The 72,089-nt window shown below is 39.0% G+C and overlaps 4 protein-coding genes and 1 pseudogene across 4 annotated transcripts; 2 read left to right on the plus strand and 3 right to left on the minus strand.

Annotated features, from left to right (window-relative positions):
* Positions 1–10,130: 10,130 nt before the first annotated feature.
* Positions 10,131–10,763, plus strand: LOC137725046 (secreted RxLR effector protein 161-like). The gene has a single exon (XM_068463654.1). It carries the CDS (start codon positions 10,131–10,133, stop codon positions 10,761–10,763), a length of 633 nt encoding a protein of 210 aa, XP_068319755.1.
* A 652-nt stretch (positions 10,764–11,415) lies between these two features.
* Positions 11,416–18,373, minus strand: LOC137725047 (uncharacterized). The gene is made up of 2 exons (XM_068463655.1): positions 17,246–18,373; positions 11,416–11,802 (listed from the first exon to the last, which is right to left on the minus strand). The coding sequence occupies exons 1-2, from the start codon at positions 18,371–18,373 to the stop codon at positions 11,416–11,418; spliced, it is 1,515 nt and encodes a 504-aa protein (XP_068319756.1).
* Positions 18,374–27,709: 9,336 nt separating this feature from the next.
* LOC137726651 (pentatricopeptide repeat-containing protein At5g09450, mitochondrial-like) lies at positions 27,710–29,684 on the minus strand. The gene is made up of 2 exons (XM_068465590.1): positions 29,333–29,684; positions 27,710–28,842 (listed from the first exon to the last, which is right to left on the minus strand). The coding sequence occupies exons 1-2, from the start codon at positions 29,642–29,644 to the stop codon at positions 27,940–27,942; spliced, it is 1,215 nt and encodes a 404-aa protein (XP_068321691.1). The 5' UTR covers positions 29,645–29,684; the 3' UTR covers positions 27,710–27,939.
* A 16,900-nt stretch (positions 29,685–46,584) lies between these two features.
* LOC137723531 (2-oxoglutarate-dependent dioxygenase 19-like) lies at positions 46,585–47,840 on the plus strand (annotated as a pseudogene).
* A 15,046-nt stretch (positions 47,841–62,886) lies between these two features.
* Positions 62,887–65,542, minus strand: LOC137725131 (2-oxoglutarate-dependent dioxygenase 19-like). The gene is made up of 2 exons (XM_068463720.1): positions 65,170–65,542; positions 62,887–64,007 (listed from the first exon to the last, which is right to left on the minus strand). Exons 1-2 carry the CDS (start codon positions 65,428–65,430, stop codon positions 63,189–63,191), a joined length of 1,080 nt encoding a protein of 359 aa, XP_068319821.1. The 5' UTR covers positions 65,431–65,542; the 3' UTR covers positions 62,887–63,188.
* Between the last annotated feature and the right edge of the window lie 6,547 nt (positions 65,543–72,089).

The raw sequence follows: 72,089 nt of genomic DNA on the forward strand, positions 1-72,089 counted from the left end.
TGTGGATGTGGGAACGTGTTCAAAGCATACAATTAATCTAGAATATTGAGAAAGGAATATTATAAAAGATATGAACAAAGGAATGGGTCCCATACTGAGAGAGCTCGAAGACACTGATGCGGTTATGTCTTGATGTCAGGATTGTATGCCTCGATTCTAAGCCCTGAAGGGGGCGCAAAACAAAATGTGAATGGACCAAAGTTTATAATAATAATAATAATAATAAGAAACCTCATTTTTCTTTCTAAACATAATAACCCCTTGTTTTGAAAACACATAAATAATACTACATAGTAGGTACATATATATAACATTACATACTAGGTTTTTCTAAAAACTCTACATGCTATAAAAATGTTAGTATGTTAATCATCTCTAAAAGTGGTAGTGAAGCGCCTGAAGGCAAAACCAACGAGTCTCGGAAATCAACACGACGATGTACTCAACTAGGGGTATCATAGTCGCCCAAAAGTATAACCATCACCCTAAGGTGAAGCTGTATGACCCTGGGTTACGCCAGTGAAGAAATATGGTAGGTCCTATCACTCGAAGGTGAAGCTGTACGACTCTGGGTTACGCCAAAGAAGAAAATATAACATAACACACCAACACTAGCCGTGGCTAGTGAAGCTATCTGACACTGGTTTCACCAGTGAAGCTGGGAGTATGTCATAAATATCTCTCTACTCATCAACTGCATCCTATGGCCATAGACAAATACATACTCATGTTGTGTGTATGTGTTGTATGATTACCCACTAATTAAGCACATAAAACATAAATTATATTCTTTCCAAATCAAACCTCAAAGCTTAAAAGCTCAAACATCATAAATCATATTCGTAAATCCTTAATATCTTATAGGCATAAAAGCAATAGTTCATAAACCTTTCATAAAATGTAAGTTCGATAAATCATAAATAATGCATGAAATGTAAAATCATGAAATCATGTTTTTCATGAATGCAAGCCTAGTATCAAATAAAAATCATGCAACATTAGAAGGGGTCCATTCACAAATACTTTGTCGTCGAAGAGTCGTTCGAACTAGGGTGGACGGGATCTCCACTAACAAACGCACCTAAGCACATAAAGGGACCAATTAGTAAAACTCTACTAAAATGATTGAATTTAGGAAAACGTAGGGAGACTTTGAAATCAGGGCGTCAAATTACCCTAAGAGGGTGATAGGAGCATATTTAGGCGACTTAGCTAGCTTATTCTTGTGCATTTGTGTTATTATTTCTTAGTTAATGTAGTATTTCAACTCATTTTCGTGTGTTTGTAGGTCCAAAGGGTCAAAGTACCAAGAAAGTGCATTTTGGTGCATTTTGGAGTAGTTTTGGGCACTAAATGGATAGCTTGTATATGGGCCAACATGGATGGACGAATTTGGAGTTCAAAAGGCTAGAAATCTGATAAGAAGATGAAAAAATTAAACTCAAGACAAAGTGGATAAGGAATTAGCTCAAAAGAGGAAACATTATCCAAAACCTTATCCAACATTATCCAAAACCTTATCTTATCTTATCCTAACCTAATCTTGTTCCACCTTAATCCTAGCTGCAAGTGGACATAAAAACATGATTTCTAAAAGCCTTATCTAACCCTAAAAGGGTGTTGCAGCCTTCCCCCTTTTATCTCTTCTAGAAAACCCAAAATCAGCCACAAAACACCTAGTTTCTAGAAGGCCCAATTTTGGACGAATTTCCTAAACCTTTTTCCTTTTGGATTCTGATTTATAGGGCCTCATTCCTTGTGGATTTAGGTTACACAAATCCTTTTATGAAACTAATTGGGCCAAACCCTCTCCTAAGTGGATTTAACTCACTTGTGCCGAACCCTAGGGCCCTAATCCAATAAATCTGCTAAGTGTAACCCTAATCTAATTAACCCTAGGACTATATAAACATATTTTCAGCCACAAATTCGGATGAACCCCTTATGCCATTCAGAAAATCATTGCTGCAAACCCTAGCCTCCATTCTCCATCATCCATTCAATCCCCACACCTCCATACACAACCTGCCGCACTCTACCACCATAATCAGCCATCCTTCATCATCCCAAGCAAGAATACATCGTTCATAATCCCCAAAACCACCACCCACATCTTGTGCCGCAGCAAGGAAGAAGGAGGAGAGCCCTAGACGTGCATGCCATTCGACTTGGAGTTGCTGGAACGTTTTAGGTGTAATCTTTCTTATGTGTTTTCAATGTTTAATTTCAAGAATCTTTGCTTTGCGAGTGTGAGGAACTAATCCCCTTTTGGCTAGGGGGCATTTCGAAACCATGACTATATTTGCATTATGATTTGATTACTTCCAATTGTGAATTCAATTTACTTATCTATTTGAATTAAAACTTGTTTATGTATATGGATTGAGAATGCACACTTAATTTGCATGCATAAATCTTATGCTAGGATATAAGGAAACTTCACCTAATCGTTGTGAACTTATATTCATGAGTAGTAAAGGTTGTTAGTCACAATCATGTTAAGTAAATTCTTGGCATAAGTATCATGCGCTTTCATAGTTATGAACACCTCGTCAACACTTATGATTTTCATAGAACTTAATGATCTTTGATTGTTTTTCTATTATGCGCTTTCATGTAGAGAACTTTTGAGGAATAATTTGATTGCAATGCGCTAATTCCATTCAATTCAATGACCTAAGGAAAATCTGAGAGTTAATTTAAGCCTACCTAATTAACTTGGGGTGTTGAGGTTCATGATTCACTGAAAAAGCAACTGGAGATTGTTTTGTATGCAAGTATGTCATGTGTGGAGAAAGACCTCCTAGCTAGCCCATCATCCATCTAATTTCATCAAATTCGTGAATTCTGCCTAGTTTAAAGTCTTGTTTTTGTTTACTTTATTTTCGTTCAAAACCAAATCCACCTTTATTTTAGAGTGTCTAACTAGTTAGAATCTGTTTTAGATTGTGTTTTCAAGTGTTTTGAGTCAAGTTAGAACCAAATTTCGTCCAAATTTGTGTTTAGAGTCAAATCTGCCCAGTTTGTGTTTTTAGGCAGTTTTGAGTGTTTTTAGCTTATTTTGAGTCTTGTGAACTTGTTTTGAGTCTTTTAAGTCGAGTTAAGTGTTTTAAAGTTTAGTTTTATCTATTTGAGTCAGTTTAAAGTGTTTAGCAATCCCTCCTAATCTCCGGTTTAAGAACGATCCCTCCTTACTTATATACTACAATTGTAAAAAAATGGTTAATTTGTGTGTTAAGTTAATTTTCGCATTTGAGGGGGCTCAGGAAAAATTCGTAAAAAGTCAACAAAAAAGTCAACAGTTGACCCAAAAAGTCCACCGAGATGTTGAGCCTGTCAATTATGTTAAAACTTCAGAATTTCACTAAACAAACACTAAAAACGGATTCTGGGCGTCGAAATTAGTTTAGGAGGGTTTTTGGAAAAATTTCGTAAAAGTCAACACAAGGAATATTTTGGATCCAATTAGAAAACGGGTCGAGTCCGGTTTATGGGTCGTTGGGTCAAGTTCCAGGGTTGGGTCCTGGTCATATTTGGTTTAGATCTAGGTTCAGGATAGTTAGGTCGGGTCAACCTGGTTTCAGGCCTTGGGTCTTCCGGATTCTAGGGCTCCGTCCATTCTCAAATCTCAACTAAAACTAGTAATCCAATATACCAAATTGAAGCCCAAGGAACAATGAAGATTATTATACCTATCACGCGGCCAGCCATGACTGGAGTTGGCCGAAAAATGGCCTGCAACTCGCGGCATCCCTCGCTTGAAACTGGGTTCGTCACTCTCGCAATTTGTGTGCAAATTTGTTGTTCAACATACATAACCTAGGATAGAATTAAACCACAAGGATGAAAATGAAGGGATTTTAAGTATCCTGAGACTTACCCTAATCAGGAGGACGAGAAATCTTGCCGGAGCTCCCCTCCACATCGTAGCTCGGTGGTCCATGCGTCTTCATTCAAGTTTCGAGGATGCAGGAGAGGGTTGGGGAATGGTGGTTGGTGACATGATTTCCTGTCATGAAAAATGGTGATGGTGGTGTGGTTTTTTCGTTTTACAGAGAAGGGAGAGAGTCCGGGAGTGAAGACAGAAATAAAGAGCTAAGAGAGGGAAAGAAGAGTCACAAGAAAGGGAGAGAGAAGGCCCACAAATGATGGTGGTTTGTGGTGCTCACTAGAGATGATGGCGAGTAGGTGGTCTAATGTGCGTGTGGGTGTGCTCGGGGGGAGAGAGAATGACAAATGAAAATGAGAAAGTTGAGGGAAGAGATGAGAAAGAAGCGAGAGCTTTTGGGGGAAGAAGGAACACGGGGCAAGAGAGAGTGAGAGTTTGAGTGGGTTGTAAGCCCCACATGGCACACAAAACAAGCCCATAAAAGACAACATGAAAATATCTCCTGGCTTAAATTATCAATTTACCCCCGACATTCCGAAAATTCATAAAATTCAGAACCGATCGTTACATATCCAATACGATTCTCTTGTCTATATGATTACTATGAATGTAGATTAGAATGTACTTCCTAAATCGTATTCTTGTGCTTTGACCAGAGACCCTTGAATTATATCATGGAGTATTCTGCTTCAACAGTTTGAATATTAGAGATCCCTTATTGTACATGTGCATGCCTTTGTGAATAAATTAGTGATCCCAACAATGCGCGGAGCAAACCGTGAGGTTATGATGCATTGTCAAATTATCAAGGATGTATCCGTAGGACAATGTGGTCTCAAGTCAAATGACTACTTTGTATTTTCTCAACTAGTGATTTCTCATATGACATGAGTATGAAAACTCCCGATTGATCATGTCCAGTGAACTCACTATCTATTAAGCACATACATACTTGCCTTGGTGTCTTTCACCAATGACTTGAGATTAGTCAATCTTTGAAGAGAAGACAATGATATGTAGTGGTCTTATAGGGTTGTCAATTCCCAAATGACAATCTTGATCAGGAACATTTAGGATATGTGTATAAAAGAGAAAGGTGTCATGAATCTAACTTCTTTAGATTACATTCTCTTTATTACCTATGTTTGACCCTTTGTAGGCGTATAACATTTAATGAGATGGCTTTAAACAATGATCTTCGCCTTTAGATTAAACTAAATTAGTTTAAAATGTGAAATGTCTATTAAGTGTCGTCATTAGCTTTTAAGGCACATTTCCAATACCACGTGAAAAAAATAACTAAGTTGTAGTTGGAGTTGATATCCATGTAGCATGGTGCACCATCTATGATGCACTCCGCGGTATAGAAGGTCCAGATTCAAGTTTCTCGGATCAACGGTTCGAGGTGGTTATATTATGGTTTTTTTTTTTTTTTAATTGATGAAAAATTCTTCTTACTTACGTTTTTTTAGTCAATTGACTTTCAATCTCAATCTTTGTGTTGGTAATTTGCGACGCAACGACACAGGTAATTTGTGGTTACGTGGCTTCCGACTCTACATTGCAGTTATTGTTTCATGTTGTGCTTATCGGCTTGATTTTTTTAATGCCTTTTGCTTTGAGTATTATATTATCCTTCAGTGCCACTTAATAAGAAGCAATTGAACAAACAAGCAGAGATTAGTACACCAAGCCAGTAGAAAACAAACTACCAACAATGTATCAAAGCAGCCTAATAGGACATTCCATTCTCGCAAAATAGAGTCAATATATAGGAGCGCAATGGTTGATTTTCAGGGAGCTCAACCGATGTCTAATACTGAAAATAATTGAGTTGAGAACCACCACAATCCTTGCGGTTGTTATGCTCCCTCTAAATAAAATACACAGTAGCGTCAACACACAACTTCCGCACTATAGATGAAAAAGATTTTCTGTTCCAAAAACCAGCAGAGCACACATTAAAAAGAGGTCAAGTGAGCCTTAACCATGGTACACCGCACCTTAAAATCACTGAAGAGCAAATAGCTTGAGTAAAAAGGCACTCAAAGAAGAGGTGACAACGGGACTCCATCACACTAGAGTAGAGGATGCATGGCGGCACAAGCTATATTCTATTCAAAGTAGAAAGCTTGCATTTAACATCCAGTGTAGATTATGACTGAAGCTGCCTCATGAATTATTAGTTGAAGCTGCCCTCATAGCGGTCCGTCTTATCAACCTCCTCCCTACCTTTTTGCTTAATTGGAAATTTAGATATCTATAATACATGCAATAATCACAAAGATGATTTGGTTATACCGATACACAAAAAGGCTGAGATTGTTTCGTGAAGAGAGAGAATCCACCTTGGATTCTAACGATTATGTAAAGCACTGAGAGTGTGAGAATTGGAATACATGAAATAAATATGCTCTGCTAGATTTGCAGAGGCAAAAAATTCTCTCCATTGCTATCCCTCTCAAATTTCTATTCTTCAATTATTCATTTAAAACCAGATTTTCTAGCTTATAATAACATGGCCTCAGAGCCAAGTTCGATCATTTAAATCCGAGCGTAAAACTGTGAATCTCTTGAGCTGAATCGAAGCTCACTCGAAGCTCGGTGAAGATCGCCAGAGCTCCGTTATCATCTGAAACATTTCAACCCATTCAGACCAAAGATGTCTGGATCTGGACGCTCAGAAGTGAAAACTCCAATTTTCTCTAGTGAGAACTACGAGTTCTGGAGAATCAAAATGGTGACAATTTTCAAATCACATGGGTTGAGGAATCTGGTTGAAAAGAGAGTTATAACTCTCGATTCGAAGAAGAAAAAAAAGATTGAAGGATCATCAGAGGATGAGATCAATGAAGAAAGCGTCGTTGAGTTGATGAAAGATGCGAAGGCTCTGGGAATTATACAAAATGCAGATTTTGATCAAATTTTTCCCACAAATTGCCAACACTGAAACAACAAAGATGGCATGGGATATATTGTACGAAGAGTACCATGGTGGCAATCAGGTTAGATCAATAAAACTTCAAACTCAAGCATAAGTTTGAATATGATAGAACGCGTGATGATGAGTCTTTATTTGGGTATCTTACAAGATTAAATGAGTTGATTAATCAAGTGAGAACATTTGGAGAAATTCACCCTAATGAAAGGCTTGTTCAAAAGGTTTTGATTAGTCGTAGTAAACCATATGATCCTATATGTCTGGTTATTGAAAATACAAAATGTTTGGAGACTGTAGAATTACAGGAGGTTGTTGCAATCTTAAAGAGTCAAGAACAATGGTTTGATTTGCACATTGTTGATACAACTGAGAAAGCTTTTGCCTCACTCTCTATGAATCCAAAAGAGCAGAACAAAAGTGGTTATCATTCTGGTTCATCCAGATTTCAGAAAAATTGGAATTCCAAGGGTAAGAAATGGGAATCAAAATCAAAGTTTCAACAGAGATCTCATGTGAATACTTACGATAATGTGAATTCACCTCAATCAATGAGCCAAGAGGGTACAAAACCTTAGTGCAAGGTGTGTTCTAAGTATCATTTCGGTGAGTGTAGGCACAAAGGAAACCTAAATGCTTCAATTGTGATAAGTTTGGTCATTGGGCTAGAGAATGTACTACATGAAAGGTAGTGCAAAAGGCAAATAGTGCAAGTCAGATGGAAGTGTCTGGAAATTTGTTCTATGCTAATAATGCAATTACTGACACAAAAGTAAATAAAGAATGGTATATTGACAATGGTTCCAGCAACCATATGACAAGGAATGTGGAGCTGCTTGTTGATGTGATAACCAATGTTGCAGGCAAAGTTCAAATGCCAACTGGAGATCATGTAAATGTTGCTGGAATGGGATCTTTAGTTATTGAAACAAATAGAGGTAGAAAGTATGCTAGAGAATTAATGTATCTCCCTGGTTCAAAAGAAAATTTGCTTATTCTTGGTCAAATGGATGAACATGGATACTTCTTGTTATTTGGTGGAGGGGTGTGCAGTGTGATTAATGCTCCATCATTAGATTGCTTGGTCAATAAAGTGAAGAAGAAAATGAACAGATGTTATCCACTGACTCTTCTACTTGAGAATCAAAGTGCAATGAAAGCTAGTGTCACTCACTCTTAAGAAATTTGGCACATGAGACTTGGACACCTACATTTTGGTGGCCTCAAGTAATTGAGAGACAAAGACATGGTTCATGGCTTACCTCAACTTGAAGATCATAGTGGTTTTGTGAAGGTTGTCAATATAGGAAACAACACAGAGAAGAGTTTTCAAGCAATCAAGTGCAGAGATCTAATGCTCCACCTGAACTCATCTATGTTGATCTAGGGAAAATGATTCAATTGCTGAAAAATAAGTACTTCATGCTCTTAATAGATGATCTTACCAGAATGACTTGGGTATGTTTTTTAGATACAAATCTAAAGCATTCGGTTGTTTTAGAAAATTCAAAGCTATGACATAATTGTAGAGTGGTTTCAAGATTAGATGCTTGAGAAATGATAAAGGGGGAGAGTTCAAATCATCTGAATTTGATCTGTTTTATGAAAAAGAAGGGATTTAAAGACAGTTCAATCTAGCATCCACTCTATAGCAAAATGGAGTAGTGGAGAGGAATAATAGAACAGTCATTGAGATGGCAAAATCCATGTTACATGATAAGGGAATGCTATATCATTTCTGGGCTGAAGTAATTCATACATCATGGTATATACTGAATAGATGTCCCACAAAGGCTCTGAATAACATTACACATTTTGAAGCATATTCTGGAAGAAAACCAAGTATTGCTTACTTAAGAATATTTGGCGCATTATGTTATGTGCATGTTCCAAGTGAACACAGACATAAACTTGAGCCTAAGCGTTTCAAAGGAGTATTTGTGGGATATGCAACCTGTGAAAAGGGGTATAGAGTGTTTGATCCAATATCCAAGAAACTTGTCTTGTCTAGAGACATTGTTTTTTATGAAGAAGTTGCTTAGAATTGGAAAGAGAATTCAAATCAGTCTCCTCTCACTGCTGGAAGATTTATTTTTGACAGTTCTAATATTGAAAGCAATGAGAATATGATGTTATCTCCTGTATCACCTACATCACCTTCACTTGGAAGAAATCTGAGTGTTGAAGACTTTGGAATTCAGACTAATCTGTTCTCTTCAGAGGAATCTACAAGCAAATTAAGTCAGGATGAGAAGAATACTCAGGCATTTGATCATATACCATTGAAATAAAGGAAACTAGATGAGGCATTGGCTCGGTGCAACCTGTGTATCTTAGATCTAGAAAAATATGAAGATTCTATTTGGTTAAAGGCAATGAAGGATGAATTGTTTATGATTAAGAAAAATGGTACCTGGAAGCTAGTGGATAGGCCAACTGCAAAACCTGTTATAGGGGTCAAATGGGTCTACAAAACCAAGCTAAACCTTGATGGATCAGTTTTGAACAATAAAGCAAGGTTGGTTGCATATGCACAAAAGCTTGGATTAGATTAAGGTCTACAAAACCAGCTAAACCTTGATGGATCAGTTCTGAACAATAAAGCAAGGTTGGTTGCATATGCAAAAAAAAGTCTGGATTAGATTATAATGAAACCTATGATCCAGTTGCTAGGTTGGATACTATCAAGACTCTAATAGCATTGGCTGTACAAAAGAGCTGGAAATTGTACCAATTAGATGTAAAGTTTGCCTTCTTGAATGCAGTTTTACAAGAAGAAGTCTATGTTGAGCACCCTAAAAGATACAAACTACATAAAGCCCTTTATGGTTTGAAACAGGCACTAAGGTCCTAGTATGGAGAAATAGAGACTTATTTCTCATAATGTGGCTTTGAGAAAAGCTTCAGTGAACCAACATTGTACATAAAGGCAAGGAGAGTAGACATTTTGATTGTCTCTATATATGTGGATGATATAGTATACACTGATAGTTGTAAGTCAATGCTAGAAGAGTTCAAGGAAGACATGAAGAAGAAATATGAAATGACATATTTGAGACTTCTCCATCACTTTCTAGGGATGGGAGTAATTCAAGCTAACTCGAGTATCTTCATTCACCAGAAAAAAATATGCAAGTACCTTGCTGAGCAAGTTTGGACTAAATGAAGGAAAGTCTGTAACAACTCTTCTTGTATCAACTAAGAAGCTAACCAAAGATGATGGAAATGGACCTATGAGTGAAGAAATGTATAAAAGCATTATGGGAAGTCTCCTATACCTCACACGCCACAAGACCTGATATAATGTATGCAGCAAGTCTATTAGCTAGATTTATGCATTGTCCTACTAATAGACATTATGGAATTGGAAAGAAAGTGCTCATGTACATCAAGGGGACTCTAAATTATGATTTGGAGTATGTGAAGGGAAGAAAAGCTTGTCTAATTGGTTATTGTGATAGTGATTGGGGTGGATCTTTGGAGGACAGCAAGAGTACATTAGGGTATGCATTCTCATTTAGCAATGGTGTCTTCTCTTGGGCTTTAGTTAAGCAAAGTTGTGTTGCACTATCAACTGCAGACGCTGAATACATAAGTGCATCTGAAGCTACAACTCAGGCAATATGGTTGAGGTTTGTCCTAGAATATTTTGGAGAGTTACAAACTGATGAAACCCCCTTTCACTGTGATAACACATCTACAATTGCCATCACCAAGAACTATGTGTTCCATCAAAAGACTAAGCACATTGAGAGGAGATATCATTTTATCAAAGATGAACTGCAAGAAGGCATTATTGATTTAGTGTATTGTCCTACAAAAGAGCTATTGGCAAACATCTTCACAAAGCCACTCGCAAAGGATCATTTCAATTTTCTCATAAGCTTGCTTCGAGTGAAATCAGCTTTAGACTTAAAGGGGAGTGTTGAATTGTAATTAGGAAATAAGTTGTGTATCAAATGTGTGTATTCACTTGAGTTAAAATACCAAGTGTGCAGCTTAAATGTAGTAAGGCATATAATGCTAGGCGTAATGATCCTAGAAATTAACTAGATCTAAGGCTGAGATTGTTTTGTGAAGAGAGAGATTCCACCTTCGATTTTAATGATTATGTAAAGCACTGAGAGTGTAAGAATTGGAATAGATGAGATGAATATGCTCTTCTAGATTTGCAAAGGCGAGAAACAACCTTCTAAAAAATTCTCTCAATTTTTATCCCTTTCACATTTCTGTTCTTCAATTATTCATTCAAAACCAGATTTTCTAGCTTATAACAAGTGCTGCCTAAAAGTGACCTTCAATAGAGAGGAAGCTTCCACCAGTTCTAGGAGAAATTATAAAATAAGCACTTTGTTTTAGTCACTTGATGTAATTTAATTCTCTCAAAAAATTTAAAAATCACAAAAATATTTCATTTCGTTTCTTTTGAGTTTTGAAAAATCTGAAGTCACAAATTGTACATGACATTTGTATATGTAAATAAGAAATATCTTATGCAAACAACCTGGTGAAACTTTAATTTTCTACATACATGATGTTCATCTAGTCTTATATATAGTCACAAAATATGCGAACAAATAAAAGAAATTCAACTACATAAACATGCATCATTAGAAGTTGATATTGTTGTTTGTTCCATCTTAGTTGCCTTGACCTCATTGAGAACATCTCTAGTCCATTGGGTAAGGTAGGTCTCGTTGTGTCCTATTTTGCCACTCTTGTAGATGGACATGCATCGACGATCATCTTCTCCAAACTCGCATGGGTCCCCAACTGGATCCCGCCATGCACCTTTGTGTCTCATGCCCGACCAGCTAGCGATCCATTGGAACACATATTGTCCTACCCCGGCTAGCTTCAGCCAACCTTTGGGGAAGAACTCCATCACACTACTGTTTCTGTTCATTAGGAACATATTGGTTAACTGCGCACCATGCGGAGATACCAGAACGTCTGTCCTGCTCATTATCTTCACCTGCGTTCACCCAATCATATATATACTTAATTATGTTGATATAAGGAATATTTAAGCATGTTTTAATCAAATTTATGCACATTGCATCATTTTGAGAGCCGGTTAACAATGGTTAACGCTTTCAAACATACTACAATTGGACCTCACTAACCTTTACTATCACATGACATTCTTAATATATTAGTGCAATAATATACGATTATGTTGTTGGAAATTATATACTCTAATTATTATTATAATATTCAATTTTTGTATGAATGAAAAATAAGAGTCATATGTCATGGTTGAATTCAAATTCATAAGTTGTATATATTCATTGGAACTTTAGGCAACAGCCATAACATTTCAAAACGGGTGGCTTGAGTTCTATATAAACACAAGCATCCCACCTGTCTAAGAGGATTAAGAGAAGAGTTTTCTCCAATGTCTTAGTAAAAATTCGAGTCGTGTCTTAAGAGTACGGAATATATGAAGTTCGCCAGAGTCCGAAGATTGAAGTGCTTTGACTTCAGATTATAGATTGTTGAATCCTGGGAGACGGACGCCTACCGAACTACAAGCACAAGAGTAGGGGTGAAATTCGATCTTTAGGACATTGCATTTATGCAAGCCTCAATCTCCATCAGTTTTTCTAACTTTCTCTTTTGTTGTTTATATTAATCTCATACATAATTGATGTTGTGAATTTCTTTATAATTATTATTATTGTAATTCTTGCGTTATTTTCATATTTTCTAATATTGCTCCAAAAATCTAAAGACAAAATTTCTTTATGCAATAATTAGAAAAATATGGATTTAAGAAATAATTATATTGAGAAAGTAGGAAAGAATGATTTGAATATATGTTAGTGAAACTGTTGTTTAATACTTTGAAACGCATGCATATTGCTGTGAAGAATGAAATGGGCAGTTTGTTAAGGGATTGTTTATTTAATGTTTTTTTCCATTTAACATTATTGTTGTTGGTTCAATACTCTAAAAATTAGACATTGTGAATGGCGATCAGTTCTTATGATATGTGATTAGTTTTGCCATTTCCAAATTTCGCCAACCGTTGTGCTTGTTAAATGGTTTCTTAACGATGTTGTTATGGAGTGATTCCTCTAAGAGAATCAAATTGATATGCAGTATTATGAATCCCATTATTTAACATGGAAGATGGTGGCTTCATGATCTAGACAAATCTTGTCTTGATAGGGAAGATGCAAACCACTGCATATGTTTTAACGAAGCCATATCTGGGCTTGATATATCAGGCTGATGCTTGGTTAATTCGTGTTTAAACTTGTCAAACAAAAATGGTGCTTCTAACCAACACAATCAGTTATGATTGGTGAGGTTCGTGGTGGGCTGAAACAGACATGATTTTCTATTTGAATGGATTTATATGTTCAAATAATAAATAGATGCCAAACAATATGTGAAGGTCTCCAAGTTTTCTCAAACGGTACGAACACAAGGATAAGAAAACAAATTGGTGAACCATTCGGTCATTGGTTACGGACAGAGATGGCGTGGTCACTAGTTTGGTTCTTTTCAGACTATAACCATATCGGTTGCAGTGATAGTGCCGTTTGGGATATAGAAAAGCTGGAGATTCTGGTTTCCAAAAAGATACAATGATAACAATTTTCATCATGTGGTTAATTGCTGCAATTATTATGAGATCCGTTTAAAGGTCATGTTCTGTGTATGTCTCCTTTATGAAAAGAAAGACGTTGGTTAAGGCCAAGTGAACGCCAAAGTGGTGTACTAGATTCATACAAGTTCATGAAATGGATCTTTTTCCCAGAAAGGAGATGTGTTATCAAAGTAGAAAATTTTGGTATTGAAATATGTCAAATGCCCTTTGATTTTTCTACCAAAGGGAATGTGATGGTTGTTTGATTCTAATTTGAAATGAACATGAATATTTTATTTATTTATGAAGAAATATCATGAATGTGTAGTTTGAAAAGAGAACTGTGAAAAAACGTGCAGAAAACCACACAAGAAGGTATTGACGTTATTATTTGTACAAGCCTATGCAACTCTTTGCAAAAATGTGTTATTAGTGCTATAGAGAAACAGTTTTAGGCTAGTAATTGGCACTAGACACTACCGTTGCTAGTAATTAGTGTAGTGTTAGAATTGTAAAGGAAGTGAGACTAGTACGAGTACTAGCAAAAGAAGAAGATCAGTTTTATGATAAGTAATTTTACGGTGCCCATGTTAGTCATGGATGAAACCAAAGGAAATTCATTTGAGAGGAATTATACACTCGAAGTGTGGGGGTCTTTGGGAAAAGAAAAGACTAGACACTAATTAGACATGATGATGTTTATTAAGTAAGCATATGAATGTTCATGCATGTTAGTCATAGTAAGGCAAAGAATAAATTAGAAAGAGTAATTTGCATGTAAAAGAGATAATAAGTAATATCTCTTATTATGAATGACTTTTAACGTGTGAAGAGGTTAGAGACATTCTTTCAATTACCTTAAATGTGGGGGAAGTGTACTTTCTAGTGTTAGCAAATTATTGTGTAAGGCCTACCATATGTTTTGAAGACTTAACATTGGAAAACAACTACTCTCATATCAAAATATAATTTCATAAGATGGATTGTGCACACCATTAAAGATAGTCAACATAAATGGTACCAAATATTAAAGGTTTGACTAAAGAGTAAGTTGATCATCGAGGGGAATGAGGTTAAGGCCAACACAACTAATGAATCAATCTGACGGAAACCTAACTTAGTTGATTGGAGATCCCATGGTTGAAGTTCGATAGGCAAACTGGTTGGGCATGATTCAAAGAAGTTAACACACTATATACCACATTCCTATGATGGAAGAAGTGTGTTGTCTGCAGAAGATTCAGGATGTATATTTATACTTAATGACAATGATATCTTATAAATAAGAGGAATATTGCAGAGTATTCTTAATCAGTAGTCACCTATGTGAGGGTAGAAGTGGGTCGCTTCTATGAGTATGAGATGGCTAAATTCTCTAAAGCTCTCATGAATCTGGGATTTGTTCAGGACCAAAATGAACACAAGCGTATGAACCAGAATATATTAGGATTAGTGATGTGTGTTGCATATTGTCTCTGTTTACTACTACGATGAATAGTTCAAGATTCCATATTCACTACGTCAACAAGTAAATCCAATAAGTATTCACTAGGGTAGGTTCAAGTCCCAAAAACACCTCTCCCGATGCATCTCTTGTCCGCTTGTACTCTCAAATTCTTCCTAATTTTTCATTCATGTGGGGGACTGTTGGAAATTCTATATTATAATTAATATTATAATATTTAATTTTTGTATGAATGAAAAATAAAAATCATGTGTCATAGTTGAATTCAAATTCATGAGTTCTATATGTTCGTTGGAACTTTAGGCAATTGTCATAATGTTCCAAAAAGGGTGGCTTAAGTTCTATATAAACACAAGCATCCCACCTATCTAAGAGGATTAAGAGAAGAGTTTTCTCAAATGTCTTAGTAAAAATTCGAGTCGTGTCTTGAAAGTATGGAATATATGAAGTTTGCCAAAGTCCGAAGATTGAAGTGTTTTGACTTCGGATTATAGATTTTTGAATCCTAGGAGACGGACGCCTACCGAACTACAAGCACAAGAGTAAGGGCGAAATTCTATCTTTAGGACATTGCATTTATACAAGTCTCAATCTCCAAGTTTGTCAGTTTTTCTAACTTTCTCTTTTGTTGTTTATATTAATCTCATACATAATTGATGTTGTGAATTTTTTTAAGATTATTATTATTGTAATTCTTATGTTATTTTCATATTTTCTAATATTACTCCAACATGTGTGATTCTATTATTGAATCGTAATACAACAATGATGGTAAGTCATTTCATATAAGTCATTTTTGACTCCTCTCGAGATTCCCACTCACAAATTCCTTACATGGTGATGTTAAATGATCGAGCATATATTTAAATTGGTTTCACCAAGCAAAATCCACTTTCTTTACCTCAATATGTTCTCAATGTCGATGTTCTTATTTGTTTACGGAATCTCAAGGTGGATCTAAAACTTCCATTATATATATACTCTGCCACTCAACTTTCATTCATTAATTAATTGCCCCTAGCTGCCACACTGCATATGTTGTTGGAAATTTTGAGTAAAAATTTTATTGTCTCACATTGGTCACTATCAAACGGTTCCCTCACTTTATAACGCTTTGTCCCCTATAGAAAGTGATTGGAGTGATGGACCATGGAAATCAAATTGAGCTCAACCTTAAGGTTAGGCTTTGGGATGTACTAATTAATTGATAATTAATGATGGGTCTTGGGTTCAGGGCTCTAATAATTAAATTCTTTAATTAATTTCGGATTTAATTAATTAATTATTTTTTATATCAACAGACTCATATTTTCAAATGAAGTCTGAAGTGATGAAAGAACGCCAGAGAGCAAAGCACCCCTCTGAGAAGATGTCTCCCAACAGACGCATCGCATTTTCATACATGTTGCAAATAGGCATGAACCTATTATATATACATCAATTTACATGGCATTTAGAACACAGAAAAATAAAATTCTTCTTCTACGATCCCAAACATTCTTACTGAGAGAACCACAAAGAAATTTGCCAGAAGTCAAGTTTTCCAGTGCTAAAATTCTAACTTAAATCATTGAATCCTGGTGAAGCAAACGTCCATAGAACTAAAGCACTTAGTAGAGACGAAAATTTTTGTTTCAAGGACATTGTGGTATGCAAGTCTCGATCTTCAATTTGTCTGTTTAATATTGTTTCATTTTGTTCATATTTTGTTAAATTATTTATTCGCATTTATTATTTATTAGCATATATAAATTTATTATCAATTGTTGATATTTATCCAAAATATATACCAAACGTTTACTACTTATAGTATCTTATCCAACAAAAAAGGGGTCAAATTTGTACAATATAAAATGAGTCGAATTATTAATCATCTGCTATCAACTTTATAGGGTTTTATAATTTTCACTTGTGAGATTCATACTCTTAACCCGCTAATTTAGGTGTGTGATCAAGCCTAACATATGTACATCACATATGGGGTGATGTTGATGTACAGAACTGTTGAGCTCAACCTATTAACTGACTCACTCTGATTTGATAAAGAATTAATGTTGAAGTTCTATACTCTATGATCTATTAGCAATAGAAAGAGTGGTTTCGAAATGAACAACTAGAAGACCTATTGACTTCAACAACTAATTTGCAAATTGTTGATCATATGTTGAGTAATGCTACCACATGGTATACCACAATTTGTACCACCTCTTTTTAATAGAGGTACAACTCATGCACCAATACAAGTAGGTCATATTTTAGAGAGGTAATACAATTGTGGTATACAAAATGTTGTAAGTGGAGCATTTTTAAGTGAGTAAAGGTTTTTGAAAAATTAAGAATGCATGAAATGCGCACCTGGTCACAAAAGGTGAGGTTGTTAGAGTAAGCCACCATCAAGCGACAGCCGTCCACCTTAGCACACTCCCTTTCAAAGATTTCAATCACCGCAGTGTCGTTTTTGAAGGATCTCGGTCCCGTTCTCATGAATAATGTGATTCCAATTGGAGGAATTACATCACGACGTTCATGTTCATGTTGTTGTTGTCCTTGTTCCAAATGATCCAAGCTGAAGCTGCCGCTGCTCACGTTACAGTACAGTCTGGCTTTACACCTCATCAAATCGTAAACCTCCATCCTCTTCTCTCTCGACATCCCGCCCTCGTTATGCCTCATCACCACCGCCTCCTCGAAACAAACCGCCCTCCCTTCCTCCACCTCCTCGAACACCTCCACATGTTGGGCCCCACCGAAAGTAGCCTCCATCAAATTCCCCAGCCACACCCCCATCCTCCCCCTCATCTCCCCCCAGTGGTACAAAACCCACCGCTCTGGGATCTTACACGAGTTTTTTATATGCCACGCCATGAACGGCACCACTGCCGACAGGCCGTGCCAGATGTTGTCGTAGTTGTAGTGGTTGTACGACACGAACGTCAGTCCTTTCATCAGTGTCGCGTTGTGGGGGAGGGCTTCGGGGTACGCAAGGGCGTATGAGTTCCAGGAGCCGTCATGGTTGTCGCGGCCTTTGAGGCAGAGGAGGCGGCCGTGGGAGAATGGCGAGGGGAATCCCTGGTATTGGACCCCTCCTTCTTCATCCTGGTGGTCGTACATGGAACTCATGAACCACGTGTGGCCCTGGAGGGCTGCGGGGCCCGGGTAACGCAGGTCTTTGAGCGGGAGGAATGTGACCGCATGGCGATGTTTGTCGGTCATTTCCGCGGCGCTGCTAATGGTGGTGTTGGTGTCTCTTTGCCATTGGTGCATGGACCATGATGATGACGTGGGATCTTGGGTTTGGAGGGATTGGATGTGGAGAATTATGAAGAGAGTGACGCAAGCTGAGAGGATATAGAAGGAGAGCTTTGGGAAATAGCAAGCGATGGGTGAGAGGGTAGGGCGGTGAGGTTTCAGATGGGGTGGTTTGTAATTAGGGTTGGACTTGGATGGAGACATTTCTTCTACTTCTGGGGTTGCTTTTGTCATGGCCATAACAAGAGGGAAAGAACTTTCAGCTGGATATATATGTAGTTCTGATCTCTCTCTCTCTCTCTCTCTCTCTCTCTCTCTCTCCAGTTAGTTTGTGTTGGCGTTTCTTGAGAAGAGAACGCACATATGTTGTGATCTAAAATTGAAAATTGTTAGGTTTTAATAATTCGGGAGATGTTATAAAAGGCAAAAGTTAGAAAGATAACTTTTGCTAGGGATAGGAGCGAAACGGGTGCAAAATATCACACGGTTTAGTTTCGTAACAATAACACAAAAGGATTGCAGGTAAAAAAGAGGAAGCGACGGATACTGCTATTATTGCTTTCACTTCTTTTCTTTGATGTGTATTGTGATCACACACGAAGTGCTCTTATAGAGCCACATCTGTGAATGTTTACAAAATATGAAATGATTGTCCTTTGAAAATCCTCACATATCAACAACAACACAACTATTCTCAAGTCTTCCTCACTATTAGCTAAAGCATGTGGGTATACATACATATATATATATATATATATATATATATATAATGTTTTATTGTTTTCACAGATGCTTTGGATTAATATTATGCCTATCATGTCATGTTTTATTTCATTTTAAAAGTGTTATTATATTGTTGAGATTTATAAATTGTCACGTTCATTTATATTTTACCTACTCATCATGCATGCTTGCACTGGTGTAGTACTCGCCCCGAGCCAAGGCTAGGCTTCACATGTACGCTCACGTCGCACCGCACTCTCACTTTGGATCCATTGTAGGTGTCAATCATGTCCTAGGTTGCATTAGGCAACTAGGACTCGTAAGTGATGCGCCTAGCGCCAATTTTCATGTGATTTTAGTAATAGAGCATATATTATGATTACACCCAATCATGTTTATATTGGAATTTCTCTGCATGAACTCGTGTGTTAGCATAGATTGATGAGCACTTGATTTTCTTATGCCACGGTTGAGATATTATGATTTGTGTATTTCTTGAATTATTGTTGAATTACCTTTGATTTTATATTTATATGTAGTATGATTTTTCAGAAACTATAGTTGTTTTACAGCGAGAGGTTAGTATGTTCAGAAAAATAAATGTGTTTCATAAACCTTTGATTTTGCCCACTCACACCTTCTGTTTTTTGCCCTTCCAAGACTTAGTTAGTTGAATCCTCTGTGGCGTAAGAGAGATCTTTGGCAACTCTAACATTCTCCCAAATAAATGTAGGAGCTTATTTCCGGTTGTGTAATTAGCACCTTAACTAGATTCGACTGCTCTACTTATGTCGTACTATTATCTATGCTCTGACTACTTATGTTTTATGGGTTCTTCCCTCTACTATGCACTCTCTATTTTAGCTTAAATAAATTCTAGCTTCGGTTTAAATTTATCCATATTTTGTACAACACTTTCCTTTTGGCTACGTCGCATTCAGGTGTCGCCCAGCATGCCTGGACTCTGGTCAGGGTGTGTCAGTTTATTTTATACTTCTATAAATTAGAACGAAAAATTTTGCCACAACCACTAGCGTAAATATTTTAATTGATGATCAGGTCCATTCATTGTATTCTTCTAGGTTGAGGAGTGTATTTGAGAAAAATCATCAAAGTCGGAGCAAAAATAATTATTAAATCATGATGATACTTTTATGTCGAAGGATATAGTCCCATTACCAAATCCAGAAACTTTTTTTTAGGGAGATTTTTGGCATATACGGTCTTGGAGTATATACAAACAAGTTTGATGATTAGATCGTTCAAATTAGTTATATAAACTGTGTATCTCGTCAAAACAGTAAATTCAACAAACACTTAGAGTTTATTATATATTTCTATTAAGTTAAGATTTTGTTGTAATCACTAGTACAAATATTTTAAATTGACGTTGAGTCCATTCATTGTGTTCTTCTAGGGTTGAGGAGCATCCTTGCAAAAAAAACATAAAAATCAGGGCAAAATAACTGTTAAATCATGATGATATGTTTATAACCGTCGAATGATTTCACCTTGTTACTTAATCCGAAAGTTTGTTGGCGTATGCGATCTTGGAGTATATACAAACAATTGACGGTTGGATCGTTTAAATTAGTTACGTAGACTGCATATCCCGTCAAAATAATATATTTAACAAACACTTAGAGTTTATTCTATACTTTTATTAAGTAGAACGTAAGGTTTTGTGGTAACCACTAGTATAAATATATTAAATTGCTGATTAGATCCATTCATTGTATTCTTCTAGGATCGAGGGATTTTGTCTCATTACCTAATCCCAGAAACTGTCATTTGGGTGATTTTTGGCATATGCCATCTCAGAGTATATACCAACTATATTGACGGTTGGATTGTTGAAATTAATTTTGCAGACTACTAAGAGCATCGAAGGAAAATTGAATATGCAAATGTCCCTCACCTTTTGGCTTACGAAAAATTTAATTTTTCCCAAAGAACGTTAAACCCTAAATCCTAAATCATAAAATATACCTTTGCGCTATGAAATTTGAAGGATTTGTCGCGCAAATAGTGGCCTATTACACGTTTGATTGTTGAACTATGTTTGTCGGGCAAAAGGCTCTGAATGAACTAAAACATTGATCACTTTGGCATGACGAACTGTTGTATTTCGTCAGTAAAGTTACTTTGTCTGATGAAATGTGGTTCGTCGAGCAAATGGTAATTTCTAATAGTGAGAGAATTTGAACATGAAACTCAGTGAAAAAAATTGAGGTTTCGTCATATAACTAATTGATAGTATATAGAATAGTCCAATTATTAATAAACACATACAAAGTTCATCCTTTTTCCGATGTGGAATTCAAACTCTCTTCAACACAAACTCAATCAAAATTTTCATCAAAATTAAACATATAGCCCTTTTTATAAAGTAAATACTTTAGCGGTGAAGTTTTGGACCATAAGGTTTCTTATTCATCTTACAATACTTATGATACAACAATATATTTACTTCAAGGAGAGAAAGATAAATTGGTTGCAAAGTTACCATTCATGAGATTCAAATCTAAAACTTTTGCACTTACAAATGAAGAGGAATATTACTATATCATACTACTAAATGAGAATCTTACAAGGGAATTGTTTTTAGCACTCCAAAAATTTCATTTTACACTACAAACTTTCTAGATTAAGAAAGAAAAATACACTTATAAGTAGTGTAGAATGCGATTTTTGGAGTGCCAATAATACTTCTCATCTTACAATACGTTAATGAGGAAACTTTTGGAAGCTAAAATCTACTACGCACTCATAACTTCTTGAATACTAAATTCATACCCTCCATTAGTTGCTATATTTCATTTTTCAAATTAATTATTAAAAATATTAAAACAGGACCAGAATCACGGTGAAGACAAAGCTTAATTAACGCGGGAAACAAGTCTCAGCACAAAAAACTAGCTGTGCTAATAGTCAATTTTACGATATTTAATATTTAGCTTTGTGGAAGTCAATGGTTTGTGATCTTTTATATATATTTCTTTGTTTTCTATGCTCTCGGTGCTTCTCGCTTAGTTTTGTGTCAGACTTGTCTGAATCAATAAATTTGCATTGAACAATGAAATTGTATTGACACGGGCAAAATGTTAAGGAAAGTCTCTTAAAATGATATTTTTTATAAAATTTTTGTCATTTTAAAGTTTAACGTTAATTTTTATGATATTGTAAAATATTGTACTAAAAATATGAGATGATAAAAAGTTCATAGAGAGTCACTTTTGAGAAAATATCTTTATTATTTCTCTTTAACATAAGAAACAAATGAAACACCACTTAATTCTTAGTTTTCAAGTAACTTTGTAATAACAAAGCAGAGTTGCCATGAACATATACAGCAATCGATGACTAATGAAATTTGATGCCTGTACAATATTTTGATATTTACATGCAGAGCTGGCAAGTCGACGAGAGTCAATTGAAGTTGCGCCAATCATCCTCTAGCCTCATGCATATTATCGGAAAGATCTCCAAAATCCCATTTGTAAATATATATATTGCCGTAGAACAAAAGATTTATATTATAGACGTGGTTTGTTTACAACTTGAAAAAAACTTACATGAAATAAATTTACAATGACTTGAAGTTTCAATTTATAATAATACTATACTATTAAGTTGCTTTACACATAATATTATTTTCTTAAGTTAAACATTACGTGGCATAAATTTACTAAAACTTTTCTCGATGCCGAAAGATGGCTTGAAAAGTACAAAAGGGCTGCTATTTTTGAAACCCCTTCTTCAATCCCGAGGGCAAAGGCCGCTAAAGCTTTGCTTGAAATTGATAAAGACATATTTTATGTATACTGACGGATCAGGATCCTCTCAGAAGGCTGAGCTTTCTAAGCAAATTACACAGACCTTTAAATCAAAATTCAACGGTTACAATTATTATAATTTTAAGAGGGAGTTTCTGTTTGTAGCAGTTGAATTTTGATCCCAACGATCTGTGTGATTTGCTCAGGAGGCTCAGCACACATGCATTCCATAGCTTAGCATGTGGTTATTAAAATTTTGAAAATATAATTTACAAAAAGAGATCAAATATAAATGATTTTGGTCGCTAAAATGTTTGGCTGACAACCTTTAAATAGTTTTTAGTCACTCAAAAAGCGAGTGGTTCTGGACACTATTTCGTTACTAAACTTTTATTGGGAGAAAAAGAACTGTAAGATTATTGTGTTTGATTTACTATATTGCCCATAACTTTTAATTGGCTAGTTTTCTTTACTTGTCCTTATATGGTTAGAATTAATTTTTCACCATCTTTTTACTGATAAAGAGATTTTTCTTAAATAGTAGAGATATAGAGGTATATGTGAAAACTAAAAGGTAAAAAGTAAAAAAGCAAATATTGGCAAAGTTATATACTTCAATTCTCAAATTCATAACCTCAAAATTGAGTTAGACTAACTGTATGAAAAACTACATGAGATGATAACTAAAATAAATTACGTTGCTTTCCCACAAGCTAGACTACAACAATATGTTTGGACCTAAATTCACATTTTCGACCAAATTGAAGTCAACCTAAAAAGAGGGCTATGAGTCTCGACCCAATGGTGCGGTGCTAATGAAGTAGCCGAGTCCCTGATAAGCTAGAATTGTTAAGGATAGAGATGTTTTCTGATGAGGATCAAAATATTCCAAGGATTGAAGATTGTGGCTAAGATAAGGAATCAATTGAACGAATAAGGAGACTAAATTTAGAGTCTTAGTTTAGGTGGAAGAGGTTGAGAAAGGGTGGTGATAGAGTTTCAGCCAAGAGTATAATAAGAAAATATGCCGAATAATTGGAATATTATTTTATCCCTATAAATATAAGAGGATTTGCTACATAGAAAGCCCCCTTCAACTCAGCAAACAACTCAAAATGCTTTACGTGAAAACCCTCACTCTATGCAAAACCATTCTCTCAACCATGAGAAAATACTAACTATCCTAACCATCATGTCAAAACATATTCAGTTTGGAGAAATAAATAGCACTGTGTTGACAACTAACGATACCTTCTGGTCGGTTGATTATCTATCCAAGTCTCGGCCATCAAAGAGTTCTTAATTCTATTGCCTAAAGAGGTCACTTCATTAGCCCTAACCAAATGAGTTGTTCTATGATCGGTTACTTTCAAGTGCACTTTATAGTTCGGCATTCATATGACCGAACCACGTTCATTATAAAGGCACTCATCTCTTATGAGTACCTTTTCCTCACAGCCTGATACTGATTTGGCATACTTATTTCTCACGAATAAAGTTGAAGCAGCCGAAAATAGTGCACAAGTCTTCAAATTCTCAGTGAATTAAGTAACCTTGTCTTTAGGTTCTAGAACCTTATCTTGAGAGGTGTTCATTCCTTGGCCGGTAATCACTCAAGTGTAGAAGTCAGCAGCGCATTCGACACCTCTACCACAACACCTATTCTACTTGCCCAACCAAGCTTGGTCGCGAGATGGCGCGCTTGTATTCACTAGAAGAACGTAATTAGCTCAATAGTTACTCGACCTAGGCACCATGTAGGGTATATAACTTTTATCATCAACACAATCTCAAATAATCTAGAAGGTGATTCTAAAAATTAAAGTTCCTAATTCCATGTAGAAACTAATTATCATACCTAAAACTAAGTATTAAATTCTAAAAATTAAAGTTCCTAATTCCTTGTAGAAACTAATTATCATACCTAAAACCAAGTATTAATTCAATAGTAGCATATGGCAAACTTTTAGGCTCAGCATGATTCACCCAAATATCACCTACATTTCTCTAACTTAACCACTTATTACTAAATATAAAATTTCATCAAAAATTGCTCGATAATATTAAAGGTAAAATCTCTCATATATTAGTTGTTTTATTGTCGTATATCTGATATAAGATTATATTCCTCAACAATCTACACACTCTGTTTTTTGGTCAAGGAGCACATGGATGCACCGGATAATAAGAAGATAAAAAGCAAATACTAGCTGAAACATGAAGTTACTTACGAATGCTTTGTTAATTAATTCTGTACAAACTACATGCTACGAACTTCAATGCTACTTAACCACTTTGGGATCCTACCTTACCCTTTTCCAAGGCCAAGGAAGAAGTTTTGATATTTTCAAAAAATCAGAACTTGAATCTCAATGTTTCCCAATTGGGACTACAAAAATCAATCCAATTGTTAAAAATGCACTACGAAGCTTCACCAAAAAAATAAAATACACTACGAAGATAGTAATAACAAACGATTTTAAGACTACAAAGCTACTATTAGAGCGGCACAAATGCACTCTAAACACTAAACAAGGGACATTCATCTTTGTCATATTTTTCCAAAATTTATCTAAATTCCATGAAAATTTAAGAGCCGGTTGATAATTACTCGTTTTCGGTTTTCAATTTTTATTTTTACTTTTTTAAAATTTGAATCTTGTTTGGTAACACCTTTCAATTTTCAGTTTTTTGAAAATTGAAAACTATTTTCTTGAATTTTCAAACTTTAGCCTTGAGTTTTCACTTTTCGATTTTCAATTTTCCTTTTTTATAAAACTAAAAAAGCTGAAAGTAGTTATCAAATCAGATTTTAGTTCTCAATTTAGATATAAAAAATTAAAAAAATTAAAAAAATTAAAAAAAAAACTAAAAACAGAAAGTAAAATGGTTATCAAACGCTCCTAAATTACTCATTCAAACATATGGAAAATCTCCATGCCAATATTTAGTGGAATCTTCTGAATTGTTAATTTTTATCATCTTTTTGTAGACCAAATTATCAATTTCTATAGTTACTGATGAAATTAGTAATATTTAAAGGAAACAACTTCGCTGCTGAAAAGATCAGCAGCAGCTGCTGATGGCCTATCACACTTGAACACGTGTCCAAGTTTTTTATTAAAAAAATTAAAATTTGGACACATGTCTGCACGTGATTGGTTATCAGCAGTAGCTGTTACTGATCTTTCAGCAGCGAAGTCTTGTTCATATTTAAAAGTCTAACTTGTTAACATATTGAAAAAATAAAAATCTAGCCTTACATAAAACAAACTTTTCTCAACTTAAATTACGTAAAATCCAGTCCAAACCCATTTTTGGAATGTACTTGAATGATTTTAAAGCTCTTTTCATCCTCCAACTCGAGTGGCTAAGTTGGCTTTTACTTAATATATAAGTACTGTAGTGGGCAGTGAAGGTAACATGAGGGGGAGGTTTAAGAGTGTATAAAACACCTTTGCTTCGACGTGAATTGTAGCACATTTTGCCAAAATTTTCGGGCATGGCAGTTAGTAATGGGAGAGGGAAAAACAAAGGAAAGCGGATGGCTACGAGCGCTGCATGAGCACGGCAGAGAAAGGTAAAAACAGAAAACGTAAACATCGATAAACGCATGGAGAGTGTGTCACCATCTCTCAAACTAGTAGCTTTAACTTAATTTCGATCTCAATTTTTTTCTGAAATTCAAAAATCGCTAGTTTATTTCCTGGAACTAAATACTCGTGTATATTTCGGCTAAAAGTTAAAGGATACAATGTGGCATCCATGTGGCAATAAGAGAATGGGTATGCATTCCTTCTTATAGAAGTCCACAAAATTCTTCCCAGAGGTCATTTACTGGTACAAATTTGGCGCACCAACAGAAAAAGGGCGGGATTTTGCTTCAAATTTGTGCAAATCCTCACTACTTTTACATCTCAACTCTTCCCCAACTCATGAATGTTGATATTTCAAAAAATGGAAGAGGGACCATGTCGAATTCTTGCAAATTAAAGAAAAAAAATTGGTGGGGAGGCTAAGACCGATGGACAAGAAGTGAGAAATTCATTAGGGGGAATTAGAGTAGTGTGAGGCAACTTAACACCTCTGACAGAATAGACATAAATCTCAACAAAGTTGAATGAGTATTGAGTTCCCGGGTGTAGAGTGACATACAAAAGATGTTGTCAAAGTAAACATCAGCTGCCAAACGAATATGGTTACAACTTACAAATGATGCGATCACACATGCTTCAAATTTTCTCAGTTTTACAACATACACAGCATGCGGTCTCTTTTTACTTCAACTCCATGTTGTCACTTTTGTAACGACATCTTGCTCGTGTTGTTAAAAACTATTTCCTACTACATGTTTCGACAACACCCATCTCACGATGTTAAAGGGTGCTTTTCTTGTAGCGACGGGTCATGCATAAGTAAACAAAGTGACAACTGATATGGTATGTAAATCCTCCAACGCATAAGTCAGATACTAACTGAAAGAAGTAAAGAGTAGTTTACAAGGCTGAAGTAAGAGAAGTTGTTATAAGAAGTAACGAGTACAAAATCTTAAGCACGACAAGTTACTTACGAGTACATTCATCATTTGTTATCCTTGAGTTACCTACAAATGATATGTTGATGCGTACCAAAAACTATTTTCGTAAGTTCCAAAAGTATTAGATGCAAAGTCTTCTGCTTCCGATGCCATCATGGAATGAATGAAAAAGTAAAAATACAAACAGGGGAACAGAATTTCAACAATGGTAGTATCATGAAATTGACGAAACATGACACTAGAATGCTTCAAGTGCTACTAACTCACTTTCGTAGGATAACTTTTCCAATCAATTCACTCGTAACTACTATGAAAAGCAATTTTCAACCGCTGTTATTACATGTTCTATAAACATCGGGCATATTTAATTTCGTGGTCCAGGTATTTGCCAGAATCTATAACACAATGCTTCCATCTCTAAGTTATATATGAGTATTAAAATCATCATATGGATAATAGTTAACAGATCGATCTTACCTGACTTGCAATGATGTATGATGAGCTCGGAGTACACTGCACTTGCAATGGAACAAATGACGGGACGGATAAACAGACTTTAATTTTCCATAAGACAGTACTTGAGACTTATACATAGAAACAACACAGCAGAAATACTAACCCACTGAATGCTGGCGTATTATTCAGTCATTTGATATATGGAACGCCTGTAAGAACTCTTAATTATTCCCTCTTCAAAACAATCCAGACATCATAAAATTGTCACATATATGTTCCATTACCTCCACCAAAACTGATTTTCAGTTCTACTCTAACGAATTTGAAGTATCACAATTCTTCTGCATCAGAATCGCCTTGAAGTTGTGGGCCTTTTCAGTCAACCCAATGTCTGTGAAAGCGTGCAAAACCCTACTGCAGGCAGTAACAGAAAAATCTGTAGTAGTTGATTGCTTCCACCGATCAATAACTTCTCCGACTTCTTTTAATTGCCCGAGCATTAGATATGAAGAAAGAATGCAAATATAGTTTCTACTTGTCATCTTTTGTCCAGTCATTATCAAGGATTTCCATATCTGATCAGTCCTTTCCTTATTTCCTAAACCAGCATGCAGAATAATGAGAAAGTCGTACGTAATCCATTCTCTTTGTGTGATTCCTTTCTCAGCTTCAACTACTAGAGTGTCGGACTCTGCATTCACAAGATGCCCAACACTAACATATATATTTGTCAGGTTAATATATCTCTCCCAGCCTTCACCGAAACCAGGATCATGTCTCATTTCAACTACAATCTGTCGAAGCTGATCAATCTTTAGAGTTGCAGCAAATGAACTAATCCAAAGATTGTATGTGAAGATATCTGGTTCAACCTTGTGCCGTTTCAGATCTTCCACAACTAAAGAGACCTTCTCAACTTGCCCCACTGACATGTACATAGTCATCATCTCATTGTAAGTAAGGGCACTCAGGGACAGGTTAGATCCTTTTATTCTCTCATAGAGGTTCTCAGCCTTTTCCGTCAATTTTGCCCCAGCATAAGAGTGGAGGAGAGCAGTATATGTCTCATTTGTTTTTGCAGTAAGAGATAGACTTTCAAAGTAGCGCTCTGCTGCATCGATGCCAAAAACTTTGGTCATCAAGACGATGCGGACTGCATAGTCAGAATCCGATAACTCAAATTCATTATGGCTGACCATCCACTCGGATATCTGCAAGCTTGTATCAACAATATCATTAATAGAGTGTCAACATTTCATCAACAACATCATTAATGTTTGGTCGATATGTGGTCCTTGTTTGACTCATTTCTGCAATTGGAATTTGCAAATCCTCATTTCCGCCAAATTTTCGCATTTTATTCAGTCTATTACAGCGCAATCTTATTCATTTAACCATTCCTTGGTCCTGTTCTATTCTATTCTACAAAGCATGTATTCTGCTGCAGATGAACGAGGTGGCAACGAAAAAAGTTAATTAGACCTAAGATTATGCAACTACTCCAAAGAGATGACAACACTAGGGAGCCCCAATCCAAGCTTTCAACTTTCCATCGTTTTCTTGCCAACCAAACACAATAAAGTTCTCATCAAAAGGTTTACGTTAATCAGAAATCAAACCCCAATTGCTGAGCTGAATCAAATATTGACAACATATCGATTAAACAGCAATCACGACATGCTAACCAGAAGAGAATCCAACCTCGAGGGCGTGCTTGTAACGGTGAGACTTGCTGAGGTCTTTAGAGATCTGGCGGAGGTCCGAGATGGAAATTTGGTTGCCTTCGGAGACCCATCTCTGAAGGACGTTGGTGGCGCTTCGCTTGGGCTGCCTGAGCCTCAACACTCTGCTCTTGAGGTCGTCACTTCCCTCAGAATCTTGGACAAACTCAGTATTCACAGCACCGGCTCCTCCCGACGACAGAAATCTTCCAAAACCAACACCAACACCAACGCTAACATTGCTTACGCCGCTGCTCCGTCTGAGAGAGAGCAATAGTGACCGAGACGCCATTGACACTCAACTTTCTAGTTTCTGCTCATGAAGCTCTTAAACTTCGGGGCACACCTGATTGACACTCAACTTTCGCTTTTCGGCCTCCTCAGTCAGCTCAGCTCGGCTCTGCCGAATATTTGGGCCTTCCCGGGCTGGGCTTCACATTAAACTTGTACTACCTTCACTTATGTTCGAGGTCCATTTGAGTGAATTTCGGTTTTGTCATAGAAGCCGTCATTAATGCAAGTTGACATCTATTTCTTCGTTCAACATTCATTTCATCTATACGGAGTTATTCAATCCAAGTCAATCTTAGATGCAAAACAACCGATCGGCTGTTTTTGGGGTTGCTATTGACTCGGATGGAAACATTCAGTCACAGTGAATTCAATTCATCCAATTTTGAAAGGAATTATATCAAATTTGGTTGCATTAGGTTACAAGTTTAGGCAGCAAACATTGCTTCGGGTTTATTTATAAGCCAAAAATAAATTAAAAAGTGCAAAATTATTTCATAAAATAAGGGAGCCACTAATTCATAATTTAAGTGGCGTTACTAATCAATGATTACCATGTAATCAAAAGTGAATAATCCATCAAATAGAGAATTGTCATGTGATAATTTGTCCACAAGAGTATCTCTCGTCTTTTGGGGTTTGGCCTCCATGCTGACCAAAAAATAATACTACTAATAATCTGATTTTTTGCTAAAAAATGAAAACATTGCAGACATAAAGTGCAAACGACTCTTATGTTATAAATAGGGAAAAGTGAGGGAGAGATAATTTTTGTTAGAGATAGAAGTGGAACGGGGTGCAATGTATCACATAAAGGAGGATGCTAGTAAAAGAGGGGTGGAATATTGGTATTATTACTTTCACTTTTGATCTTGTGCGTTGCAATAAGGTTGCAGACATACGTCTGTATATAGGCGTTTTGATCTGACACAACCTTACATGCATGAAGAAAAATCTTACTTTCCCAACACTTTTCACCTAAGACTTTTAAAAGTTGCCACCAAAATCTAATTTGGTTTGCTTCCTCATATAATTACATATGTGGGATTCGCACTAAATTTCACAACATCTTATATATTTCTCAAGGATATAGTTAACAAAGATATCAAATGTTAGTTCAATGGATATTAACATACCAAAGAGTGAACAACAACCAAAATTGTTAGCGTGCCATGGTGCCCTTCTCAAGTGTAGACATCTTGCTGTTCATGAAAACAGGGTTCTCCCCAGGCACATAGTCATAATCCGGCACCTTCACCTTAGAGACGTACATGTTTTCAACTGGACCACAACTCAAAAAACTCCATGTTTAACAACTTTGTAAACAACCCCCTCTACAATCTCTCCCCTGAAAAGCTTGAAGGTGATGGTGGTGCTTAAACAACTGGAAACAACACATCCCCAGTCCGTTTCCTCACTTTACACTCTCCTACGCTCTCCATAGTTGTGAGTACAAGATAGTATCACAGATCTTTCGTTGCATTTCTCGATGCAAGATCCTCCAGCAGGCGGACTATAAACGACTTTTGGAGCATCGATTCTCACCACCATCTTAAAATCTATATTACAAGAATGTTACTACCAAACACGAATTTCTTATTTTTTGACTCTTTGGATTTTGATAACATACATGTTTCAATGTTTTCATTCTCAACAATCATGGATTAAAATACCAAACGCATTCTTAAATCATAGAAATGAGAAATCCTATTTGTCATTTTCGTTTTTCTTAATTGTTCTTCAAAATTCATTTTTGTTAGACGTTACCAAAAATATCCTTATTTTCTATTAGTTTGGAATTTGTTTTTGAGTACATAGTCAACATTATTTTGATGTTCTACAAAACATAAACTAATATAGTTTTCTGCATTTTTCACAAAATTTTTATAAATTAAATATTGTTTTCTCAATTTCTCATGGTTTGAGTGTAAGAATATCCCAAATCTAACAGTATAGTATTAGGATTACAAAAAGAAAACAATTTGCAGACTATACTTGCTTATGCACGTAGAATGGCATTAATGAGTAATGACATGCATGTATATGATCCTGAAGCACTTACCTGTCACCATGAGTGCTTCTGGTGCAAGATTGAAGTAGTCTTCTACTTCCAATACCTGTTTTATGAACTCTACTAACTAGCGAAATAGGTTTGTTGTTTTGTGAGATTCAGCGCTTGTTTGGATTTGCTTTTGAAATGACTGAAAGCGCTTTCGGTGAAAATATTTTTAGAACCAATTCTTAGTAAAAATGCAAATAAATTATGGAAAAGCACTTAAAATGCTTCCTGGAAGAATTGTGCTTCTTCCAGGAAACATTTTAAGCGCTTTTGGAACCAAAAAAACATTTTCTCTAAAAGCGTTTTCAGTAATTTTAAAAGCATATCCAAACAAGCTCTCAGTTGGTATGGAAGCAGGGACTGCTTCTTGGTTATATAGCTAGGGTTTCAACCAATTCCACCCTATTAAATGAAATGATATCCACCCTAATCTTTTCTAATCAATTAGGGTCCCATCATGATTCTTATACCTTGTATTCTCTTAATAAAAGGCCCATGATTGATTGCATGTAATTATGACTCCAATATATTTATTCCTTTAAGGCTCCAAGAATCATAAAAGATTTCATTAACTTGATTACTAAGTCAACTATCTCAAAGATTCTCGGCATAATTCATTGTCATTCTGTTTGGGCCCAAAATATTATTGTTGGGCCGAGCAGCAAGATGTGCTCGGCCCAAGGAGATGATAAATACTATGGGCCGAATAATAGGGCTCGGGCCAGCTAACAGGGTCGGCCAAATCCTATCATAAGTAGTCCAGATAAATAGAAAGGTCGAGGAAGTCCTGGTGCAACTAGGATTCTCGACCAGCAAGGAATGAAGTCCCGAAAAGAAGGAAAATTCAGAATCCCAGTAGGAGTAGGTTTGTTCGAGGAAGAAGCGAAATGGGACAAGGACTCCCAATCCAAATCGGAGTCGGTTTCAAGGAATGGGGCACTATAAATACAAGAAATCATGCAAACAGAAAGGACCTTCGAATCAGCATACAATTGCCCTGCGCAAAACCTCTCAACACCTTGAGATTTTTTCCTTTTCTTTTCCCGCCGACACACCTTCAGTTTGGATAAACAGCACTGTGGAAACACCCGGCGAGTACCTTCAGTTTGGATAAACAGCACTGCTGCCGCAGAATCAGCAGACCGAGAAGCATCTTCAGTTTGGATAAACAGCACTGCGTCGAGGTCGACCGATTATCTATCCAAGTCTCGGTCGAGAAAGGTTTTCGAACCTTTGTTGGCAGAGGTCACCCTGCTAGCCTTCTCGGCATAGTTAGGTGTTACGAATTACATTACGAATTACATTTCTGGCCGTAGTTCCGACGGCCGAACTACGTTTACCATTAAGACATACATCACGTTCGAGTACCTGTGCCCATACACCTTGGTCTCGATTCGACGTGCTTATACTCTTACGAATATAATCACAGTGACCGAATCGGGCTCGGACGATTTGTGAACTCCGCAGAATTAGCAGCCTTGTCTTCAGGCTGTAGAACCCAGAGACCGAGAGTGTTCCTTCCTCGGTCGCAATCGCAAGTTAAAGAAGTCAGCGACGCACTCAAAGCTACATCAACAAATTTTACTCCTCGGCCAGGCTCGGCCGACGAGTTGGCACGTCCCGCATTCGACCGAAGGACGTAGTTAGCTTATTAGTTACTCGGCCTGCGCGCCACGTAGGTTTTGTAATTTTTAGGGTCAACATTTTGGCACGCCCAGTGGGACCTTTGTGCTAAACCTTCGGAGTTCATGACCATTGAGACACGGTCTACGAAGCAGAAAACAACCATGGGAAAGTCAACGACTGACTTGCCAGTGCAAGGCCTTGGGCAGGATTTGCACTCTACAAAAAATCCGATCATAGTGGCGCCGCCCGAGGCCACAAGTGTAACACGCCGAGAGAATGAAGTCTGTCTCGGCAGGCAACCTTACAACCCACCAGTCCCGAATCAAACACCTGGAATGTTCATGGAAGGGATTGTGGAAGATTGTGATGACGATGGTGGGGAAGGTTCTGATCCACCAACTAGGACATTCCTTCGAAGACGATTGGATGAACAATATCGTCAGGTCGAGCAGTCGATTGGTCAGAAGATGAATGATTTGCTAGACCCCATACGTAGTAACAGCGATACACAGACCAGAATGCTTGAACTACTGGTTAGTAAAGCCTTCGAAGATGGCCAGGTCGGCCAACCTCGGCAGCTCCCGACGAATGTGCCTATACCAGCCGAGAGAGGATCCGTTCGGTCGCAACCAGTCCCCTTAGAACGAAGAGGACCAGGAAATAGATCCGAGGGACCGAGCCAGGAAGAAGAAGTCGCTTCTATAAACGTGACCGAAGTCCAAAGAATGATTGATTCGGCCCTAAAGAAAGGGCCGAAGTTTCCAAAATTCATTCACCCCTACCCGGCTTATGTGGAAAGGTTTGAATACCCACGAGGATTTAAGATCCCCGATTTCAGCCTCTTCGCTGGGGAATCATCTTTATCCTCACTAGAACATGTGGCTCGGTTCACAGCGCAGTGTGGGGACGTCAATAGCGATTTTTACAAACTACGGTTGTTTAACTTTTCACTGACAGGCTCAGCTTTCGCCTGGTACATTAATCTTCCACCCAACTCCGTGCAGAGTTGGGAAGAGTTGGTCGAAAAGTTCCATGAACAATTCTATCGGCCAGGGATGGAGATGTCCGTATCATCCTTGGCCAGAATGGCTCAAGCATCTGATGAATCTCCAATGGAATACCTAACAAGGTTTAAATCGGCCAGGAATTGGTGCCGAGTGCCACTCCCCGAAGTGGAGTTCGTCAGGATCGCCCTTAACGGATTAGACGTGGAGTACAAAAAGAAGTTTCTGGGGGCAAATATTCGAGATATGTATGAACTTGCTCAACACGTCGAACAATATGAGTATCTGCTCCGAGAAGAAAAGATATCAAAGTCACCATCCCGAGGGACGTTGTATAAGAACCCCACGGTTAGCTATGCATCGGCCGAAAGTGAAGAGCCTCAGTATGCTAGTGTGGATGCGGCCGAGATAGTAATTGACAAACCCTATGTTTGCAAGGCTTTGGCGCAAGTAAATACCAAAGACGCCAAAACCCGTTTGGCCGCCGAGGAAACGAGTAAGTCATCATCAAAAGTATACACTTTTGATATCACCAAAGCTGATGCAATTTTCGATCAATTATTGGCAGCAAAAATCATCAAGCTTCGGCCGGGACATACTATCCCTAAGGCCGATGAATTGAAAAGAAAGATATACTGCAAGTATCATAATTCTAATAAACATGCGACCAATAATTGTGTTGTGTTCCGGGACACAATTCAAAGTTGGATCGAAAAGGGAAAGTTGAAATTTTCGGAAAAGATGGCGGTCGATGTTAATCCTTTCCCTTCAACAACGATTGGTATGGTGGATGCTCACCTTCCCAAAAACAAGGGGAAGGCCGAATATGTCCCGGTGCAGCATATCCGTCAACAAAATGGTCGAACAAGACTAAAGCTTGATATATTTTCAAATGCACCACCAACGGAACAATCGGTGCGACCCGCCGATGAGCCGATGACAAGGTCAAAATCCGACGAAACTTGTGGATCGAAGGTTTTATGTGACCATTGTAAAACACCAGTCGAACCTGGGAAGAAATCTTCAACACCACCCACGGTCTCTATAACATCATCAAAGGGATTAGGTCCACGACATCAAGTGTTTGATCGACTCGGCCCACAAGTACAGCCGAAAGACCAGACCTCGGTCAGGCGGCGTCTTGATTTTGACTCACCTTTCTATAATGAGGATTATTACTCGCGCAATGCCAACAGTTCGGGATTACCAGCCGATCGCAAAACTTTCAAACCACTAAGGACATCGGATCAACGCTGGTACAGTTACAATTCTCTGACTGGTTTGTATACGGCGCTGTCCAAATCCCAAAAACGTCGTCGTCAACGGATAGATTGCATGGCTCGGCGACGAGAAGGGCAGGCCAGCCCGGCCAACCAATGGCAACCAAAAAAGGCCGTGGAAGATAGTAGCGAACGGCCAACCCCGACTATCATGACCGAGTTAGCCGAAGGAAAGAAAGTAGTGGATGCTGATTTCGAAACCACCATTGAGGAGGCTGAGAAACGTATTAAGATCCTTCTCCGGCCTGGGGAAACGAGAGCTCGTCTAGAGTACTTTACACAAGAGGCCGAAAGGAAAATTTCTCCGTTACCACCGCGCGAGCCGTTTATCAAAATACGGCGCAACTTACACCCTCCATTCCTCGGTGCATCCATGGAATACATGCGAGAATTTCATAAGAAATACTCCGCAAATGACTTGTACGGACTCCCCAAGGCATGTCAGGAAGCCCTCGACTTAGCGCTAACTTGTCCTGATGTCGAGCAAATTATCCAGAAAACTTCTGATCCAGCCATTAAAGCTAGATTTCAACATATACGGGAGGCTCGGGTCCTTGGTTTTGAGGTCGATCCTTATACAGATATCGACGCCGCCGAATTACCCTTTTCGCTCGAAGACCTTCAGCATTTACGCTATCATTTCGAAGTCTTCTCGGCTGTAGCGCTCTTCGGCCTCACGGCCGACGAGGAAAAACGGATAGCACGATTGGATACCTATCTAGACACGAGAAACGCCCGTATTGCATATGAAGAACGAGCCAGTGTAACAAAGGACCAACGGAAATCTTCGGCAGTCCACATCGTCGAAGGAAATGGCTCATCTGCACTCGATTTGGTTCCCACGTCTCGGATACCGGCTCTTACCGAGGAACTCAAAAGTTTGATCGAGGATGTTCCGACGACTGCTACAAAGGATAGTTCTCCGGAAGACGACGACCATGACCCAATGGGCCCCTCGGTCCTCGAACATATGGAGATTAGTATGGTACACGTTCTACCGGCTGAATTCCAACCGAGTACCCACCAGTCAAGTTTCTTGGACGGGGACGTAGTTGCCGAGGAAGCAACCCAAGTAGACTTCGTCGCAAACGACGACGATAGAGAAAACCAAAGCGGGGACAACCTTAAGGCAGCTTTGGCCGAGCTATTTCCCCGCTCCCCCTCAGTTAATCTCCAACACCTGAAGCCGTTGTACGTCACGGCTCACATCGAAGGATTTCCCATTTCTAAAGTGTTTGTCGACTGTGGAGCCACAGTCAACATTATGCCAATATCCGTCATGAAAGCTTTACGCCGTTCTGACAATGAACTCATTCCGTCAGGGATCACTATGAGCAGCTTTGTTGGTGACAAATCTCAGACCAAAGGGGTGCTCCCGTTGGAAGTTAGCATAGCCGGTCGTCAACACATGACGGCATTCTTTATCATTGATTCCAAGACCGATTATAACGCATTACTTGGCCGCAACTGGATCCACCAAACCAGTTGCATTCCTTCATCACTATACCAAGTCCTCATCTTTTGGGATGGCAAATCGGTCGTCGTCCACCCAGCCGATAACCAACCATTTGAAACTAACATGATTCAGGCTCGCTATTATGATGATCACGTCGGCTACATCACCCTCCAAGGCCTCAACGAGGATGGGTGGCCGACGAGAATTTTGGTACAAAAAGTGATTGAGGTAGGCGCCGAGACTGTCCAACAGGATTCGGCGAGGCTTGGCTTGGCGAACTTGGTTATTAATACCGATGATTGAGCACACCACACAAGAACGGCGTCAGGCCGCGGTTTCATCTACAATGGAACGTCTGCTGGCCCATTGGTACGCCATTACCAAGCAACCACATTCTGGCATCAATTTAATCGAATTTCTGGCCGAAGCAGATAGCGGCCCCGTTCTATCTTTCGATAAAGTTCAGGCTGCGCCGGCCGAACTCGAAGACCATCGACCTCAAGTCAAGGACCCGTTAGAGGAAGTTAATGTAGGCACGACCGAGGATCCTCGAACATTGTTTATTAGTGCGTTACTCCCACCGTCCATGAAGGTCGAACTCCGTAAGCTACTCCACGAATTTAAAGATTGCTTTGCATGGAGCTATCATGAAATGCCAGGCCTCGACCGACACCTTGTCGAGCATGAGCTACGCATCAAGGAGGGGTGTAAGCCTTTTCGACAGCCTCCTCGCCGATTTTCGAACGAAGTACAACTCGGCATTAAGGAAGAATTAGTTCGGCTTCTGAAAGCCGGGTTTATTAGGACCGCTCGGTATGTCGAATGGTTGGCCAATATCGTCCCCGTGTTAAAGAAAAACGGTGCCCTTCGCATTTGCATCGATTTCCGTAATCTAAATCTGGCTACTCCCAAGGACGAATATACGATGCCGATTTCAGATTTATTAATTGATGCCGCAGCTAATCATGAACTGCTATCTTTTATGGACGGTCATGCGGGTTACAACCAGATTTTCATTGCCAAAGCTGACGTCCACAAGATGGCTTTCCGTTGCCCGGGGGCACTTGGTACTTATGAATGGGTAGTCATGCCTTTCGGCCTCAAGAATGCCGGCGCCACATACCAACGCGCCATAAATATGATCTTCCACGACTTAATCGGTACAATCGTCGAAGTTTATATCGATGATGTGGTCGTAAAATCCAAGCATCGTCAAACACACCTGGACGACCTAAGGTAAGCGTTCCTTCGCATGCGCAAAAACAACCTCAAGATGAACCCGGCCAAGTGTGCTTTCGGTGTTTCGGCCGGTAATTTCCTAGGTTTTTTGGTGCATCATCGCGGCATCGAGGTCGATGAAAATAAAGCCCGCGTCATCATTAGCGCCCCACCTCCGACGACAAAGAAACAGCTCTAGTCGTTACTCGGGCAGATAAATTTCCTCCGACGTTTCATCGCCAATTCGGCCGGTAAAATGAAAGCATTCTCTACGCTCCTTAAATTGAAGGAGAATGACCGATTTGAATGGCGCGAAGAGCATCAAACTGCGTTTACGCAAATCAAGGTGGCCCTTTCCACTCCGCCCGTGCTCGTTCCACCTTGTCGCAACAAACCCCTTAAATTATACATTTCGGCAGCCGCCGAATCCATTGGTTGCCTCCTCGCGCAAGATAATAATGTCGGACGCGAACAAGCTATCTTTTACCTTAGCCGAAACCTGAATTCACCAGAACTTAATTATTCCCCTGTCGAAAAACTTTGCTTAGCGTTGTTTTTCGCCGCATCCAAGCTTCGGCATTACATGCTCCCCACAGTCACGCAGTTCATCGCCCAAACCGACGTAATTCGTTACATGCTGACTCGGCCTATGGTCAAAGGCCGAATTGGGAAATGGACACTCGCCTTATCCGAGTTCAGCCTTCAGTATGTACCACAAAAGGCTGTCAAGGGGCAAGCCCTCGCCGACTTCCTAGCACAACACCCATCCCCTTATGGTTTTGAGGGGGGCGACGTCGACATCGGTTTCGTCACCACACGTGATAACCATTGGACTATGCATTTTGATGGTTCCAGTACTTCGACCTCGGCAGGTGTCGGTATCGCAATTCAGTCGCCTGATCACTGCCGATGGTATTTTTCTCTCAAGTTAGATTTCAGCTGCACCAATAATCAGGCCGAGTATGAAGCCCTCATTATCGGCCTCCATGTTTTACACGATCTGCGGGCCCCCCGCATTCTTGTCCTTGGTGATTCCGAACTTGTGATTAACCAACTGAACGGCGTGTTTCGTTGCATGAGTTGTACTTTAGCTCCTTATCACATGGTCGCCACATACCTGGCCGAGTCGTTCGAACGAATCACATTTGAACACATTTCACGTATCCACAATACTGACGCCGACGAACTCGCCCAGATTGCCTCCGGAGCACAACTCATGGGGGGCAAACTAGGTCGAATTGTGGGAATTGCGAACACGGGTCAATGCTCGTACCCCGTTTTGATTAATCAGCAAACTCTCCAACGCGCGCACGTAATACGTACACGGGTAATGTCGCTCCCATCCCTACTAGAACGAGGAGATCCCATAGAAGTATGTGCCGTCGAAGTAGAACCAGATGATTGGAGAAAGACGATGTTACGGTACCTCGATAACCCCAATGGGAAACACGACCGAAGAACGAAGGTGCTCGCGACAAATTACGTGTCGTATCAAAATGAATTATATCGCAAGGGCGAGGATGGTTTACTACTGCTGTGCCTCGGCCCACACGAGGCTGCTCAAGCAATGGCCGAGGTACATGAAGGAATTTGCGGGGCACACCAATCTGGACGAAAGATGCGCTGGTTGCTCCGACGACACGGTTATTTTTGGCCCAATATATTAAAGGATTGCATCGAATATGCACGGAGATGCGTATCATGCCAGATTCATGGACCCGTGCAGAGAGCCCCGGCCGAATTACTACACTCGGTTACTAAACCATGGCCGTTCAGGGGTTGGGCAATGGATGTAATTGGCAAAATCACGCCATCATCGGGGGCAGCGAAACACGCGTGGATAATTGTAGCAACTGACTATTTCACTAAGTGGGTCGAGGCCAGGTCATACGCCGAATTAACGGCTAAAGAGGTATGCAACTTCGTAGAGGAGAATATTGTGACCAGATTCGGCGTGCCAGAAACAATCATAACTGATAATGGCACTATATTCACGGCCGATAGGTTTAGGGAATACGCGGCAAGTTTGAATATCCGACTCGAGCAATCTACGCCGTACTACCCACAGGCAAACGGACAGGCCGAGGCAAGCAACAAAGTGTTGATCGGCATCCTTGAAAAAATGGTAAAAGAGAGACCTGGTTTGTGGCATTTGAAATTAAGTGAAGCATTATGGGCATACCAAACTTCACCCCGGTCGGCCACTGGAACCACTCCTTACGCGTTAACTTATGGACACGATGCTATGTTACCGGTCGAGTTGAGTATAAGCTCGTTACGAGTAATCGAGCAGAGTGATTTATGCAGTATTGAATACAGTCAAGCGATGCGCCAAGAGTTGGAAGACTTGGAAGAAAGTCGAATCGATGCGGGTAACTTATTGGTTGCACAAAAGAAAATTGCCGAGCGAGCATATAACCAGCGTGTGAGACAAAAAACGTTCGTTGAAGGAGAATTGGTTTGGCAAACTGTGTTGCCTGTTGGGATTAAAGACCCTAGATTTGGTAAGTGGTCGCCGAATTGGGAAGGGCCATTCATCGTTCACAAAGTCCTCGGCAAGGGGGCATATCATCTAAGAGATCGGACGGGTTCAGTTCATAAGTTGCCGATTAATGGAAAGTTTTTAAAGAAGTATGATCCAATTACATGGGAAATGCAAGAGTAAGACCATTGTATGTATTAATAGCAAAACCACCATTGTATTGATAAGAAAAAATCATTACAAGAGAACAAATACAATGATTAAATTCCTAAGGGGTCGAGGGGAGGAAAGTCTCAAGGGCAGCTTTCAGCTCCAGCCACTTCGCCTCGCTCAAATTTATCTCAGCCTGCCGCATCTTCTTGTTGCACTGCAGTTGCTGGATACGCCGTGCGCCGGCAGCAAAGGCCGTCAGCCGAGCCTTGTTAGCCTCAAAATCCTTCTCAAGCTCGGAAGCAGCAGCCGACCTTTGGCGTTGAAGGTCAGAAATCTGGCGCTGGAGGTCAGAGATCTGGCGATCAAACTCGGTCAGCTTTGCTTTCTTTGCCTTGAAAGCCTCCATCTCTACTCGGCCAGCCTCATGCGCGACCTTGGCTACCTTCAAATCGTCCTCGGCCTGTAGGGCACGCTCGAAGATAAGAAAGTGTTGCCGAGTCCGCTCCAGGAGGTCGGTTAGGAAAGAGATGCCCTCCGGGCTCAGATGACCACCACTGGTGAGGTCATTGAGACACTCTCCAACAGAGTCAAGGCCCTTGCACCGGAGAGCTTGGGAGGCAGTCACAGACAAGACTTCGTGCAGCTTCACGAAGACTTCAGCCTCGGGCACAGCACCCGCTGGTTCGGCGGGAGCAGCAGAAGAGCCGGCCTCACCGGTCGTACTCTGAAGAAGAGCGTCAAGCTCCACTTCCCACGACGGCTGCACATAAAAAGAGAACTTTGTGAAGGAAAGTAGACATCATGGTATAGTGCATAAAGAAAAAGGGAATTGTTTTAGACCTGCCGAGAGGAGACTTCGGCCATGCCCTCTGGGTCATTGCTCGAACCCAGGGAACTTAATGGCCGAGCCCAGTGCCTTAGACCGCTACGCAATTCACGCGGCCGATGGAGGTCATCTACATTTGATGGCCACGACGGCGGCCAGGAAATATAGACAAAGCCCCTCGGCGCATAAAATTGCCGGTGAAATGAATGTTCGGGCACCTGACATTTAATAGCTTTAAATACCATGTGACACAAAAAAAATCAACACAACAAAAAGCGAGACTTACAAAGGCCGAAGAGACTTCCTGTGGAGGAATGGGAGGATCTTCGTCCTGCGAGTGGATCGGCGTTTCAGCCGTGGCCTCAGGATCGGCAATAGGTCTCTTGCCACGATCCGCCGCAGTAAGACGTGGTCGAGCGGTCGCCTCGACTACCGGAGAAGGATGGACGGGAGAAGAGTTGACTGGTCGACGACGGCGTTGCAGCGGGACATTTAGCGTTACAACTAGAAACCTAAAGAAACCAAGTAGAAGCAGAATTATACCTCCAAAACGACCGTTGGAGTCGAGGGTGCCTCGGCAGGCGCAGCCGACTTTCCCATTTCAGGTGCCACGACCGGCTCCGAAGCTGGAGCGGGTGCGACGATTGGATCGGCCTGGGAGACGGCTGGAGGGTTCGAGGTTGGAGTTGCCGGGGCAACCGGCACAGTTGGAGAACCGGCAGGAGCAGGCGTCCCATTAGTGTCATTGGGGACGACATGAATTTCCCGGTCGCCCTTCTTTGCCAATCTCTTGACGCGTTTAGAAGGGCGAGGGATCTCTTCCGCCAGCTCGACCCCTCGGTGGGGGCGTTTGGCAGGGACCGACCGCTCGGTGACAAGGGTCCTCTTCGTAGGCGCCTTTTTCGCCTTTGCCACCGCGGCGACCACCTCGACCGTCTTCGACCCGCGACCCCCTGAAATAGCAAAGTAATTAGTAACGAGGACAAGTGAGTTTCTTTTTCTGAAGTAGCAAAGTAGTCAACAATATACCTTGGGCCGACTCCTTAGGTTGGGTCGAGAGCGCTGGTCTGGGCCGGTCACCAAACACTTTGCTCACCACGTCCTCGGCCGTGGCGCTGAAGAAGTCGCCGGTATACTCATCCCACCAATCCCCAAAAGTGTCGGTGCCCAAGGATTCCGGAACGGTTGGCCGAAGATGAAACTTCTTGCACCGGTCCTGAAACTCTTGCTCCGTCGTCCGGCACTCCCTCTCGGAAGAACCAAAAAGACGTCCCCGGCTCGGCGGGCATCGCAACCAAGGGGAAGGTCGCGAGCCAGTACAATTGAGCCCCATGACTGACGAAGGCCCGCGTCTTCGGCCGCGGCCCAAGTTGCCGTCGGGAGCCCGATTGAAGCAGGGTACTCCTGACGCCGGCACACCAAGAACTCGTCGTCCGAAAGAACGTCGAGGCTGAAAAAGTGTTTAAGGACCTCATCAGCCCGGTGAGGAGGAGCCGGTCGAGAGGCCAGTTGGGGGCCGAGGGCGGCCGAGCGCTGGAAAGCGGGGACCTCAGGCCGAAGAGTGGAGAAATAGACCTGCAGCCAGAGTTGGAAAACCCAGAGGGGCCCATTCTAGTGCGGGTCAATCTTGTTGATGGTCGTCTCGGCCAAGCAACGAAAGAGGTTGGCAAGAATAGCCGGGCTAAGCGCCAGAGAGTGACCACTAGCCAGGGCCTGGGCCACCGGCATATTCTCGACCAGGCACTTGTTCGACCTGGTACAACAAATAAATTTGTTGTACCAATAGAAGAGGAAAGCTTCATGTTCTCCCTTCCTGAGACTCTCCTCGCCTCGGCCGGCGAAGTGGAGAATCAGAGTATTATAGTTGAAGAAGTTCTTATGAAGCTTCTGAACTTCTTCTCTGGAAGGCTTTCGATCTCCTCGGCTGAGTGTTTCGACGGCCCGCTTGTCGAAAAGCGCCTTCAGGTCAAGGAGGGAGGGGCATCCAGAGAGGGCGGCGTCGATTGGGAGACCAGATGGTGGAGTCCCAAGAATAGCCGAGATGTCAAGGATTGTAGGGCTGAGGGGTCCGAATGGAAGGACCATGGTGTTGGTGGCCGAACACCATAGGGTCAAGGCCGCCATAAGCAGCTCCTTGTCCATGGTAATTTCCATGGTCGAGAGCAGGATGGCATCATAGAAGTCGAGGGCTTTCCACTCCTCGCCGAAGAATGATCTCATTCGATCCACCCAGGCGGCCCAGACTGTGGTGGTCGAGGGCCAGGCTCCTTGAGGCCGAGCCAAGCACCATTTGGACCAGTCGAACCCTTGAAGCAGGGGTGTTAGGCACTGCTCCTTGAGGAGGTTGGTGATGCACGACGGCACTGCATCCCTGAAGAGGGGGCCCAGGATCTGATGAGTGGTGGCCATGTCATTCTCGAAGCGTAGTGTTTTGATCACATTTCGATCGATGAAATCTTTGCATTTGTTGATCTCGTCAGAGAGCTTCGAGATAAAGGAGGCCATTAATAAAGATGGTAGGGGAGAATTTGGAAAAGCTGGAGAAAATAATTGCAGAAGGAAGAACTGGAAGGTTTGATTGGAACGAACAAGGATGAGAAATTGAGATTTTAGAATTTGTGAAAGCGTAAAAGGCGAATGGCAGAAATATGGGTATTTATAGGCCTTTCAGGATGAATATCAAACGTCTGGGATTCGAAAAGCACTGGTTCAAATTGGGGGGAAATTTAACCGGGAAAGGCTCAATCATTTCGGATATTTTGGGAACCTGCGAAGAGGGGATCGAGGAGCCGAAAATCCAGGACGCACGATTGCGTGCGACGCCAGTTTTAAGGCATTAATGAGGATAAGACGTTCCAGTTAGTGCACGGTTTCGAGGCCCACAATTGAAAGTTTTAAGAGCGGCGGAGAATCGACACGTGGCCACGCTTTGGGGGCAACAAGGAAAGTGCAATCATGCCTCATAAATGCGCAGGAATAACGGTCATTAAGTAAAGTTCAAAAAAGCAATAAACGTTTTCGCTTCTTCAAGGTCGAGGCCCGACCAAGAGTTAACAGTCGGCGACCTCAGAAGCGAGGGGGCAATGTTTGGGCCCAAAATATTATTGCTGGGCCGAGCAGTAAGATGTGCTCGGCCCAAGGAGATGATAAATACTATGGGCCGAATAATAGGGCCCAGGCCAGCTAACAGGGTCGGCCAAATCCTATCATAAGTAGTCCAGATAAATAGAAAGGTCGAGGAAGTCCTGGTGCAACTAGGATTCTCGACCAGCAAGGAATGAAGTCCCGAAAAGAAGGAAAATTCAGAATCCCAGTAGGAGTAGGTTTATTCGAGGAAGAAGAGAAATGGGACAAGGACTCCCAATCCAAATCGGAGTCGGTTTCAAGGAATGGGGCACTATAAATACAAGAAATCATGCAAACAAAAAGGACCTTCGAATCAGCATACAATTGCCCTGCGCAAAACCTCTCAACACCTTGAGATTTTTTCCTTTTCTTTTCCCGCCGACACACCTTCAGTTTGGATAAACAGCACTATGGAAGCACCCGGCGAGCACCTTCAGTTTGGATAAACAGCACTGCTGCCGCAGAATCAGTCGACCGAGAAGCATCTTCAGTTTGGATAAACAGCACTGCGTCGAGGTCGACCGATTATCTATCCAAGTCTCGGTCGAGAAAGGTTTTCGAACCTTTGTTGGCAAAGGTCACCCTGCTAGCCTTCTCGGCATAGTTAGGTGTTACGAATTACATTGCTCGGCGTACTGGTCGCCGAGTGGTTTTATGATTGGATACTCACAAGTGAGTTTCAGGGTTCGGCATTCCGACGGCCGAACTACGTTTACCATCAAGACATACATCACGTTCGAGTACCTGTGCCCATACACCTTGGTCTCGATTCGACGTGCTTATACTCTCACGAATATAATCACAGTGACCGAATCGGGCTCGGACGATTTGTGAACTCCGCAGAATTAGCAGCCTTGTCTTCAGTCTGTAGAACCCAGAGACCGAGAGTGTTCCTTCCTTGGTCGCAATCGCAAGTTAAAGAAGTCAGCGATGCGCTCAAAGCTACATCAACAAATTTTACTCCTCGGCCAGGCTCGGCCGACGAGTTGGCACGCCCCGCATTCGACCGAATGACGTAGTTAGCTTATTAGTTACTCGGCCTGCGCGCCACGTAGGTTTTGTAATTTTTAGGGTCAACACATTCACAAATGGTTTTACATTGAGTTCATTTAAGTAAACAAGCTGCCAAACGCATTAGTTTCTGTATTTGTAAAATGAAAACTTGTTTTACGAATCGTTTTACTGTTATTTGACAGTCTGGAAGACTGATTCAGATAGATAACCTGTCTTTAGATTTTGATGTTCAAGAGACGAAGTCCTTAGATCATGGAAGGAGTTGGAGAATGCTAGGTCAAGATGGAGAATGCTAGGTCAAGAAAAGAAAGGCCAGACTCCAGTCGTCGGTTAACCGGAAGACTTGCTGAAGAGCTTAGTGCAAGGGAGACCAAGCAAGTGGTTGACTGCTGGAAGACTTGGTCAAGCTTGGAGACCTTGTCGTGTCTCTTGCCCCATAAATTGAAAATTAAATTTATTATTTGGCAGCCTGGAAGCCTTGGTCAAGCTTGGAGACCTCATCGAGTCACTTGCCCAACAAATTTAAACTAAATTTGGATATAAACATTGGTTTCATGTGGGGAAAAAAAAAAGATTTCTTGCCTATAAAAATAAACCATTTTGTATATTAGCCGTCCATCCCTACTCAAACACACTGATTAGTTCCCCAATTCTCAAGACAAGCATACTCTCTCTCTCTCTCAAACACACACACACAATGGCACCTTCAATGACTTCAATGGAGGCATCAATTGGTAATGAATCCAAAGTAGCTAGCATCAAAACCCTAGCTGACTCAGCTGCTCTCACTTCTGTACCTTCGGAGTACACCTACACCAAAAATCCCAACGACATGGGAGATGCAAACGACCCAGAACATTCAATCCCCATCATTGATTTTGCTCTTCTCACCTCTGCCTACCCTGATCAACGGGCACAAATGATCCAGAAGCTAGGCAGAGCTTGCCAAGAATGGGGCTTCTTTCAGGTAGTCACACTCACAGTCTGTCATTCTACGATACAAACTCAATATTTGACTTTTGTAATATACACTTACTAGTTATTAATATATGCTTGAGCATGTGGCAAATTAATTGAAGAATGCTCATAATAATGAAACATGAATTAATTATTTTCATACGCGATGTCTTTTAGGTGATCAACCACGGTGTACCAGAGAGCTTGATGGAAGCAATGGTCGACTCATGCTAAAGATTTTTTGAGCTGCCGAATGAGGAGAAGAAGGAGTTCCAAACAAGGAACCTGCTGGACCCAATCAAGTGCGGCACCAGCTTCAACGTCGCAATCGACAAAGTGCGCCTCTGGAGGGATTATCTGAAGGTCATCGCACACCCCGAGTTCAACTCACTCTACAAACCGGCTGGATACGGTGAGGTTTCATTGGAGTTCAGCAAAAGAACCCGAGCAGTGGCAACCGAAATATTGAGTGGAATATCAGAGAGCTTAGGATTGGAAGCCGATTACATTGCTAAGGCCATGAATTGGGATCGCGGCTTGCAAATTCTGGCAGCGAATTACTACCCGGCTTGCCCGCAGCCTGACCTGGCAATCGGTATTCCTCCTCATACCGATCACGGACTAGTGACGCTCTTGATTCAGAATGATATGTGTGGCCTTGAAGTCAAGCACAATGATAAGTGGGTCTTGGTGAATTCCGCTCCAGGCTCTTTTATTGTTAACGTTGGTGATCAAATGCAGATTCTGACAAACGACAAGTACAAGAGCATATGGCATCGAGCAACTGTGAACAACACAGCAACGAGGATATCGATCGCCATACCACATGGACCGGCACTGGACACGCCCACCCTACCGATCCCGGAGTTGCTAGAAAAGGAAGGTGAAACAGCAAAGTACATTGGAATGACATATGAGAAATTCATGGAACTTCAGGCAAGCCCCGCTGCCTACATGGTGCCTTGCTTGGATCACCTGCGCGTCAAGGACAATTGAAGTAGTCAATCTCCTTAAAGAGATTCAATCTACTTTCTATGAGAGATTCAGAGCAGCAGTTGTCCAATTTTTCCCATGTTGGTCGTTTTCTTGATTTCATTCTACATTCATTCTTTTGTTCTTGGCCTGAAGATTCAGATTTTATTTGTAAATCATTATTGCATTCTTATGAAATATTGACCAATAAAATAGATATCGATTTTAATGATTTATACCATATGTCTTCATGTCATTACTCAAAAAATTTCCTTGTTTACAGTTTCTATGATCCAAGCATGTTACTTAACAGAAATGAAAATAGGAAGGGATGAAAGGCCTTAGAAATAGGAAAAGTAAAGAAATAGAATTGGAACAACTAGTCCCCACAGTTGATCAAATTCTTATTTTTTAGGTACTTCATTACGGATCTTAAGAGAAAGCTAAAGTTTTTTTGGTTCTTTACGTCTTAGTAAATGCATGGGAAATTTAAAAAGAAAACTCATAATCAAAATGATTCCAATTTACATTCCTTGTAAGTAAAAATGCCCCAAAATTACCCGGACGCATTACCGATGGGACATTGACTTCATTTTCAATCAAAGAAGTCGCACATATCCGCTGCAAACGAAGTCACACATCGCCTGACTCGAGTAGTGCCGCACTTGCTTCGACTGATTCTTATTCTAACTCTCGTTGTAATTGGTTTGAAAAACGCCCAGGCAGTGTTTATGACCTTGTGTTTGAGAAGGATCTTTCCCATGTATAATCAATCTTTTTACTTCTTGGCCTTTTGGCCTTTAATTATATTCGCCGCTAGATTTAAAAAATAAAAAATAAAACTCAAAAACTCCATGCTTAACAACTTGTGAACAGCCCCCGCTGCAATCTCTCCCCAGAAAACTTGAAGGTGACGGCGCTAAAACAACTGGAAACAACACGTCCCAGTGTGCTGCCTCACTCTACCCTCTCCTAGGCCTTTCAGAGTTGTGAGAGCTAAATAGTATCACAAATCGTTCGTTGCCTTTCTTGATGCAAGATCCTCCAGCAGGTGCACTACAAACGGCTTTTGGGGCATCAATTGTTTCATATCTAAGCTCTCAGCAGGGATTACATCATTTCAGGGCAACTGCACTATAGGAAACATGGTTGCTTTTTCCTACCTGTCATAAACCAAAGATGAAACAGCAACCAATTCTACATTAGTACTGATCCCTAAATACTTCTAACATGCACTGTCCTTGCCCTGCGTAAGTTAATCATTCATGTGAAGTCAATGTTCTATGCATGTAAAAAAAATATGAGGTGAAAGATGTCCACAAGGAATAACACCCGCTAGATGTTGGAAGCCAAACAGTCTCCAACTAGAACAAGAAAAACAAGAAGCCAACGGCTAGTTTCTCAAGCTAAGTCCAAGAGGCAAATGGAGGGCTGAGTTTAAAACTGGGCTACATGGTTAAAATTGGAGTAGTACAATGTTAGGTAGAGTTCCTGGTATTAGTCCTCAGTGGATGTAAGATTGATGACTGTAGTATGGGACCAAAACCCTACTACTTTGATGATATATATATATATATATATACCAAATGGGGCGGAACTAACAGCAGGCGGCAAAGCCGTCCATAGAATTTAGAGTGCGGAAGTAAAACATATAGAAACAGAGTAGCATATCAATATATTGAATTAAAAGAAATTCAGGTTGATTAAAAAGAAACATCCATGGGTGACTGATAATAACATGAAAACAGAAAATTAAATTAATCATAGATGATAATTCCATGAAAGTAATGAATTAAAATTAATGATGCAGATAGATTTTGAAAATAAGTTTATTAAAACTTACTACAGTGCAGATTAGAAACTTTTGCCTAATGGCAGATAAGGAATGCAGAGAAATTGGAGCTCGCAGGCATCCTGGATAATAATATATGTATTACAAGTGTTTGGATTTCTAATGAAAATGTTCTCTGTTCTTTTGAATACGCAGAGAGGATGTTGGGATTAAGCCCTTGTGTTTAAAAAACTATGTTCTTCTTCTGAAGATGAGCTCTTCTTTTATAGGGGGAGGAGAATGATTGAGGTTTGCAATTGAGATCCCGGAATCCCACTGGCATGTGAAGAAAGCTGGCAAAGCTGGCTGAATGATGAGAAGCTACTGTGGAATCACTTTTACAAAAGCTGAATGAACAGTGACTTTTCTGCTTTTCACTGTTGATGGATAGTGACTTGTCTGAGGAATGATGGCAGCTACTGCTGATGATTCTGCAAATTGATACGATCACATGGGCCAATAATGCACTACTGTGGATTCAAAAATCAAATGGATCTTGAATATCTTGGAGTTCCACTTGATGTGCCCAATTGGGCGGAAGCTGAGAAGAGGCATCAGAGGAGTCCGAGTCCGAGTCTGAACCTTTCTTCTTTTGCAGCATCGCTGCTTCAGCCATGAGTTGTTGAGCCAAGTCCAGAAGCTGGGTAGTTTTCGAAGATTTTTCCTTCTTCGAGCTGGATGATCTGGCTGACTTGGTTTTTTTTTTAAGGGAGGAAGATAGACTAATGTCCGATAGAGACTGAACTGGTTCCTGGACTTTTGTTAGTTCAGGAAATTGCTGAGTGTCTGGCAAGGCCTGTGAAGAAGATGCAGAGATTGCTGGAGTTGAACTCTGAGGAAATTCTGCACGAACTAGATCAATAATCTTTTGGTGGTTGAATTTGTCCCACCATTTCACCCATCGGGCTCTGTAAATTCCACCATTGTCTAACTGGAAATTCCATTTTAAAATCCATGGGACCGTGTATTTGGCCATGAACAAAGAGAATAGGGAAACCCTGTTGTCAAAACGGCTGCGGTCAAAACCGGTCTTGAAACTATTGTTTAATACTTGACGAAGGTCATCAAGAACAAGAGAAATATTTGGGCCATGAGTAGCCCACCAGTCTGGAAACCATGCTGGAAATCTTAGTCTGAAACTTTTATCAAAGGTCACGAACCATGAATGACTAAAATCTTCTGTTTGGTGAAGGAAAATGTTAGTCCATGCTTAAATGTAATCATAATAATTATAATTGTTGTTTGGTATGAGAACATGCTGGGTGTGAAGGGGTTTGGTATGATAAAGGGGAATGCCCCAATCTTGTTCAGCGAGGAATTTTCCAATATGGAGGGAATGGTACAATATTTTGTTTTGGTGAGTGGTGTTGTAAATTGGCTTAATAGCAATGCTTTCGGTCTCAGAGAGAATGGCCTCGTAATATTTGAGGCTTTTGTATTGTGCTGCTGGAATATAATGATGATTTGGGGGCAACAGCAGTCTAGCAATGCGTTCTGGGGGTTGATTTTTATCAATGTCAAGAGGTATGCAAAAAAGCTTTTCAGAAGTGGGGTTTTGGATATATGGTGATGATTTAGCAAAGCTGGATGGTTTTGGAATAGATGGTGATGGTGATCGAACTGAAGAGTAAGGATCATATGGGGTGGCTAATGCTGTTTGGTAATTTGGTCGGATATTTCCTACAGTTGATCCTAAGGGAGTAAATCTGTTTGTATTGGCGAGGGCCGATGAAGAGTCGGGAATAGACTCCTGTTTTATTGGTGCTGGGGTTTGGGTAAGGGTGGCTGGAAGCCTTCGATGCTGATTAGGATTAGTACCCATTCTTCCCCTGCAAAAATTCTCTGGTTAGAAAATCTGGTATGCAATTCTGGCTGCCTTTAATGTATTCAATATCAAAATAAAAAATACTTAATATGGCTTGCCAGCGTGCAAAAATTTGTTTTGATGCAATGTTCTGAATATCTTTTTGTAAAACATGTTTTGCAGATTTGCAATCAACTCGAACCAAAAATTTTTGATTTAATAAATCATCTTGAAATTTGCTAATGCATAATACAATAGATAAAATCTCTTTTTTAATAGTACTGTAATTACTTTGAGCTGGATTCCAAACTCCTGAATGGAAACGAACAATTTGTTCAGGAGCTTCAGAAGAAGTTTTCTGTTTGAGGATACCTCCATAACCGATTTCGGATGCGTCGGTTTCGACTATTTTGAAAGAGTCGGGAGTTGGAATGCCAAGACAGAGCAAAGTCTTGACATGATTTTTTATCTGTTTGACAATAGAAGTATGATTTTGTGACCATGATGGAGGATTCTCCTTAAGACGATCAAACAAGGGCTTGCATTGTTGACGCAAATGGGGATATAATTCTGAAACATAATTGAGAGATCCAAGAAAACGCTGAAGTTGAGTTTTATCAATAATTTGATCTGGAAATTTATCAGCAAACTGGATGACTCTATCAATGGGTTGAATGGTAGATCTATAGATATGGTAACCTAAAAATCTAACCTTGGTTTGAAACAATTTAATTTTGGTTGCCGACACGACTAACCCATTTGACCTAATGATCCTAGCAAATGCATGCAAATGCTTCCAATGCTCATCTATTGATTTTGAAAAGATCAATACATCATCAATATAAACAATCGAAAAATGGCTATATTGATTAAAAATCTCATTCATAATATTTTGGAATTCACTTGGTGCGTTCTTCAAGCCGAAAGACATTACGTTCCATTCATAATGTCCAAAAGGAGTTACAAAAGTAGTTTTGTATTTATCAGATTCATGTATTTGGATTTGCCAAAAACCTGATTTCATATCGAATTTAGAAAAAACAGTTGCTTGAGAAAGTCTCTTGATCAAATCTCTCTTGTTGGGAATCGGATAACGAATCCATTCTAAAACATCATTCAAAGGTTTGTAGTTAATAACTAATCGTGGAACGCCTCGTTCTAATTCTGCATTTTTCTGAACGTACAAAGCCGGGCAAGACCATGGAGATTTGCTTTTGCGGATAATTCCTTTTTCTAAAAGCTGGTTGATTTCTGTTTTGCAAAATTCTAAAACTTCTTGATTCATTTGAATCGGTCGTGCTTTTGTGGGGATTTTTGATTCAACAAAATCTTTGACATAAGGGAGTTTAACAATATGTTGTTTTCTGTGCCAAAAAGCATTGGGAAGATCGGAATAGATTTCTTTAACAAGTTTATTAGAAAACTGGTTAATAGAATCTAATAAAGATTTATTCATTAGCTGTTCTTCAACTCTTTTGTGGTTAATTTCTTCTTTTAAAAAACTGATTTGTTGTGATTTTGCAGTAATCTGGTTGAGGGTTTTTGAAGTTGTTTTAACTTTTTAAGATCTGTTTCCATACAAAATTCAAAAGTAATTTTTTGGCCAAAAACCTTAGTAGAAATACAGTTATGATGAACTTTGAAAGGATAAATTAATGCAATGAATGGGAGTCCCAAAATGACTGGATCAGAAATATTCTTGATTAAAACAAATGGGGTTTTAAAACAAACATTTTGTTGACAAACATGGGCCTTGGGAATTTCATATTTTAAATTCATTGGGGATTGATTAGCAGCGCTAAGTGTTTCCGTAGACTTGTGATAATATTTAGTAGGTATTAACCCTTCTTGGATGCAATTTAAATATGCCCCTGAATCGATTAAAGCGAGGGTTTCTAAATGAAAATCTTCGATTACTATCGTGATTTTAGAATACCATTTTCTAATTCTGATTTTGTCTAAAAGACTTAAAACAAGATCTTTTGAAGAAAAAGATCTGCTCGACTGAGCATCGGAGTCAGAGTTGGAAGAAGAATTATCTTGTTTTTCTACAAGCGTTTGAGTACGTACTCTACTGAGCTGTGAACGAATTTCCGTATTTTCAAATTTTAAAAACTTAATTTCCGTTTTAATCTGATTAACTTCTTTTTGCAAATCCTTAATGGTGATTTCCTTTTTGGGTTTATTAAAACGTTCCAAAGTGGTGCTAAGAGAAATCTTTTGAGAAGAAGTTTGGCTAGTGCCTGGTTCTTGAGTAGAAATCAAATCTTTGAGTTTTTTCAAATAAAAAGATTTTAAGTCTGGGTCATCGACTTTGCTTATTAATTCCATTAAAAACTCTTCTTGTTTTTCTTGCTTATTAAGCATTGAAATTTTGTTACAACAAGTGTCTGTGCATCCAAACTTAATGTTTGGAGAAGAAACGTCGCTAGAGCTATCATGATCAGAAGAGGATAAATCTTTATCTGACTGACTAGAGTCGGTGTTTCGAAGTTCTAACGCTTGGATGAGTTGTACTTTGTCTTCGTCAGAAATCTTTAGCTGGTTAATAACCTTATTAACTTTACATTCATTTGCAAAATGACCGAATTTGCCACACTTGTAGCATTTTCCTTTTTTATTTTGAAAATCTTTTGTAGATTTTTGAAAACGTTTCTTTTTAGAGTTTGAAAATGGTTTTTCATAAAATTTGTTGGTTTGAAAAGGTTTATTGGAAGACCTTTTGTTTTTATAAAATCTGGAATGAGGTTTAGAAAATTTGTTTGCGTGCTGAATCTTTTTCTTTTTGCTCGAATGAGCGATTGGTGGTAAACCGTATTGTTCACAAAACGTTCCAAGTTCGTATTTAGCAATAGATTTGTCCTTGTTGACTTGTTTTGAAATCTTCATGTCAATACACATTTTTAAACCTTCTTTTTGAATAATATTAATTATGTTTCCGTAAGTGAGGGTATGATAAGGTATGATACCTTCATCGTTTACGAAAACATTTCGGATTTTGTGAGCAAAGAGATTTGGTAAACCATTGATAAACTTTTCTTTCCAAAAAGATTGATTACTATCTTCACGAAGCATAACTCTGGATATAAAAACATCTTTATACCATCTGAAATCACTTAAGGTTGGACACCTTAAATTGCTCAGTTGGTCGTGAATACGCGTAGTAACGTTGCTAGGTGTTCCTATGAAATGTTCTATAATTGTATAAAGTAACGTATTTACGCCGTTGGGTATTCCCTGTCCTATCGTTTCGTCAAAGATGGGAAATCCTTCCTCATCTTTCTTAACTGCATAACGTATCTCGTCTCTGGACTGAGAAGTTAAGTGTTTCTCCCACCAAGAATGAAGCATTCCAGTGAAACCAGTGACTAAGAGGTCGACAATTTGTGTTTGGGAAAAACCGTGATTAGAAATATAGCTATTAGCAACCATAGAAATATGTTGGGGTTTGTTGAGAAGTTCTTGTTCTGACAATCCATCTATATTCCATTCATAGAGTTTGTAAGCAGAGACTGAAAATTGATTTTGAATATTTCTTTCTTCAAATTGAAGATCAGGAGGGGTTGGTCTGGGATAAAAGTTTTTCGTAAGAGAAGTAGGATTAACTGGATGAGTGCGAATACGCTTTAAATCAAAAGTTGGTTGAAGATCAATGTTTTGAAAAGCATTTTCAATATTTTGAATAGTAGAACTAGTCTCTATGTCCTGAGAAGAATCTGAAATAGATGTTTTTTCTTTTTCGACAGAAACATCATCGTTTTGCAAAACATTAACAACTTTCTCTTTCTTGAGCTCATTGAGCATTTGATCAATTTTTTGCAAAGTAGTCATAGACTTTAAAGCAGTAGAGCTTGAAGAAGTATTAGTAAAACTTACTAAAGGTTTTTCTTTTTGAGAAGATTTTGGTGAAGACAATTTGTCAATTTTTGTTTCAATTTTGTCTAACTGTTTTCCAATAGTATGAAGACTCTGATTTGTAAAATTGTTCTGTTCAATGACAGATTTAAGACATGAATCCTCTTTTGGAATTTTAAAAGGAGTTGCTGAAATGTTGGTATTACCAGTGAAAATCAAAATAGTTTCTTTGGGAGGATGACTAGAAGAAATCAAAGTTTTGTCTTCCTTAACCCAATTTTCTTTGGTAACAACCGTAACTTTGTTTTTGGTTTCATAATGTTGTTCAATAAAATCAAAGAAAGATATTTCAAATTGGTATTGTTCTACAAAAGCTTTCCATTCAGCATAAATGGCTCGCTTTTCTTCATCACAATACTTTTTTCTAAAAATATTTCTTCTGGGGATGTTTTCCTCAGAAGCGATGTCAGCTTTGAGCTTCCTCCATCGGATTTTTTGTGGTTTGTTTAAAACAAGTAATTGGTGATTCACCGATGTTGTTTCAAAATCAGAAGCAGTTGGAGAAGTTGGTTCTTCTTGATTGGGAGGATGGTAAACAGGATGTGCAACTTGTGAAGAAGTGTCGACAGACTTTAGTTTGATAAAATCATTGATTAATTCCTGTTGTGCAGTTTCCTGCTCCTTTAATTTTTTGTTTACTAACGACTTGATTAAATCTTGATCTCGACCCAGTCTATCGGTTGACGTGGATCCAGAAAAAGACTTTCTGCTAGAAGCAAAAGATTTATGTGAATGTACTGATTCACAAGATCTTCTTGATGGTCTATCGAAATTGATTTTAACAGTACCGTCAAAATATTGTTCAATGTTGTCGAGATTAACGAGGCTGTTTTGAACGGAAACCGGCTTACTTTCATTGATTAAACACTAATCTGAAGGGAGACTGATGTCTGACCACCTAATGGTTCTCGGGACTCTTATGTTTGCATTTTCTTGGGTTGTTTGGATCAAAAGAGTATGGTCACGAGGACTTTTGTTCAAAGCTTGAAAATTCATGTTGGTACCAGTGACTTTGTAATAAATTCTGAAAATAAATGTCAAAGGCTGTGTTCCTTCCAGGACTTGGTACCCGGAGGTTTTGATATTGAAGGTAAGAGCTTTTAAAACATGTGGATCTGAAAGACTTATTGTTAGATTGGGAAAACAGTCAAAATGGATAGGTCCGTTATAAAGACTAGATTCGATCATTCCGAGAATATTATCATTAAAATCCGTAAAACGGGCGTCGCGAAGACATAAAAGAATAGAAGTATTAAGACCTTTTCGTAATACTTTAATCCTACTTCTCTTACGAAAAACTTTTATCCCAGACCAACCCCTCCTGATCTTCAATTTGAAGAAAGAAATATTAAAAATCAATTTTCAGTCTCTGCTGACAAACTCTATGAATGGAATATAGATGGATTGTCAGAACAAGAACTTCTCAACAAACTCCAACATATTTCTATGGTTGCTAATAGCTATATTTCTAATCACGGTTTTTCCCAAACACAAATGGTCGACCTCTTAGTCACTGGTTTCACTGGAATGCTTCATTCTTGGTGGGAGAAGCACTTAACTTCTCAGTCCAGAGACGAGATACGTTATGCGGTTAAGAAAGATGAGGAAGGATTTCCCATCTTTGACGAAACGATAGGACAGGGAATACCCGACGGCTTAAATACGTTACTTTATACAATTATAGAACATTTCATAGGAACACCTAGCAACGTTACTACGCGTATTCACGACCAACTGAGCAATTTAAGGTGTCCAACCTTAAGTGATTTCAGATGGTATAAAGATGTTTTTATATCCAGAGTTATGCTTTGTGAAGATAGTAATCAATCTTTTTGGAAAGAAAAGTTCATCAATGGTTTACCAAATCTCTTTGCTCACAAAATCCGAAATGTTTTCGTAAACGATGAAGGTATCATACCTTATCATACCCTCACTTACGGAAACATAATTAATATTATTCAAAAAGAAGGTTTAAAAATGTGTATTGACATGAAGATTTCAAAACAAGTCAACAAGGACAAATCTATTGCTAAATACGAACTTGGAACGTTTTGTGAACAATACGGTTTACCACCAATCGCTCATTCGAGCAAAAAGAAAAAGATTTAGCACGCAAACAAATTTTCTAAACCTCATTCCAGATTTTATAAAAACAAAAGGTCTTCCAATAAACCTTTTCAAACCAACAAATTTTATGAAAAACCATTTTCAAACTCTAAAAAGAAATGTTTTCAAAAATCTACAAAAGATTTTCAAAATAAAAAAGGAAAATGCTACAAGTGTGGCAAATTCGGTCATTTTGCAAATGAATGTAAAGTTAAGAAGGTTATTAACCAGCTAAAGATTTCTGACGAAGACAAAGTACAACTCATCCAAGCGTTAGAACTTCGAAACACCGACTCTAGTCAGTCAGATAAAGATTTATCCTCTTCTGATCATGATAGCTCTAGCGACGTTTCTTCTCCAAACATTAAGTTTGGATGCACAGACATCTGTTGTAACAAAATTTCAATGCTTAATAAGCAAGAAAAACAAGAAGAGTTTTTAATGGAATTAATAAGCAAAGTCGATGACCCAGAAGATTTTAGTCATTCATGGTTCGTGACCTTTGATAAAAGTTTCAGACTAAGATTTCCAGCATGGTTTCCAGACTGGTGGGCTACTCATGGCACAAATATTTCTCTTGTTCCTGATGACCTTCGTCAAGTATTAAACAATAGTTTCAAGACCGGTTTTGACCGCAGCCGTTTTGACAACAGGGTTTCCCTATTCTCTTTGTTCATGGCCAAATACAGGGTCCCATGGATTTGAAAATGGAATTTCCAGTTAGACAATGGTGGAATTTACAGAGCCCGATGGGTGAAATGGTGGGACAAATTCAACCACCAAAAGATTATTGATCTAGTTCGTGCAGAATTTCCTCAGAGTTCAACTCCAGCAATCTCTGCATCTTCTTCACAGGCCTTGCCAGACACTCAGCAATTTCCTGAACTAACAAAAGTCCAGGAACCAGTTCAGTCTCTATCGGACATTAGTCCATCTTTCTCCCTTAAAGGAAAAACCAAGTCAGCCAGATCATCCAGCTCGAAGAAGGAAAAATCTTCGAAAACTACCCAGCTTCTGGACTTGGCTCAACAGCTCATGGCTGAAGCAGCGATGCTGCAAAAGAAGAAAGGTTCAGACTCGGACTCGGACGCCTCTGATGCCTCTTCTCAGCTTCCCGCCAATTGGGCACATCAAGTGGAACTCCAAGATGCTCAGGATCCATTTGATTTTTGAATCCACAGTAGTGCATTATTGGCCCATGTGATCGTATCAATTTGCAGAATCATCAGCAGTAGCTGCCATCATTCCTCAGACAAGTCACTATCCATCAACAGTGAAAAGCAGAAAAGTCACTGTTCATTCAGCTTTTGTAAAAGTGATTCCACAGTAGCTTCTCATCATTCAGCCAGCTTTGCCAGCTTTCTTCACATGCCAGCGGGATTCCGGGATCTCAATTGCAAACCTCAATCATTCTCCTCCCCCTATAAAAGAAGAGCTCATCTTCAGAAGAAGAACATAGTTTTTTAAACACAAGGGCTTAATCCCAACATCCTCTCTGTGTATTCAAAAGAACAGAGAACATTTTCATTAGAAATCCAAACACTTGTAATACATATATTATTATCCAGGATGCCTGCGAGCTCCAATTTCTCTGCATTCCTTATCTGCCATTAGGCAAAAGTTTCTAATCTGCACTGCAGTAAGTTTTAATAAACTTATTTTCAAAATCTATCTGCATCATTAATTTTAATTCATTACTTTCATGGAATTATCATCTATGATTAATTTAATTTTCTGTTTTCATGTTATTATCAGTCACCCATGGATGTTTCTTTTTAATCAACCTGAATTTCTTTTAATTCAATATATTGATATGCTACTCTGTTTCTATATGTTTTACTTCCGCACTCTAAATTCTATGGACGGCTTTGCCGCCTGCTGTTAGTTCCGCCCCATTTGGTATCAGTCACCCATGGATGTTTCTTTTTAATCAACCTGAATTTCTTTTAATTCAATATATTGATATGCTACTCTGTTTCTATATGTTTTACTTCCGCACTCTAAATTCTATGGACGGCTTTGCCGCCTGCTGTTAGTTCCGCCCCATTTGGTATATATATATATATATATATATATATATATATATATATATATATCATCAAAGTAGTAGGGTTTTGGTCCCATACTACAGTCATCAATCTTATATATATATATATATATAAATATATAAATGAAAGTATGATGTTGCAATGTTAGCAGCCATCACTCTCTCTCAATGGCGAAGCTACACAGAGGCAAGGAGGGGCGGCCGCCCCTCCCTTCGCCGGAAATCAAGCCTAGGAGCGGTGGTTCCTTTCATCTGGTCTAGTTGGAAGTGATGGTGCTCAGCATGTTGTCAAGGTTTTTGTTGCTGCTATGCAGCATAGTGTTTTTATTTTTATTTTTTTTGGAAAATCCTTAAGTTAGATGAAGCCGTTTCGGTTAGTGATTAGAAAAATTTTAAAATACTTCTTAGGCAATGCCGCAATTCCATTTAGTTGAATACAAAAAAATTAAAGTGGGGACCACTGGTCCCCGTTACCTCTTTGCGTTTACACCATTCAGTCCCACCCCCTTTTGAAAACAAATCGGAAAGCACAGAGGTGCGTTTTGCGCCTCCCAAAATTTTAATTTCTAAATTTATATATTCCTAACTCTAATTGATTAATTAATACGAAATAATTTTGTTTAATTAATATACAATCATAGAGTAATACACTAATATAGTTATTGATTATTAATTAGAGATATGAATCCTACAAATGATTATTGATAAATGAAATTAGAGGTGGAAAAAAATGCCGAAAATTCCAAACCAAACCAAAAAAATCCCAAACCAAAAATCTCAAAAATTTTGGTACAGGAATCAGTCTCACATTTTCATTCGTTCGAAAATCCCAAACCGAACCAAAGTAAAAAATGTATGTATTATTTAATTTTAAATATATATTTTAAATTGTAACAGCCGTTGGATTTGGTTAAGATTTAATCTCAACCATTGAATCCAAATAAAACCCTCACTCAGTCACTCTCTCTCGACCTTACCTCACCTACTCTCTCATCCTCGCCGATTTCTCTCCTCCTCCTTATTTGCCATCTTCGAATCCAGCCACATCACACAAGTGACTCACCTCTCTCTCGACTAACCTCCCTAATCTCTCTCTCTCTTTCTCTCTCTCTTGACTTATCATCCCTCACTGAAAAACATGTTGCAGGAATGGCAGCAGCTCAGGTGATAGCATCGTCAATCCTCACCAAGAGTTTGACTTCGTTTGAAGGACTCAAACCTTCAAACCTTAAGTTCACTCAATCTCAGACTCTCTCTGTCTCTCCTTCTCGAATTTGAAGCTCAACAGTCACCTACCTTCTCATAATCTGACTCCAATAAACCCTTTCCACTCCGACCACCACCACACCTCACGGCTTCATCCCCCACCATCGATTCTCTCCAGTCTCTGTGTGTGTGGGGTTTCAAATTAAGGTTAGGGTTTCAAAATGAGGGCTTGGGTCAGGAGGACGACGCGGGTCCGTCTGACTATCTCTCTCGACCACCGATTCACTATCACTCTCTCTAATTTCAATTTGAGTTTTTAATGTAGGTTCAGATGATTTCAATTTCAATCTAGATGATTTGGATTTTGATGAAGGTTCGGTTTCAGGAAATCCCGAAATATTGAAAATATTTCGGGAATCCCGAAGTTTCGGTTCAGGATCGATCATCGGATTCTTGTCCTGAAAATTTTCGGTTAGGGATTTGATATGCCATTTTTGGTTCAGTATCCCATACCGAACCAGCCCTGAATGAAATTGTTGTTTAGGGTAGAAATTGAATTCTTGATTATTGATTAATTAATTATTGATATTGATTGAATTCTTGTTTTCAAAATAATTTATATGATTATTGGTATTGATTAATTGAATTGTTGGTTTAATTACTTGGTAATCATATAGTATATTTTACTCTAGGATTAAGAGTACTAAGACTTTTTTTCCATTATACAATTACTTAATTAAACGATACAATAATAAATAGTGCTTAAATTCTCCTTCAAATATGCCGGCTAGTTCTCCCTTGAATATTCCGCCTTCCCATTATTAGTATTGGTAAATTATGGACAACATTACTATATAAAAGAATTTGGTTGTTGCCATTTTTTACCCTTGCACTCTTTTAATTTCGCCCCTCCCCTCGAAAATTCCTGACTTCGCCACTACTCTCTCTTACATTCTCATTCTCTCTATCAAAACCCTCATTGAAATTCCTTACCAAATACATACAAAACTACAAAACATTAACATGGCTTCAGAGCCTAGGTTGGATTAAACTAGCTGGGAGTTGTGAAAACCATTCTTTTAGGGAGATTTCGAGTATTCGAAGCCCCATAAAATGATTCAAGAATGAAGAGATGTCTAGATTAAGTAGCAGTCAGCTGAGCTCCCGTTTTTAATGGTGAGAACTATGACTTTTGGAGGATTAGAATGACCACCACTTTCAAGTCACAAGCTTTTTGGAAAATGGTTCAAGAAGGGTATGCGGCTCCAAATTCAGATGATGAGTCAAATGATGATGAAGAGCTCTCTGTGATTCGAAAGACAGTTCTAAGAGATAATGTGATGAGAGATGACAAGTAGCTAGGAATAATACAAGGAGCAGTTTCAGATGCCATTTTTTCCAGAATATCAAATGAAGTGTCATCCAAAGCTGCTCGGGAAATTCTTCAGACAAAATACAGAGGTGACAAGAAGGTAACCAAAGTAAAGCTTCAATCTCTTAGACGTGATTTTGAGTACACACGCAAGAGAGAAGATGAATCCCTTAAAGATTATTTTAATAGGTTGTTTGATGTTGTGAATCAAAAGAAAACTTTGGGTGAAGAACTACATAATTAAGGAGAGACTTGTACATAATTATTAATAAGTTTGACAAGATCCTATGATTCTATGGTGAATGTTATAGAGGAAACTAAGGACATTGACACACTGGATGCACAAGAAGTTATGGTCTCCTTGAAAGCTTTTGAGCAAAAATTAGAGAGGCATGCCAATGTAGCCACAGAGAGGGCTTTTCAGTCACTTAGTGTCAATCCTAGAGAGAGGAGTTCAACAGCTTAATTTTTCTGAAATGAAAACAACAAGAAGGCTAGACCTTCTTACACTAAACATGTGGCGCACAACAAGGGGCTTCAAAATTGGAAGTAGACCTGATGTAGCATCACCACTAGCATTAAAAAAGTCATTAAAATATATTTTTTACAACGTTGCCAACTGGTGGAATCCAACCAAAGCTCCATTTTGGGTATTTTTCCACCGTTTTAAATTATACGCTATTAATGTTCAGAGATTGTGGTTTATATATTTCCAAGGAAGTTATATACACATAAACTGCATAGCAAATAATTAGTAAAAGAGACATCAAATAGGAAAGTTTGACAGCGTTAAGCTATAAACATATATAAAATCTTATTAAACTCCAGTATATCGTTGGGGTACATAAACGAGTCCGATGTGTGATCAGAAGCTCCCATTGATTTACATAATACCTAGATAAGAATCTTTAGGCTATCAGACATCAGTTAATATGAATTTGTAACCAAAACAAGGCAAATACCCGCATAGCTGGACACATTGGACAACAACTTTGATAGAGAATCAAAGCTCTTACAGGAACATATGGTATTCTAGAGAAAGAAAAGAGAGCTAGAAACGCTGGCAGGCCAGTCACCAGCATGTATCCACTTCAATTGTCCTTGACGCGCAGGTGATCCAAGCAAGGCATCATGTAGGCAGCGGGGCTTGCCTGAAGTTCCATGAATTTCTCATATGTCATTCCAATGTACTTTGCTTTTTCGCCTTCCTTTTCTAGCAACTCCGAGATCGGTAGAGCAGGTGTGTCCAGTGCCGGTCCATGTGGTACTGCGATCGATATCCTCGTAGCTGTGTTGTTCACAGTTGCTCGATGCCATACGCTCTTGTACTTGTCGTTTGTCAGAATCTGCATTTGATCGCCAACGTTAACAACAAAAGCGCCGGGAGCAGCTTTCACCAAGACCCATTGATCATTGTGCTTGACTTCGAGGCCACACATATCATTCTGAATCAAGAGTGTCACCAGTCCGTGATCGGTATGAGGAGGAATACCGATAGCCAGGTCGGGCTGTGGGCAAGCCGGGTAGTAGTTCGCGGCCAGAATTTGCAAGCCGCGATCCCAGTTCATGGCCTTCGCAATGTAATCGGCCTCCAATCCCAAGCTCTCCGATATTCCATTCAAAATTTCGGTTGCCACTGCATGGGTTCTTTTACTGAACTCCAATGACACCTCGCTGTATCCAGCAGGTTTGTAGAGTGAGTTGAACTCAGGGTGTGCTATGACCTTGAGATAATCCCTCCAGAGACGAACTTTGTCAATTGCGACGTTGAAACTGGTGCCGCACTTAATAGGGTCCAGCAGGTTCCTTGTTTGGAACTCCTTCTTCTCCTCCTCCGGCAGCTCAAAAAATCTTCGACACGCGTCGATCATTTCTTTCATCAGGCTTTCGGGTACACCGTGATTAATCACCTAAAAGACATCAAGCGCATGGAAATATTAATTTATGTTTCATTACTAATGACCATTTCATTTTATAACTATTTCACTTTTAAGTTTTGTGTGTGTATTTGTGTGTGTGCGGGGGAAAATGTTATTGGCATTCCAAAAATTTCATTCTACACTCTTCATAAGTGTATTTTTCTTTCTAAATATAGAAAGTTTGGAGTGTAGAATGAAAAATTTGGAGTGTCAATAACAATTTTATATATATATATAGGAATCCCTTCCCAAGAGGGATCCCCATTTTTCAAAAAAAATAGGGATACCCTTTTCGTTAGACTTGGCTTTAATATAATTTTGTGGTTAAGATTTTATGGCCTGTGATTTAATCTCAACCACAAAATTTCATTAAAGCCAAATCTAATGGTCAAGAGGGTATTCCTTTTTTTTTTTTTTTAAATAGGGATTGAGAAGAGGCCTCTATATATATATATATATATATATATATATATATATATATATATATATATATATATATATATATATATATATATATATATATATATATATTGAAAGTTAAAAGGTAAAAACCTACTAGTAACGATTTCAGTTTTATATTTTAACCAGAGTGTTTTACAAAAATCAAATGTTGAGTAATATATATGTACTGAAAATGACGAACCTGTGAGCACTGTTCTAAAAATTGACCTAGGCGGCCACCTAAGCGGCACCTAGGCGCTAGGCGGTGGAGCCCTGTCCCGATTTTGGGCAAGGCGTTTGGAAAAATCGGTTGGAAGCTAGGCAGCGCCTAGGTGGGCTAGGTCGGCGTAGCGGCTCCTAGGCAGAGAGCTAGGCGGCACCTAGGCGGTCCTAGGCAGTTTTTTTTTTATATCTATATTTTTTATTACTTGTGTGCTTTTTTCCTTTTTGGTTTCATGGTGGTATATTCCTAATTTGTAAATGATAGATTTACTACAAGTTCATCCAATACTTATGGAAATAGTGTACCTAATTTACATTTTATCATTATTTTATTATCCATACAAGTATAGTTATTTTTTAGGTGTAAATAAGCACTTATGTACAAGATATATAATAAATTTACATAAATCCACCTAGGCGCTAGGCCCCTATCCGCTGCCGGACTAGCGCCTAGCGATTTTTAGAACATTGCATGTGAGTGTGAATATACCTGAAAGAAGCCCCATTCTTCGCAAGCTTTGCCTATTTTTTGGATCATTTGTGCCCGTTCATCAGGGGAGGCAGAGGTGAGAAGAGCAAAATCAATGATGGGGATTGAGTGTTCTGGGTCGTTTTCATCTCCCTTGTCGTTGGGATCCATGGTGTAGGTGTACTCGGAAGGTACATAAGTGAGAGCATCTGAGTCGGCCACGGTTTTGATGCTTGCTACCTTGGGTTCAGATGCGTCCACTGAAGTCACTGTAGGTGCCATCGGTGAAGGGAAAGAGGAAGAAGCAGAGAATACCAGTCTTAATTTGTATATCCAGAAGAAGGGAAGTGAGGGAAAGGAAGGTTTACTGACTTATAGTGGTGTGGAGAAATATGGAAAAAGGAAATGGTATTTATAGAGCAAGATGGCAGGATAACATATAACACTTAGGAAATATTTACACCGCAAGCACTCATGACCCGACAAGGTGGAGCTTTTTTCAATAAGCTGGCCAAAGCTGACCACCTAAGTTTCAAATCTGTTAGTCAAACAACAATAAAATATATGAATACATAACATATATAATTATAGTTAATCTACATGTATATGCAATATGGTAATTCTAGGATTCCAGATTTTGTAGACCACATCTAAATTTTTTCTTTAAGAAAAATGATAGAAAGTCTAGAATTTTATAAACCACATTTAAACCATTCTTTTAATATTAGTGAGACCACATCTAAATTGTTGTGCCTCTACTTCCGTTCAAAAGATCATTGGGATGTGATATAGAAAATGTGGTATTTCTAGAATGAGGATCCTCTTCGGTTCATTTTTGTGAGGATTTGGATTATTCTTTAATCTTATCCGTTTATCATAAATCGTGCGTTCAGGTTTTTTTTTTTTTTCTGAAAGGAAACGATAGCATTTTATTCAGAGAATGATAAATCAAACTTCATGGAAGAGGGCCTCCACAATCACATCCGGAGGCTCCAAATCAACAAAAATCACTAGAAAAGGAAACAGCCAACTTGGCCATACTATGTGCCGTAACATTAGCAGTACAACGCACATAACACACCTGCGAGTCCACAAAAACCCGCAAAAGAGCATGGATATCTTCCACCAGAAGATCAATTAGTGAAGACCCTTGGATGCGATTGCCAATAGCCTGAACCACCTGCAATGAGTCACTCTCCACAATAAATCATGCCAAATTCCTATCTGCAACCCACTGAGCACCCTCATGTACAGCAAGTAGCTCCACCATAGTAGGGTTCAATGCCGGGGATATTTTACAAACAAAACCTCCAACATAGCTATCGGCTTCTTCGCGAAATACCCCACCCACACCTCCCATATTTGATTCAGCAAGGAAAGAGCCATCAACATTAACTTTTACCCACTCATGTGGTGGGGGACTCCAACATGACGGTGCTTGAAGTGAACGGGAAGAGGCGACAGGTACAATGAATAGAAAGTTTAAAATAATTTCTGACCGTACGTGCAATCATTTTTTGTCATGCACTATTTATGTTTAATTTTAAATAAAAAGTTTAAAATAATTTTTGACCGCACGATGTACAATGAATAGACACGATTAAAGGATCCCCTAGATCTTCACAAAGAGAATCCGAAGAGAATCCTCATTCGCATTTCTAGCATCACCTTTTCTTTAATTAATATAAGTATGGTCTACAATATAAGTTCGACTCACTTCTATTGAAGAAATGGTCTAGATGTAGAGTACAAAATGTACTAGTAGAACGTAGAGAAACCAAAAATTTTCAACAAGGGACTGCCTATGAACATGTTATATAATACATTCACTATCAAATAGTGAGAAATGCAACTAGAAAGACACAACATCATATTTAGTCGTTAAATAGTAGTGAAGAAAATAGACCAATATATTTTTATAAAGAACCTAAAATCCATAATCCAACCGTCATCTGGTTTAGATTTAGATAATTTTTTTGTAGACATGACCTTTGAGAAAAGATATGAAAGATAAACGATTCGGATTGTTAAAATACATTAAAAAATGAACATCACAAAAACATGTGATAAAGATGTGTGAAAAATGATATCACGGTCTATCCCTATTAAGTAAATACATATAAACTAGTGAAATGTGGAAAATATGCTTTATTTTGTTTTGTATTCTTAAGATGGAGGAGAGATGGGAAGGATGTATGCATGTATGTAGTTGATGAGAAAATTAGAAAATTGTAGGAATCCATTTCAATGGGCGTGGGATTAGGGAAACCAGAACCGTGTTCAGTTGGAAACTTTGACAACGGAGGCACCGACGCAAACCAATGAAGCCAGCATATCATCGTCATGTGCCTCCCCCCTTTGAGCAATTAATAATACATGCCTCGTGCTCCTTGAGGTCAATAATTGATCAAACAAGGCGGCCACCAGAGCCAATAAACAGTACCTTGAAATCTTTATATATAAATCTGACAACCTCTTTTGGCCTAAGCTTCACCAAAAAAATAAAAATGCCCCCAAAATAAAAAATTTCAAAAGTAACCCAAAATAATGCATTAAATAATGCAAGAGTATTTTCGTCATTTTAGTAGTATTTTTTTAATAATTAATTCTTTTTGTACAATTTTTTTTTAATTAGTACCTCACAATAGGTTAGCAATGATGTGATTCAATCAGTTGTTCATTAAATATTATTTTATCTATTTTTAAACATGTTCAAAACATCTTAAGATGCGTGTAATGCCGGTTATAAAAAAGGTCATTCGCACGCGTATAATAATGTGATTAAATAAGTTATCAAATGATTGTTTTTTTTTTTTTTGAATAAACTATATTATCTACACTAAGGGGAAGGGGTGGGCTTAGCCTCACAATAGGCTAGAAATAATATGATTTAATCAGTTGTTTATTAAATTTTATTTTTTCTATTCAATTAGGAATTTGAGAGATTTTAATGGAAGATTTGTATTATTTTGAATGCATTTAAATTTGAAGATTTGTATTGTACACTATACAGATCTCGAAATTTAAACTCATCTAAAAATGAAAGATAGAGTGATAAGCATCACTATCACTTAGTATGTCATTTCCTTTGGATCTATATAGCGGGATTTCCTTAGCTATGGCGTTTTCTACTAGAGTAGTCACCTCAAGTTTCCCTTCAGTGCCCTTTTCTTCCCTAGAAAATTCAAATGGGCAAACAAAATCAGTGGTGGTGAGCAACTTTTGGAGATAAAGGACGAACACCAAAAGAAATCAAAGTCTCCCTCACATGATGAATGATGTTTAATTATATAATTAAGTAGCAAACGGATTCTGGGTAAATGACTGGGTGATGCAAATTTGACTCTCTGATCGGTCTTTCTTTCCGATATTTATTTATTTGGATATTTTTTATACAATGGTATTATATAATTAAAAGGTGGAGAAATAATTACTAACTATATATCTAACCCACTAACGCTATAATTTTATTAAAAAATAAAATAAAAAAATAATTCAGTATCGAACTCATCATTCACGATATTCAAAACTAGAACTTCACATACTATTGAAGATGAATAAACTATTTTTTTCGTTCTTTATAATAATATATAAGAGAAATTTCAATACATTTAATAAACTACTAGCCTTTTCATGCATGCGCTTACGCGCATGCAAAATGCATTTTTTGAATCAGCGCATGCTATGCGTGACTTGCACGTTTTAAATGTATTTATATGCATAAATTAACAAAAGAAAAGTCAAATATTTGAAGTAAATGAATAATTTTAAATCATGCTAGAAAAAAAAAACCCTAATAAACCAATTAAAGCAGCTGAATCCGCATAATAAAATCGGTCTCTATTGAATTTATATTAAGAATAGAGAAAATAATATTTAATAAACAATTGACTGAATCACATTATTGCAAGCTCATTGTGAGGCTAAGCCCACCCCCTCCCCCTTAATATAGATAATATCATTTGTTAAAAAAAACTAATAATAATCATTTGACAACTAATTTAATCACATTATTATCCGCTTGTGAAAGACCTTTTTTTATAACCGGCATTACACGGCTCTTAAGATGTTTTGAATGTGTTTAAAAGTAGAGAAAATAATATTTAATGAACAACTGATTGAATCACATTATTGCTAGTGAAACATCCCACATCGTCCAGGGGAGTGGATCCTGTAAGCCTTATATGTATATGCCCATCTCTTCCTACCACGAGGCCTTTTGGGAGCTCACTGGCTTCAGGGGTGAGCTCCCAAAAGGCTTCGTGCTAGGAAGAGATGGGTATATACATATAAGGCTTACAAGATCCACTCCCCTAGGCAATGTGGGATGTTACAGTTAGCCTATTGTGAGGTACTAATTATTAAATGGGCAGTGTTCGCTACCATGGTTCTGTGTAGGGGACTTCAATGAGGTTCTTAGTCAAAGTGAGCAGTTGGGAGGGAATGCACGGGGTGAAAGGCATATGGCAATATTTTGTGATGCGATGAATCATTGCAATCTGGTGGACCTAGGATTTGTAGGGAATGAGTATACTTAAGGTCAAAATAGTGAGGAAATGCTAAGTGTTACCTTGATTGTGGTCTTGCTACACAGGAGTGGCACAAGGCACTAGAGTATTGCATTTAAACCCCTCAAAATCTAACCATTTGCCTCTAGCGGTGGAGGTTCATACGTCTATCACGGTGGGACAACGGAAGGAGAAGCGAACTTCTTTCGAGGAGATATGGTTGGTGGGTGCAGAGTTTGTTCCAAAGTCAAGGCGACAAGGATGGCGTTACTCAGATGGCAGCGTAGCTCCCTTGATAACACTAGGAAGGAGATCGGTGTAGTTCGTGACAAATTGGGTGTTCTTTTCGAACAACCCTATATGGATCATGTTGTAGTGAAACAAAAGAACTTAATGAAGGAACATGATAGCCTACTCTCTAGGGAGGAAACTTATTGGAGGCAACGTTCTCAGGCTACATGGTTGAGGGATGGAGACAGAAATACAAAATGGTTTCACCGGAGGTCTTCTAATAGGAAACAGAATAACCATATTAAAAGGCTGCGGGATGTGGCTGAGGTTTGGCAAGATTCTCCCTAAGGTATTGAGGATACGGTGTTGCACTATTTTTCCAACATTTTTACTTCATAGGGGGTGTTGCCAAATGCCCTTCACTCCGTGACCGACGCGGTTGAGCCTTGTATTACTTTCGAGATGAATGAGATCCTCGTGGCCTCTATCACGGCTAAGGAGGTTAGATGTGCTTTTTTCCAGATGCATCCTTCGAAATCACCTAGTCCTGACGTTATGTCATCGTTATTTTATCAAAAGTTCTGGAATATTGTAAGGGAGGATGTGGTGTATACAGTTTGTGAGTTTTTCTCCACTAGGAAGCTTCTTAAGGAATTGTGTTTTACATATGTCGTTTTGATTCCGAAGGTTAAAGAGCCTTAGGACATGACTCAGTTACGGCCGATTACATTATGTAATGTTCTCTACAAGATTTGTGCGAAGATAATTGCCAATCGTTTGAAACCCTTTTTGTCTAAGTTGATTTCGCCCTTCCAGAATGCTTTCATCCCCAAACGATTAATCTCTGATAACTCTCTGGTGGCGGCAGAAGTGGGGCATTTTTTACACAATAAGAGAAGTAGGAAAGATGGTTTCCTAGCTCTTAAACTGGATCTTAGCAAGGCCTATGATTGTGTTAAGTAGCGTTTCTTGGAAGCGAAGTTGTGTCGTCTAGGCTTTGAGAAAGCATGGATTCGTCTTGTTATGGCATGCGTCTCTTCAGTCTCATATTCATTCTTGGTTAATGGTGATGCAAAAGGGTATTTGGTATCATCTAGGGGCCTGAGACAAGGTAATCCCCTCTTTCCATATTTTTTTTTTAATTTGTGTTGAAGGACTATTAGCTTTCATTGCGCAGAAGGATCGGATAAGGGCGTTTCAAAGGATTCGTATTGCAGAGTCGGCCCCGTGTTTGCACCATCTTCTCTTTGCAGATGATAGTTTTATTTTTGCCTGTGCTTCACTAGAGGATTGTGCGGTTGTCCAACGCATTTTGGATGTGTATACTCAAGCATCGGGTTAAGCCATAAACTTCCATAAAAGTAGCATTGCTTTCAATGCTAATGTTGGGCTACCTTTACAAGAACAACTAGCTTCCTTCTTAGGGTACAAAGGGTGGACAGACATGATCGTTACTTGGGTCTCATGTCCTTTGTTGGGAAGAACAAGAGGCAAACATTTTCTTTCATCAAGGAAAGGATTACTAAAAGGCTCAACAGTTAGAAAGGAAAACTCTTAAGTAGTGCGGGGAGAGAACTACTTGTTAAAGTTGTCACTCAAGCTCTTCCGGCTTATGCTATGTAAACTTTTCTGCTTCCGAATACTTTTTGTGAAGAACTCCAGCAATTAATGGCCAAGTTTTGGTGGAGTGGCAATATTGACGCTCGCAAAATTCATTAGATATCATGGAATAAAATGTGTAAGCCGAAGTCTGAAGGGGGGTTAGGTTTTTGGGATCTCTATGCTTTCCATCTTGCACTACTATCTAAGCAAGGGTTATGCTTAGTGCAGCAGTAAGACTCCCTTGCCTTGCAACTATTAAGAGCTAAATATTTCCCAAATTGTTCCTTTTGGGAAGCAGTGGAGCACCCTACACTTCGTATTGTTGGAAGAGTATTTTGAAGTCCTATTTTGTTTTGGAGGATGGTACATGGTGGGCCATTGGCAATTGGGCCTCAGTGTCAGTTTGGTGGGATCGATGGATTCCTCGTCCACGGACATTTAAGATTTTTACACCACCACCCTCGTCTATGGAGGATTTGATGGTGACTGAGTTGATTTTACAAGAAGACAGAGCTTGGAGTTTTGAACTTCTAAAAGAGCTGTTTAATGAAGAGGAAGTTCGTTTAATTAGCTTCATTTCATTGAGTTTTCGTTGGGCGC

Source organism: Pyrus communis, chromosome 2, assembly GCF_963583255.1.
Source record: "Pyrus communis chromosome 2, drPyrComm1.1, whole genome shotgun sequence".
NCBI classification, from domain to species: domain Eukaryota; kingdom Viridiplantae; phylum Streptophyta; class Magnoliopsida; order Rosales; family Rosaceae; genus Pyrus; species Pyrus communis.

Bases quoted from the DNA above. Each gene is read 5' to 3' on its own strand.
- LOC137725046 (XM_068463654.1), top strand. From the start codon at position 10,131: ATGTATGCAGCAAGTCTATTAGCTAGATTTATGCATTGTCCTACTAAT.
- LOC137725131 (XM_068463720.1), bottom strand. From the start codon at position 65,430: ATGGCACCTACAGTGACTTCAGTGGACGCATCTGAACCCAAGGTAGCA. The intron at 64,008-65,169 runs GTATATTCACAC...GATGTCTTTTAG, and splicing joins AAGAATGGGGCTTCTTTCAG to GTGATTAATCACGGTGTACC.
- LOC137726651 (XM_068465590.1), bottom strand. From the start codon at position 29,644: ATGGCGTCTCGGTCACTATTGCTCTCTCTCAGACGGAGCAGCGGCGTA. The intron at 28,843-29,332 runs GTTGGATTCTCT...ACAAGCTTGCAG, and splicing joins GTTACAAGCACGCCCTCGAG to ATATCCGAGTGGATGGTCAG.
- LOC137725047 (XM_068463655.1), bottom strand. From the start codon at position 18,373: ATGACAAAAGCAACCCCAGAAGTAGAAGAAATGTCTCCATCCAAGTCC. The intron at 11,803-17,245 runs GTGCGCATTTCA...GGGTGAACGCAG, and splicing joins ACCTCACCTTTTGTGACCAG to GTGAAGATAATGAGCAGGAC.